The sequence below is a fragment of the Oryza glaberrima genome, chromosome 7 (assembly GCF_000147395.1).
Source record: "Oryza glaberrima chromosome 7, OglaRS2, whole genome shotgun sequence".
NCBI classification, from domain to species: Eukaryota; Viridiplantae; Streptophyta; class Magnoliopsida; order Poales; family Poaceae; genus Oryza; species Oryza glaberrima.
In genome coordinates, this window is record NC_068332.1 from 8,853,179 (window position 1) to 8,925,267 (window position 72,089).

Genomic DNA, 72,089 nt, shown 5'->3' on the forward strand with positions numbered 1-72,089 from the left:
CAACAATGAAATCGGCTATAGCTTGCCCTTTGACCGCCTTCAGTGACTTATACCGAAGACCAAACTCAGTTAAGGAAAATATCCACTTTCCAACCCTTCCTTTCAAAATCGGAGCCGATAACATGTACTTGACGACATCGGCTTTGCATATGACGATGCATTCGTTGGACAATAGATAATACCTTAACCTTGTACATGAAAAATATAAGCACAAGTAAAACTTCTCCACAGAGGAATATCTAGTTTCTGCATCCAAGAGCCGACGACTGAGGTAAAATACAACTCTTTCTTTTCCTTCAAGCTCCTGAATCAAGACTGAGCCGATTGACTTCTCATCGGCCGATAGATATAATCTAAAAGGTATTCCTTTCTGTGGAGGAATCAAAACTGGAGGAGAGCTAAGATATTCCTTAATAATATCCAAAGCCTTCTGTTGCTCTGCCCCCCAAGTAAACTGTTGATCAGTTTTCAACCTTAGCAATGGTGTAAAAGGCTCTAATCTGCTAGATAAATTAGAAATAAATCTTCTAACAAAATTTATCTTGCCGATCATCTCTTGCAACTCGGTCTTGTTCTCCGGAGGCTGAATCTTCTTGATTGCATTAACACTCCTTTGAGTTACCTCGATTCCCCTCTCATGAACAAGAAATCCCAAGAACTAGCCGGCCGATACGCCAAAAGCACACTTTGTTGGGTTCATCTTCAAGCCATATTTCCTGGTTCTCTCAAAAACCTTCCTCAAATCGGCTATGTGGTCTTCTATCTTTTTAGATTTAACAACCACATCATCAATGTAGACTTCAACCAACCAGGCGATCAGATCATGGTATATATAATTCATGGCTCTTTGATATGTAGCCCCAGCACTCTTTAAGCCGAAGGTCATTACAACCCATTCAAACAAGCCGATTGCACCAGCACACCTAAAAGCTGTCTTATGGATATCTTCTTCGGCCATAAAGATCTGATTATATCCTGCATTACCATCCATAAAACTCAAAATCATGTGTCTCGAGGCAACATCAACCAGCTGATCGGCTTATTCAAGTTTCGGAAATCAATGCACACCCTGACCTTACCGTTCTTCTTGATAACAGGAACTATACTAGAAACCCACTCGGCATATCGGCAAGGACGAACGAAACCAGCATCATATAACCGTTTAATCTTAGCCTCGACAGGTTCAAACATATCGGCTTTGCATCTTCTCGGAGGTTGCTGGTGTAGCCTAACCCCTGGTTTGATAGGTAGCCGATGTTCAACAATCGATCGGTTGAGTCCAGGCATCTCATAATACTCCCAAGCGAAGCAATCTCTGAATTCTTTTAACAGCTCTATCAACTTGGTTCTAAACTCCGAAGATAAATTCTTACTAATAAATGTCGGCCTTGGTCGATCACCTGGACCTATATCAATTTCTTCCAAATCATCGGCCGACATAAAACCTTGTCCTTATTTGTCATCGAGATCATCTACTGTGTCCTTGGTGTAGACGTTTGAACCCTCCACGACGCCCTCAAAATAATAGCTTGGGTTCTCCATCTTCAATTGGCTGTATATCAAAATCGGACACTTTTAGAAAATCTCCATCCCAAACTTTTCCAGACAAACAATCAAGACCATCCATCTCCCCAAGAGCTAAATCGGCACTAGCAACATTCACTGACTTGTCGGCTGGCACAATTTCAATCTTGTCGCCTTGCCACTGAATCAAGCACTAATGCATGGTTGAAGGAATACAACAATTGGCATGAATCCAATCCCTTTCGAGCAACAAGCTGTAAGAACCCTTCCCATCGATGACAAAGAACGTTGTAGGGATAGATTTGTTGCCGACTGCCAGTTCCACATTCAAAACTCCGTTGGTTTCTAATGGATTGCCGCCAAAGTCCTTGAGCACCATGTTTGTCTTGATGAGATCTTTAGCGTTTCTGCCCAATTTCCTAAATGTAGCATAAGGCATCAAATTCAATGCAGTCCCACCATCGACCATCATCTTGGACATCCGCTTCCCATTGACATAGCCATTTATATACAATGGTTTAATATGCCGATTTTCTGTTCCTTCCGGCTTTCGAAGACTGCTTGTTCTGGTGACAAAACCAACTTAGCCGATTCCTCTTCAACTTAATCGACATCGGCTTGCTTGATCCCAAACTCAGCAGGCAACGTAAAAACCATGTTAACCGATGCAGTTACAACACTTTTCCCTTTGGCCAATCTCTTTGCTTCATCGGTTGCAGCCTCATCGGCTACAGGAGCTTGTTTCTTAACGCGCCACTCCTGTTTTGGCTTTGTTTTCTTTAGCTGATGATTGATCTCCTGTTCAACCTCCTGAAAACGTTCCCTGTTCCTCAATCTTTGAACCCTTCTCTTCTGATTCTTTGTAAATATACCACAAGGACACCATTGAGTCTTCCTGTCTTCATTGTCTTCTTGGTTACAATCCTGGTTCACCGGGCCCAAACTTTGATGAACAGGAACTCTTGCTTGCCTTATCCGATTGCCTCTATTATACGATCGGCTTGAACTTTCTGTAACATTGCCGCACCCAGGACAGTCTTCGATAGACGGCAGCCTCATACCTTCATTCCAACAAAATCTAAAGAACTCACAACCCCAATGAGGATCAAAGCCATCATCATCTTCTTCATAACGCTTCTCCTGCTGCCTGTCATACCTCTTCTGATACTTATTGATAATTTTAGCCGAATTGACCTGAAAACCTTTTGCATGTCCTCCATCGGCTGTTCGGCCAACTGTATGCACCATATTGACAGGAAAAGGATTACCATCAACCTTCATCGGCCTCTTAGAATCATCAAACTTGATTTTGCCTCCCTCAATAGCTGCTTGGATCTGCTGCCTGAAGACTTTACAATCATTAGTAGTATAAGACCCAGAATTGTGCCACTTGCAATACCTTTTCTTGCCCAATTCTTTAGCCGATGGGATCATGTGACCAGCAGGAAGTTGAATCTGTTTCTCCCGAAGTAGCAAATCAAAAATCTTATCAGCCTTAGTAATATTAAAGTCATACCTCTCTTCTTTTCCAGAACTCTTTACCCATTAGCATGGTATGACATTTTTGCTTCTCACCCATTCAGCTGCTGCTATTTCAGAGTCATCTTCATCATCGTCATTCGATCCATATATGTAAGGGCAGACATGATTAACCTTTCTAGAGTTTTTCCTGGCTTCTGCAAACCTCTGTTCGTGCAGGGTTATCTTCTGTGTAAGATGCGACAAGCTATCAAAGTCTTCAGATGAGAATTTCTCCCTGATCGGAGCAATCATACCCTGAAAAGCCAAATCGGCTAGCTGGGCATCAGTCAAAATCAAGCTGTAACACTTATTCCTCATCTCCCTGAATCTCTGGATATACTCATGCACCGGCTCATCATGTCTTTGCTTGATTGCTGTTAAATCGGACAGCTTCATCTCATGAACACCACTGTAGAAATAGCTATGAAACTGCTTCTTCAAATCGGCCCAACTGTTGATTGATCCATATGGCAAAGAAGAAAACCAAGTAAAAGCCGATCCAGACAAGGACAACCGAAACAACCTAACTCTCAAGGCATCTTCAGCCGATGCTTCACCACATTGAGCTAAGAATCGGCTAATGTGCTCATAAGTTGACACACTATCATGCCCTGAGAATTTTGAAAAATCTGGAACTTTGAATCGGTTAGGTAGAGGGACTCTCTCAAACCATTCAGGGTAAGGTTGCCGATACAAATTTCCAGCATCTTTTGGCCTAAGCCCAAACTGCTCCTTCATCACATTCGCAATCATATCAGCCCATGGTCGTTACTGAGGTGCTCCTTGAGGTTGCTATGGAATGGGCTCGAATTGATTGTATTGAGGAACAAACTAGGGTTGAGTCAATCCTCCCTGCTGATATTGAACTTGCGGTGATGGAGGCAGATACTGATAATTTAAATTGCCCCCTGGTAATTTTGGAAATTTGGCTGAATATTGCACACCAAATGCTCGGGAACAACTTGGGGTATCACCGTTTGGTCTGGTTGTACATGATGAACCAAATGCTCTGGGACAACTTGATTCGCAGCATGCTACCCATGCTGACCGCCAGGTGTTGCAAACCCAGCCGATGCATTCACCAATCCCTGTTGTTGAATCGGCTGAACGACCTGTTGCCTTGATGGCGTCTGCTGAATTGGTTGCAAAACCTGCTGTCTTGGTGGCGTCTGCTGAATCGGTTGCACAACCTGTTGGACTAGTGATGTTTGTTGAACCGGCTGCACAACCTGTTGGACTGATGGTGTTTGTTGAATCGGCTGCTGCTGGGTTGGATCAACAGTATGTTGAGGAGGCAAGAACATAGATGCAACCTGATCTTGCGTTAGCCGATTCACATTCTGTCCACTATGTTGTGGTTGTTCTCTCACAACCAACCGGGGATTAACCAATTGGCCTGGAGCTGATGGTGGTGCAGCAGGTGCAGGAGCCGATACTGGTGCCGTCGGCTGAGCCGATGGTGCATGAAGAGGGATGTTTGGCCGACTGGCTGATTATCGGTGATTAATGGCTGATAATTTGGGAACACCCCTCCTGGTAGATAAACCGGACCCGTAGCTTGATATTCAGCCATTGAACCATCAACCATTGTTTTCACCATGTTTGACAAAGTATTGACTAATATTCCAGATTGATTGATCAAAGCATGGTGCATGGCATAGTTGACCTGATCTTGGAAGTTGTTAAACTGTAACTGTGCCGTATTGCCATCCTGATTAACACCATCACCTGAACTCCTTGAGAGCCGACACCCTGTACTCCTTGAGAACCATCACCTTGATTTCCTTGAAAGCCATCTGCAGCACCTTTATCACTCGGTTGAGCCAAGCCATCTGGAGCTTGTTTCACTTCTCCATCCTTAGAAGAACCAGTCCTAGGGACATCAGCCACTACTTTCACCTTGTACTTTTGCACCACTGTCCCCTTGCGGGTCTGCATGAATGAGCTCAAGAACTGGTTCCGTGCTTGCTGCATCATTGCTTCAAAATCCTTCTTCTGATCCGGTGTCAACTTGTCTGGAGTAATGGTCACGATGTTGCCTTCATTAACCTCAGATAAGCCCAGCTGCTGGATCTTCTTTTTGACAGAACCTGGACTAGCAGAGGACGGCGATGCTGGCGGCTTCTCGTCCATGAGGAAAACTGTTGACTTCTTAATGGGTCCCACCGGGCGTGCCAAAAGCATGTTGATGAAAAACACGAGGCCTGGGGGATCTGCTTAACTCCAGTGCAGGTCCAAAACTCACCTTCGGGTATGCTAGCATGCCAGTTGATTTGATCCTGCAATCAACAAGAAATAAAGACAAAGAAACCGTGGTTAAATCCATAAATGATAACCGATCGACTAGGTGCCAATGACATATCATTTATCATCGAGCCGATGTTATATGTAAATCGATCGGCAGTTATAAATAGATAATAAAAAACTAAATCTACTCGATCGGCTGTAGATATTAACAATATATAATCCTTGTGTCAATATGTACTTAAATCAAGTGATTGGGATAGATCGGTCACTGTGCCGAGACAGTATAAATCACTTAGATCGAAATATATATTAACAGCAATACTATATATGTTCATAGAATATCTGATCAGATAGATCTAGCATGTATCAGCTAATACTCCGATACCACTCTATGTTAAGATATTAAAACAAGTAGAATATATCAAACAAAAGCCTAATATACTTAAATGCAATAAGATCTTGATATAAAGGGTGGATTTAACATGTCAATAAAGCATATAAAACAAATGTAGTTAAATCAGATAATATCGGCTGAAACCCCGATACTACCCTAATCGGCAACCAAGAAGCAGGCTAGAGATTAAGATTCTAATCACGACTCATAAGATCAAACAACTGATGCAGCTATAAGTATGAAAAGAAAGACAATATCTAGACAATCAAGCCATTGGAAGTTTCATAGAGTGGTGGTTATCGTATATAATCTAAGTCAACGTCGATATTTAACCTAATCGGCTGCCCTCTATTGATAGATGTTAGCCGATTGTAGGTTAGATAGAGATATTGCCAGAGATTATATAAGATATATGATAACTCGATGAATTACATAGACAAGATTAGAGTATCATAAAGATGGAAGCACTAATCCCTAGAACGCAAGCCATCATAACAAGTTTTACCTCTTGTTGAAGATCGAAATCGATGCAGCTCAACCCGAAAGCAAGAAATCGTCGAAATGAACTAAAGCAAAAAGGGTGGCGATGCGCCGAAATTGTATTGAACCTGTGTGTTAATTAATTACATGGGGTTCGGGGTCTATTTATACCCGAGAATTACAAACTATGTCCATATCGGACACGACTCTTATCTCTAACAAACTCTAAGATACCATAAGTCTTTGCGGCAGACTTTTGCCAAACATATCTCTAAGGAAATTCCATAAAATATCCTAATTAATAGATACAATTGCCTTCTCAGGACTCTATCCATGCGTAGCAATCATCTTGAAACACATCAACTCGACCCGACATCATACACCAAGTCGTATTGTCGAAATCGGCTGTATCACCTAACCCAGTCTGACTCGGACTTAGCCGATCCCAGTCGTAGCCGATCCGAACTCCATCCGATTCTTATTCTATTTCCGCGACAATTCTCATCTTTGATTCCGCTTCGATCTAATCTCCGTTGCCGATGCTGATATTACCAAATTTGGTCGTTAACACTATCTTACTTATAAACTGTGTGGCGAGGATTTATTATAGTCAATTATATAAAAAAAACATTTTCTGTATGACCACAAATAGTCCCACTACAGACGATTTCACAAGGTATATCCTGAGTTAATTAATGTGGACATGTGGGACAAGTTGTACATCATCTTAAGCTACCTACAGGCGGTATGTGCTGAGACGGCGGTATCATAGACCGTTACTTAGTAAAACCATATCTGTATCAGAAACAATTTTTGTAGTGCAAACAATTTTCACTAGGCATATCCTGAGTTTGTACTATGAATAGAAATAGTTTCGCAAGACATATCCTGATTTATCTAATATATATGCATCAATAGGATGGCATATGCTTTGAAGCATGTTACATATCATGTGCATATAGTTTCCCCAAATGTAATATATATAATGTGTAGTCATCCAATGAAGGGAGCAGAGGATATAACCATGCGATGATATGCATACACAGAAAGTATTAGATAAGACTAGACACTCATATATTAATATTTTGCTTTTCAGGGTGATCAATCTCCATCATTCGTACACAGACAAGATGTAATGTAAGGCCCAAGTTGATGGATCCACTTGAAACAAAGCTTTGTGACTAGCATCAATGGAAGCAAGCTAGCTTTGTGACTAGCATCAATGGTAGACTCTTTGGAGGAGTACATGGATTCCATTTGCTCAAAGTACCAAGCATGGTGGTCAAGTTGGGGCTTCCAGATTTAGCTCTGCAACGCTGCATGTAGAAAAAGGCTCTAGTTCTTGCTCATTAGAGCATCACTGCAAGTGGCACCAGAGAAACACTACTAGCCATATATATATAATCTGCATTGTCCTGCATGCATGCATATGGCTTCATATGTGTGGTTCATCCTAAGATTTTCAGCTGCAGCTTACTGCATGGTTTAGTTGTTTCTGGAAAAGAGAGTTCAAATCATCTATCTATGGAATTGCATTTCAGTCATGCATGATCCACGTTTGGAATCCAATTTACCACTGCTGTTGGTTTAGAAATCGGTCGAAGAATTTTTTTTTTCGCCTTTCTTATTTATACGTAATAATACATCACTTTTGACAATATAATAGGCCGATGTGCCATTGGTGTTTCTTTCATATAAGACTAAGGCTGAGTTTTAAAGTAAAGTTTGTCTTTGATTTTTAGTGGCAGTAAAAGAAGATAAGTTATTATAGCACATAATTAATAGAGTATTAATTATTATAAATTTAAAAATTAGTCTATTTGATTTTTTTAAAGAAACTTCTATATTAATTAAAAAAGTATTTATAAAAAACATACCATTAATAGTTCGGAAAGGTTCTCATGATAAACGAGGGAGTAGCAAAATCCAAACTCACTTTCAAACTCAGCCTAAAGGTTTATGGATTGTTCCCTCACTGGAATAACAGTCAACATTAATACAATATAAGACATGGTTTTGCTCCATCTATACGCGCTGTAATTTGGTGCTGATTGACCTAATTTTCTTCGAAGTGGATATGCAGCACCAGACAAATAAGTGCTGGAAGAACTGAAGAATTATGCGTTTATTAAGTCATATGCGTTTATTAAGACTTTGTAGTGTTACAGGTGCTTGATTTATGGAACCAAACTAAGCATTGGCTAGCCAAAATTTGGTTTGTTGTCCTTGGAAAGATGGTTCAAGATACTTGCGAAATTCCTAGCTTTTGAGGACCACTTCGGAATGGAGGAAAAACGTAGCAATTTGAATCCTACAGGAATGGTCACAGTAGATACCTTTGGTTCGTAGGAATGACCAAATGGGAAAAAAAATAGAGTAAATTCCTTGTATACTCTTAAAAAATCACTCAATCAATTTTATATCTCTGAAATTATCCGATCACTTCTATACCCTCTGAAATTTCAACTTGATCCCTTATACACCCCTGCCGTTACATTTTCCTTCATTAATGGTAGAGTACTCGGCTTTTAAGTGCGACTATGATCTTTTACACATTTGGATGAAGCAAAAAATTCGTCCAGATTCTTGGTAGAGTCTATAATCGAAACTGGATCCAAAAAAAGCATGAATTGATTTTTTGAAAAAGATTGGAAAAAAGTAAGTAGAATTAGATTTAAGATAAAAGAAAGTTAGTTTTAGTAACAAACGTGGATGAATACTTGCTCTTTTCTCGATTTTAGATCGTATTTTTTGGCGGCATGGCCAAGCGGTCACTGTTAAATTTGGTGGCAAATATCTTTAATGTCCTTGGTGATTTATGTTTGAATATAAGCTTCAAAAACGATTGAAAATTTTGTTTGAGTGCACAGTACGTACATTTTATATAACTAATGAGACTAAATAGTTCAGAAAATTTTGACATAAATTTTGAAAATGAAACAAATGTAATAAATTAAAAATTTTATTTGAAATTTAATAGGAAAATATTTTTTTTATCGGGAGCATTTATAAAAAAAATATCGTGGGTTGTCCTATCTTTGCATGATTTCTCCTCATTTTTATGACTTTTTTAAAAAATAAAATAAATACATATTTTTATTTCATTATCTAAAAATAAATTTTGTCATAAATAATGTATCAAAGAGCAAACTCATAATAATAATAGTCTCATGCGACAAACTTTTACATTTTCAATGGTGTAATCCATAAATTTCTATGTTCATTCAAAGGGTAAAATGGTCATATTTATAGAAATTAGATGGTGAACTAACGCTCAACTGATGGGAGGGGTACGGAAGGGCTAAAAATCAAATTTTGGGGTATATAAGGAAGCAAGCAAAATTCAAAGGAATAGAAAGGATTAGCTAAAATTTTATGGTATACAAGGGATTTTCTAAAAAACAAAATATGAAATTCCTTTCCATGTGATTTTAGAAGAAAAACACAGGAAAGCTATTATCCGCTCAAAGCTCATTTTTTGGCTGGCTCACACAGGCAAATCACCTCATGAACGGTGGAAGCAACGAAATAAACCTAGTTCTTCGATCATTGTAAATTTTGATTGCTGGGTGTTTGATGGTTATTATGCAATAATAAAAAAAATCATGTGATTTTCCTACCACCTATCCGAATTCCAATTTCTATGAAGTTACTGTGTTTTCAATCATCTATTTTACACATGTATTCCTATCCTATCCTTTGTTTTATCATATTCTTGCTTTGTCACATGAGTAGTTTGGGTGCATGATCCACCTTTGGAACCTAACTTGCTCTGGATTGGTTTAGAAAATCATTGAATAATTCAGGATTTTTTTTTATTAAAACAGCACTTTTGACGATGCATTAACATATGTTTAATCTGTCATACAAGGTTCAATGTTAATCAAATTGGAAATAGTTTTGTTCCACCTATATATATTCGCTGTAAAACTTCTCGTTGACTGACCTAGGTTTTTTTGGTGCAAAGAGGAATATATAGACTGTGCAGAGTAAGCATTCTTTCTTTGGTGCAGCATAATATATAGGGGGTGCTCAATTTTCGACCAAATTAACTAGCATACTGAAAATCGGCAAACCAAAGTTTGGTTACCCATAATCTCTGTGTAAACATTCGCATAGTAAATATCCTCCTTATATAATTATATAATATATATAGTACGGTATAAGCCTCTCCCGCTATTTTCGGTAAAAAAAAATATTTGGCCAAGGTTTAAAAGTAAGCGCTCACAAAATTTGATGAAAAGAATGCAAGAAACTAACTGAACATGAGAAGCTAAATCCATGCTCTGCATTTTCTCACCTTTGATAAGGTTATCAAACGAAGGCAGAAATAACATAGCTCGACTCATCATGTCGATAAACAAGTACTACCTCCATCTTTTAATATACGACGTCTTTGAATTTTTGACAAATATTTGACCATTCATTTTATTTAAAAATATTGTGTAAATATAAAAATATTTTAAGTCATGCTTAAAAACATTTGATGATAAATCAAGTCACAATAAAATAAATAATAATTAATTAAATCTTTTTAAGAAGACTAATGGTCAAACATATCTTAAAAAATTCAACAGCGTCGTATATTAAATAATGGCTGGGTACGGCGGTAGTGGTGCCGGCGTTGGCGCGACGGCCGTAGGCTCGGAAGGTGGCGCAGGCGTCGGCGCGGTGACCAGGAAGCCGAGAAGGGCGGTGGTGACGCCGGCGCAAATGTGCCTGGAGCAGGTAATGATGGTAGTGCAAAGGGAGCTGGCGGTGGTGGGTCGTCTTCCTTGTTGCTGATGGGCACCCTTGCTCTTCTTGGAGCTCCTCTCCCTTCTTCGTGGGGGAGTTTCTAGGTTGGATCGAGGCGGCAGTTGGTTAACGAGGGAAGCTTTGGCAACGCCGTCAAGTCCGGATTCTCCTTTTGGCAAAAATGACGAGGAGGCTAGCAGGTGGTGGGATGGAGGAGGCATGGGCCAGCTTCTAGGGGTGGCAGCAGGGAACAACAAGTGTGGAAGTCAGCCGGTGGTGGGGGACCGGTGACGTGGGGTGGAGGCCTCATGTTGCCACTGCCTGTGTGGTGGTTTCTGAGTTCATGGGTGACGAATTTAATGCAGGGTTGCAAGGTTCTAGGCGAAAGCCTTGTGTGATGGTTCATCGGGCTGGCAGCGGCTACACCTTCTGGCATCGTAACCCCCCTTGGGGCATTGTCGAGGATACCTCTCTCCCTTGGCGAGTTGCTCTGGGTGAAAACCATATCTCCCATAGATGGATGATGGCGGTGTCCTTGATGTTGTGACCTCCGTGGCGGCATCGTCTTCAGTGTCTCGTCTTGTGGTGTTGTCGTATGCCCAGTGGCGATCGGCCACACATAGCGGGGGTCGTTTTGGTGCTAGGTTCCTCTCTCAGTGGGTTGTGCTTGTGTGGTTAGCATGTGGTTTTTGGTCGTGCACTTTCAACCTCGATAATTTTCTATCGCTTTTTCTTGTAACTTTATTCTTTTTAATATATTCGGATGGCCTCCTCTGGCCTTTCCGGCGAAAAAAAAATAACGGAGGGAGTATAATGTAGCGTCGAGGAATAATTAACCACTTCTGCGATGTTCCAAATCAAACAAAATGGGAAGGTATATCTCTCTAAGTGTGTGGAGGCCATGAAAATTGAACAGTATAGGCCTATATGCTTACTTAACGTTAGTTTTAAAATTTTTTACTAAGGTTGCTACAAATAGAATAATTGGCATTTCTCAAAAAGTAATTAGTCCTACTCAAACTGCTTTTATTCCTGGGAGAAATATTATGGAAGGGGTTGTTATTCTTGATTGAAACTATTCATGAAATGCATCGTAAAAATAAAAGTGGGGTAATATTTAAGATTGATTTTGAGAAAGCCTATGATAAGGTTAAATGGTCTTTTGTTCAACAAACGTTGAGAATGAAGGGCTTTTCTCCTAAATGGTGTGTAACATCCTGAAAATTTACAATTTTCTAATCCTGCATCATGCCGCTTCTTATGTTTTTAATAACTTCTTAAACCTAGGAAAATATTATTAGTGGGACCTCCTAAAACTAACTTGCATAAAATCCCTCTCTGGTATTTAACTTCTTTTGTGTTTTTCATTTAAAGATATATTTGGTTAAATTAAGGTGTTTCTTGATTTGGTTTTAAATTAAAACCTTCTTTCGATAAAATTCCTCTTATTCAAATTTTAGTTGAAAACCCTTTTCATTTATATGAATTATGGTCCAAGAAAACCCTGTAAACCAACTCTTTGTAATTCCAATTTTAATTGGAATGAATTGTCGACACATCCTTTGGTTCCAAACCTATCCTTAGTTCCCTTTCCAAATCTCAAGTATCCAAATTCCTCCTTTCAATCTAGCCGCCAATTTAATTCCTGTGGCTTGATTTCCTCCCCGGCACAAGAAAAATATTATTACAAATATTGCAAATATTGCTCTTGTGCTAAGAAGATATATTTCATCCTTCCATCCCAAATCCAAAACCTCATTTAGCCCATAATTAATTCTAGATTTCCTACCACATATTTTGGGCTAAAATTTTATTTATTCCATTTCCTCCATTTTCCTCCCACATTCCCAATTATATATCTCTCTCCCCCATTTGAGTGCATCTATATAAATTCCACTATATTCCACTTCCAAAAATATTGCACTCAGATTAGAAAATATCTCTTTTGGAAATTATATCCAAATATAATTTCCTTTTATCCTCTCTCATTCAATTTCCCTTCAAATTCAAACTATCCAAATCTTATTCCAAAATTTAGAAATTAATTGTTTTTAGTTTGGGCCGAAATTTCCTTCTTTCTCCCTTCGGCCCATCTCCCTCCTCAGCCCAGGCCGGCCCAGCCTAATAGAACAGCCGAGCTGCTCCTCCTCCCTATCCTGTGAGCGCCGCCGCCGTGCTCTCCAGGCGCGCACGCGCAGCTGCCCACAGCCGACGCCGCCCGCCGCTAGCTTGCCGTCGACGGCAAGGCATCGCCGCCGCCGCTAACTTGCCTTCGACACTAAGGCACCGCCGCCGACGTCATATGCCACCTCACGCAGTTGACGTCATCCCGTGAAGCAAACCGACTTCACCAACCAATCACTGGACAGAACCGGCGCCGTGTTCTTCTTCTCCACGCCGCCGTCGTCGAGTCTTTCTCGTCTTCCTCCAACGAACCGACCTTGCAAACCGACCATCGCCGCCTATAAATAGCTGGCAACCCCCTCCCCTTTTTTCCACACATATGAGCCGAGCTCCTCGAGCTCTCTCTCTCCTGTTATGGCAACCACCGCCGGCCATCGATCGATCTCCCTCACCGGAGTGTTTCTGGCCAAGCCCTTGAGCCATCGGGTTTGCCTCGACGAGGCGAACTCATTTTCCTAGTTTCCCCTTCCTTTCCCCTTCCGAAACCAACCATCACAGTCACCTCCTCTTGTTGCCGGAGCTATACTCTTGCCTGCGCCGTTCCGGCCATCTCCTTCACTCCCTTTGCCAACCATCAACTTCCCCGGATGCGCATCGTTCGGGAACACCATCCGCTACCGGCGCCGTCATTTCTTAGCCACCACAGCATCGGCGCCCTTCCTCTCCTCCTCTCGGTTCCCTGGCTAACAGAGAGGAAGAAAACGAAGGAAGGAGAGAAGAAGGGGAGGAAGAAGAAGAAAAAGAAAAAGAAAAAGAAAAGCCTGACAGGTGGGTCCCCTGCACAGTACTACTTTATATTTTCTAGACTTAACTTGAATCCTATTCTTTAGAAGCCCATATCTCCTAAACCGTAGATCCGATTCCAGTGAAACTTGGACCTAAATTCATCTAAATTCAAAATCTACATTTTGATACCAAATTTGCTATTTTAATATTTTATTTGGATTTCCTTAAGTTATTTAAATGTCATTTGCTTTTCAAATATCTCTTTTTATTCCAAAATACCCTTTAGCCACTAAAAAGCCACCGGTTGGAACTTTACACCTTCCATGGGGACGTTCGTGCGGTCTACCGACCCCAACGTCAGACCGTTGGTTGTAAAGCCCGGCAAGACCAAAGCTAAGGTCGAAGTGATGCTCCTGGCACCCCACGCCTCGATGTGTATAGTGGTCGGAGCTTCACTATTCCCTCGACCTCCACAGCACGTCGCACAGTTAGCTCTAGAGCTCTGTGTGATCCTAGCCGCTCCACCGCCACTTACGGTTGTTGGAGTAACACTTCCACCCTACTAAACCTGCACCCATCTCCTATTCTTCTAGCCGACATATTATCTATCGACACCGGCTAGAAATGATACCAAATCTAGTCGTTATACTGTCTAACTCTAGCGGCGACTAGCAAACACCTAAAACCCCTAGCCGATATTTATCCTACCTCGAAATCGGCCTAAACAACCAAACCCTAGCTAACACCTTGCTAGTTAAAACCCAACCGTCATCCAAATACCCCACCTACCAATATCGCCTATCCACTATACTCAGCCACCTACTCTCTAGAACCTATACAAAGCCTAGCCGATATGCTTCCCTACTCCGCAATCGGCTTAAATATAACCAAACCCTAGGTATTATACTACCCGAACCTACCACCAGCCAATACTAGCCATATTCCAACTGAACCAGTTCAATTATCCAATATACATCCTATCCTTTCAGCAACCAAGCATTCACATAAAATATAAGTAACCTTAGTTGCCTGATCCCCTCTCCACCTTAGCCTCCAACCCCTTTAGAACCCTATACCCCTTTAACGGAGATATTTATACCCCAAGCCTAGCCCTTCTTGCTCTTTATCACTTTCTTGCTATTTCATGATTTTTATTGAATTTGGTTCTTCGTCTTTCTTAGTAGAGTCTATTTTATTTTGGATGGCAACCTGTGGTATTTCGAGGATCGGATAATCAGGTTGCCTATCTCGGATTTGTTTGCGTTGGAGCAAGGCAAGTTATTATTCCTCCCCTTTGAGCATAATGATCCTATATTCTTATATCTCTGTTCTATGCATTAGTCATACATGATTTCAAATGCATAACTTGAACATATAGCAAATCAGATATATGCTAAATTTTACTTAGCCATGCCTAGTTAGATTGCATAAAATATAATGAATTTAGATTGGAATAGTACGGTAGAAATGGTTGATTTCCGGGTGGCTAGTACTGTTCCAACCGACATAAGACTGCCAAGTACATGTGAAGAACATACGAGTACGACCGCAATTCTCGTATGGGCATAGACCTAGCTGATTAAGTTATCTAGCAAAGGTGGTACCTCTGTATAGTGGTTCTTCTTAAGTCCTCGCACAGGAGGCAAATTTATGCCGCGAAGGGCAATATTGTGATATTTACCGAGGCGCAGGTAAATATTTATTTGAGATAAATCATGATCATGAATTGTTTGTGAACCCTGATTGCGATGACATGGTGTCATACAATCAGTTCTCTCTAAAGATCTCGGGAACGCCAGAACTCCTCTCGCTGCTGATAACGTTACGTTCAGAGCGCATGGGGACTAGAGTTCATGGAACAGGTACCACTGATGTTAGTAACCGAAAAGCTTTGCCATGACAAGGCTAATGTGTTTGGCACGTCATGGATTGCGGGTAAAGCGTACATCTACTGCAGTATGAATATTCCTAAAACTATTCGAATAGCCGTGCTCGTGGTTATCGGGCATTGGGACTCACTATGGCATCTTGGATAGAAACCTAATTCGAAAATTTATTAAATACTGCTGCATTTAAAACATTATAGGTTTTCTACTTCTACATTCTCTGCTTTCTGCAAGTAAACCTAGCTTTACACAGATATTATCAATTCATACATTCATTGTTGATTAAATATAATAGCTTGTTGAGTACGTTGTACTCACCCTTGCTTCAACCCCCCTTTTTCAGAGTCCATTTGGAGTTTGTGCCGAAGCTAGGAGTTCAATCATATAAGTTAGTTTTATTTCAACCTAATTCTCAAGTCTAGATTAGATAGATGGTTTAAGTCTATAGCAAAACAGCAGAGTTAGGCCATTCCAAAGCTTCTGCTGCACTAGTTAGCCACAATCTTGTAAATACCCTATTACTTTATGTAATAATATCTCCTTCAAAGCTATGTCTAAACGTATGCAAAGACGATCCAGATTATTGAACTTGTATCAATCTATTGATCCAGGGCTTGATATAGTTTTAATATGTCGGTTACCGAATTATTAGTTTCGGGACCCGACATGGTGTCAATGGATAGTTTCTTTTGTTCAGGATGGTCATGTTGGTATTAAAGTAAATGATCAAATTGGGAATAATTTTCAAACTTACAAAGGCCTCAAGTAAGGGGATCCTTTGTCTCCTATTCTCTTTAACATAGTGGCTGATATGCTAGCTCTACTAATTAAGAGGGGATCTTTTGTCTCCTATTCTCTTTAACATAGTGGCTGATATGCTAGCTCTACTAATTAAGAGGGCTAAAGATGTTGGTACCATTAATGGGGTAATTCCACATTTGGTGGATCATGGTTTATCTATTTTGCAATATGCTGATGATACTATCATCTTTTCGGAGCACAATTTACAACAAGCCAAGAATCTGAAATTGATTTTATTTGTGTTTGAAAAGTTGTCTGGCTTGAAAATAAATTTTAATAAAAGTGAATTATTTTGTTTTGGCCAGGCAAAGGACTTTTATGAACAATATTCTACTATCTTTAGTTGTAAGTTAGGTACTTTTCCAGTCAGATATCTTGGTATTCCAATGCATTTTAGAAAGCTTAGTAACAAAGATTGGAAAGTTATTGAACAAAGAATTGAGAAGAAACTTAGTAGTTGGAAGGGAAAACATATGTCTGTTGGGGGTAGACAGGTTTTAATTAATTCTGTTCTTTCTAGTTTAGCTATGTTTATGATATCTTTTTTTGAGATTCCAAAAGGGGTTCTTCAAAAAATTGATTATTATAGATCAACATTCTTTTGGCAAGGGGATGATCATAAGAAAAAGTACAGACTTACAAGATGAGATATTATTTGCCAACCCAAAGATCAGGGTGGTTTGGGTGTCCATAATTTAGAAATACAAAATAAATGCCTTTTGAGTAAATGGTTGTTTAAATTAATAAATGAGTAAGGGGTTTGGCAAGACTTATTGAAAACAAAATATCTTTATAATCAGTCTATTACCCAAGTTGATAGGAAACAAGGTGATTCTCATTTTTTGTTAGGTCTTATGAAAGTTAAAGAATACTTTCTTAAACATGGGTTCCTGGATTCTGAATAATGGGGAACAAGTCAGATTCTGGGAAGTATCCATCTCTCTATGCTATTGTTCGAAGGAAAAGTTCTTCAGTTGCTAATGTTACGAGACCTGTTCCGCTAAATGTTTCTTTTAGAAGGGCTTTAGTTGGTCAGAATCTAGCAAAGTGGCATGAATTGTGGGCTTCTATTGTACATATTCAGTTGAATCAACAGAGTGATTGTTTTAGATGGAACTATCATCAGAATGGCCAATTTTCTGTCCGGTCAATGTATCTGGCTTTAATAAACAATGGTTATATTGAGAGAAATAAGATTATTTGGAAGTTTAAGATGCCTCTGAAGATTAAGATCTTTGTGTGGTACTTGCTTAAAGGGGTAGTATTAACTAAAGATAATTTGGCAAGGAGGAACTGGAATGGAAGTTTGAGATGTTGTTTCTGTATGAAGAATGAAACTATTCAACATCTTTTTATGGAATGCCATTTTGCAAAGTTTATTTGGAGAGCTGTATAGTTCTCTTTTGGTCTTTACCCTCCTAATTGCATATGTCATATTTTTGATGATTGGCTTCTGGGGGTGGACAAGAAAAATAGGAAACTTATTCTCATAGGAGCTTCTGCTATATGTTGGGCTCTATGGTTGAATAGGAATGATATGATTTTTGACAAATCACCATCTGTTTCATATATGCATGTAATTTTCAGGGCAACGCACTGGCTCAGGTCTTGGGCACTGCTACAAAAGTGTGATGAAGAGGGCGAGCGTTTAAAAGTTGCATGTCGTAATCTTGAGACAACGGTTATGCAACTGTTTACCAATTTTGGATGGAGATTCACAAACAGAATTCAATAATTGTGTACTCCTTATCTTGGGTTGGTAGGTGTCTTTTTTGTGTGAGAAACTTTTTATTTTGTGTGCTACTCTGTAATAATTGGCTGTAACTCGTTGAGTAAAGGCCGGGATATTCTATTTCATTACGTAAAAAAATATCTCTCTAAGTAAAACACGAATTAAACAAGTTTTACGGCCTTTATTTTGCGCTAGCAATATTGCTATCGATCTGCAACACAGTACGGCATGCTCTCAGCGGTTCAGGAATAATTCTGGTATGCATGCAACACGATAGACCATGCCTTCAGTTATTCGGAATTTTGGTGGTTTTTTTTATATGAAAGCGGCAAGAGTATTGTCGAATATATTAGAATGCAGAAAAATATAATACAAGCATTACACATTGTCTATTACAATTTTGGCAAGGACATGCAATTTAGGAATTTTGGTGTTGATCTGTAGCACGCTGTTTCTGAATGATCACGCTTACTCCCAGTTTGGTCTGAATGCGGATCTCTCAGCGCGGTAAATTTCCTTGAATTTCATCAGGCTGGATAGTTCAACCAGGAAGTTCTGGAATGGCTCCCCATTGTCAGGACTCGTAATCATACCATGGAAAGCCAATGTGATCCGTCGGAGTGATGTGGCTGACCTAAGTAGGCTTCTCAAAAACACAAATTCAATCTTTGTTCGATTCCTCTCATGCTTTTGATTGTTATGTCCACAAGAAAATTCAGCTGGATATCTTCAGTTCTCCACAGATGCAATCAAATGGGCAATCAATAATCTTAGCCTGAAATGAGGATAATATGTAAAGACTAGGTTGAAATGGCGGTCAGGCCGAAATGAGAGATTAAGAGAAGTAGAAATGTGAGTTAGAGATAAATTGCTAGAGTATAATTTGACCATTAAACTTATGAACAAAAAATGCAGAATGGTTTCGTCATCCTTGGGGAAACCTCATATTAGGAAAAACAAATTTACCTCCGGGTCACCACTTATTGCCAACTCCAGCCTACTTATTCTTGTACACACATCTTGAGCAGATAAAATACACATGATCCAAAGGCATGCCCTTGCAACATAATTTCTAGGGTCAGGGTCTCAATATCGGGAAGAAAGCCAATCATCTCCATCAGGTTTTTATTAATAATTCAGCAACACATGCAGCCTTTGGATTTGATGAATTTCGGGAGGATTTTTTTTACAAAGATTGAATTAATTCATGAGAAAATAGTGTAAAATTTCATAGGATTTTCATCGACATTAGTTCGATTCTCACAGAACAAACACTGAAAATTCCTCCATTCATTCCAAAGAAGGTTTTATTCTGGGATGAGGGAGAACAAGCGTCCATGGCATCAGCCACACAAAGAAGTTTAATGGCAAAAATGGGGGCAAAAAATAATTGGATGTTTAGCAGAAGCGAACAATTCCCATTCAACACACCATCTGAAAAACGGAGTTGTTGTCAACTGTAGCATAGGAAGAGTCCTAGACAGATGCTGAGAAAACCAAAAACTTGGGTTTTGTTTCCCCCTCCATTGGCCTATCCAACGATCAAAATTGAGCTATGGAAAAAAATGCTCACCTATACTGTCCGCGCGAGGGAGGCGTGGGAGGGGCAGCGAGCAGCGAGCTATCGGCCGCGTTCATGGATAAGGTTGAGGCCTTGTCTCTCTCTGATGGGCTGCGCAATATGGCTCAACGAAGAAGCTGGGCCCAGGTACTGCTTGGTGCTTGCGTACGTTCCAACATTGCTGATTTGCTGTGAATTGGATGATCAAACGGCTACAATTATATAATTAGGATTTAATCCAATGGCTAACAATTTCTTAATGACGTGGCTTAACTAATCAAACTTGGTTAAGTTTAACAAAGTTTATAAAAAAATTAGTAACATCTAAAATATCAAATTAGTTTCGTTAAATCTAACATTGAATATATTTTGATAATATGTTTGTTTTATGTTAAAAATACTATTATATATCTTTATAAGCTTAATCAAACTTAAATAAATTTGATTAGAAAAAAATATCAAGCGACTTATAATATAAAACAAAGGGAGTATTGGTGTAGCATTTGTATGATAGATAACAAATTGCCATACATACAACGACAAGGAAAACCTAACCAGTGCAAAAAAAAAAACTCATTTTAATTGTAACAAACCTAAGGGCCACTTGGCAACTTGATCATCTTCCAAGCTTCCCGAACTACAAAATAATATGTTTTCTTTATAAATTTGTATATAAAAGTTTCATAATAAATCAAATAAACTTATTTTCCATGTTTGTAGCAGCTAATATGCTAATAATAAATTATCTCCTTTTACATAACAGCTATCGCTGGCCTTTTTAAGGGTGCGCTCGTTCCCGCGGGTGACCACTCCTGCCACCTCGTTTTTCACGCGCACGTTTTGTTAAACGGTGTATTTTTTTAAAAAAAATTATATATAAAAGTTGCTTTAAAAATTCATATTGATCCATTTTTTTAAAAAAAGATTAGCTAATACTTAATTAATCACGCGCTAATGACCTGCTCTGTTTTCCGTGCCGGAGGGATTATTCCTCGTCCCTCACTCTCGATCAGGGCCCAAGTCTAGTAACGTTTCATAGTTTTGGGTTAATTAAATTATACAGTTTGCTAGTGTTGAAAAATAACATTACTACTTCTTTATTTACAACCATGCCATTGCAACACTTTTGAAATTAGATCCATGCCATGTTGTGCACTTGATATACATTCTTAATCGTTTTATGTGTACTATATTTCCGTATTGACCTAAGTACCCCTCCTAGAACTCAAGCACCGGTTAAATTTCGGTAAAACAAATTTATACATACACATGAAAAAAAAGTATAACAATTTTAGAAAAGTAAAATATGAAGAACAAAAATAAAGAAATGGTGGTGGGGTGGTTGCCGTTGCCATCCACGACGACCGCCCGAGCTGGCCAGCTCGTCTACTTCGTCATCAGCACGGGCAACGTCGCAGCTAAGCTTGTCATCGCCACCAAAACCGCACGTCGTAACTCAGCTCATTGCCCACCTCTAGATACGCCAGACCCAACGTCGCCGTTGTTGGACCACCCAACATCGCCGCTGCTAGATCTACGGAACACCTAGACCTTGCCACCGTCACCACTAGATCTCCTCGTGTTGAGCTCGCAACAGATGGCACCGCCATGGGCAGCGTCGCAGCTGCCGCCGGACCATCCGTCCTTGTACTGCGCGCGTAGCATACCACCCCATCATCGCCACTGCTGATTTCTCCACCGCTATCGGGTTGCACGTCACTGCTGGTAAGCCTGCCAGTGCACTGGGTGGGAATGGGTTTATTGGATTGGATTTCCTCTTGGATTGTGTTTGGATGGTTTGTAATGGGCTGAGGATATAAATGGGCTGGGACGGTTTGGGTGGAAGAAAATGTGGGTTGGTGTGGTTTGGATTTGGTCACCGTTTTTCTAGACTGGAAATGGGTTCAATCCATGGATTTCTATTGGATGGCAGAATGGGCACAACCCAAAATGGTTGCCGTGCATCGTCAATCCCCAATTCCTCTTCTCCTCGACAGCCAAGTCAACACCACATCCACAAATCGCTCGATGCACCACCGCTGTGCTTGCCGATGCTTTCCTTGCTGCCGTGGCTCGCTGGCGAGACGTTCCCGTCCATCGCCCGTGCCGTGCTTGCCGATGCTTTCCTCGCTACCGTGGCTCACCGGCGAGACGCGCAATCTAGGGCAAGCACATGTGATGGCGAGGTGAGGGTGATGATGTGTGCACGGGGGGGGGGGGGGGGGGCGTGGAAGGAGGCGGAGCTCCTGGACGAGCGGCGCGACCAGCGGTCACTGCCGCACCGACAGCCCAGTCGCCGCAGCTGCCTTCTGCTCCGCCTCTTCCTCGCCGGCAGGCTGCCGTTGCCGTCGGTGACGATGGCGCCATGGAGTTCTGCTTGGAGGTAATTGTGGCGCCATGGATTAGCCTACGCTGCGCGAGGAAGACGATTGGTTCGTCGAGGTCAGCATCCTTGTTGGTGGTCAATGGATTGAAATGGGTTTGAGTGGTTCAGAAAGGTGGATTGAATCCATATGAGGGGAATGGATTGGTTTGGTTTAGACTGAGGTAGAAAATGGGTTGGATTGGTTTGGGTTCTAAAAGTTGATTTGTGGACTGGATTGGTTTAGGCTACTTTTAACTGGTTGTCATGGTTTGGACTGGGAATGGTGCGGGTTTTGATCCATTGGCAGGCTTAACTGCTAGACTAACCGTCTCCGACGTTGCGGCGCATCGTGCCGTTGCTGCTCAGCACTCCAGCGTAGGGTAAAAGAGAATCGACATAGGTATTTTAGTCTATAAAAAATATAGTACACCTAAAACAATTCAAAATGTATGTTAATTGTAGAGCATGGCATGGATCTAAATTTGAGAGTATTATATTGGTATGGTTACGAATTAAGGAATAACAACGATATTTTTCAAAACTAGCAAAAATGGCATGATCCAATTAAATCTTGTTTATTTAGGTATTCCTCACTCCTAATTACTAAATATTCCACCTCAGCAATCTTCTCAACGTGACAGTGCAACTGAGATTTTTCTAGAATTTACTCCGCCAAAAACCAAAAACCAAATCCCTTTTTCCATATTTAAAAAGAAAAGAAAAGAAAAGAAAAGAAAACGAGAGCCAACACGGTGCCTCTCTCAGCCACACAGCCCCACCCGCGCCATGTCACTCGCCACCGCCGCCGCCGGAGCGCAACCGTTCGTCCGCTCCTCCTCCTCCGCCGCCGCGGCGTCCTCGTCGCGGCCCCTGCACGCCGTCGCCGCCGCCCGCCACCGCCGCCCGCACGGATCTCTCGCCGCCGCCGCCGCCGCGGCAAGGCGGCGTCGTCGTCGTCCGCTCCTCCAGGTGCGCGCGGCAAGGACGGAGTCCACGGGCGTCTCCGTCGGGTTCCGCGCGCCCCAGTTCGAGGTGCTTCCCTCCGCCGGAGTTTTGAGTTTGTCTCGGGGAAGGTTTCATCGGACGGGATTTGGGCGTGGGCGTTGATTGATTTCGAGGTTTTTTCTTGGCGTGCAGCTCCCGGAGCCACTGACGGGGAAGCTCTGGACATTGGATGACTTCGAAGGCAACCCCGCGCTGCTGGTCAGTGATTGGTTCTAGGTTGCTTCGTGCTTGAATTCAATTCTGCATTTATTTATTTTTTAGGAAAGAAAAAAACCAGGTTCAGTTAATTTCACTCTAAACTGGAGAACTGAATAGAAATGAGTTTATCCATGCTATATGCTTAACTACATTTCGTCGATTTTGCCATTCCCATTTCCCCATGAAACTCAATGAAATATTGAAATGCTAATATGCTTTCTCATTTTCCCATTAGCTATACGCTTACACTTACAACTGTTTGGGTTGTTAATCTTGTTTACAATAAACGTTTGGACTTTGGATTGTCCCACACCTGGTCAATAGTAGTGGCTTTGTGCTTGGATTAGTTATGTGCCGTCTATCTAGTCATTTATGTGGAAAAACTGTTAGGTCTTGTAGGTATTACAGCCTCTTTATGAATGAAACAGATCAAAAATTCAAGATGTGGCTTATGACTTTGATTGAAGAACATTACCAGTTTATTATCTCCATTTTGTCAAATTAGTCCTTGAGTTCCCTCTGAATTTCTTTGCCAAATTGCAAGTCTTAATAACTGCTGAATGATATTTATGTCAGCATGTATCTTTATCTCTTCAAGAAGTAGCTATCAGCTCTTGACATATTGATTTGTTTTGTTGGGAAACTCGTAGTCTGTATTTAAGAAGAGAAAGGAGGGGATGTAGGCAATTGAGCAATCGATCAGCCACTGCATAGATTATCTACATCTTATATGATTATTTTCCTCCTTTCAGGTTATGTTTGTATGTAATCACTGTCCATTCGTAAAGCATCTCAAAAAAGATATTGCGAAACTCACCTCATTCTACATGGAGGTATGGACTCTAGAATGGGTAGTGAGCTTTTCCCTTTAACTTGTGTGTTTGTATTGACATCTCGATACGATGCAGAAAGGGCTTGCTGCTGTTGCCATATCCTCGAACTCAATTGTGACACACCCACAGGTTGAGTTACAACCAATGAACTGTATACCTTTTATTTTGGTCTTCTGCATGCTTATGAATCTTAAGTAACCAGAAGTTCTCTTGTTGAGAGCTTAATGGATTTTGTTATAAAATATTTTATTTGAATGTAGTAGCAGTTGTGGAAGTCCTGAAATTATATTGAAACAAAATAAAATACAAAAAAATTATAAAGATACAGATGATCATGAAATTTAAACCACATACTCTATAGTAATATAGAAGCTACTAAAAATTGTTTAAAACATTTAAATAGCAGATTTAATTCAAATTGTTACCCTATCTAATTTTTTTAGGAAATCAACCGTCGTCTGAGTAACTATTGCTTTTAGCCACACGCCCAACCAAGTCTGGCAAAGAAAACATTTCCCATCTCTGCCTGTTTGGTGGAATTTTCGTTTTAAGTTGTACCTTAACACAGATATGTATGCTGGAGAAGCATCAAATTTTAGGATTTGTCCTGCAGGGTATAAAATACAATGGCTATAGATAATTAGATAGCCATTTAGCTGCTGGTTATATTATATGTAAGCTGACAAGCTTATAGGCTATCCGATAAGATGTCATGAATTTCTCTTGGTGTATGAGAAAAATACTTCTTGAGTTACTGTAGTATAGGATTAGGCAACAATTCCTTCCTATCAGTAATCCATGGATATGGAAACTAGTTGTTTTATGTTCTTCTGTTCCATGTGATCTATGTGATACTTGTCAGATTTTTCCATTTTAACACAAGTTCATCTGATTTTGTAGGATGGTCCTGATTACATAGCTGAGGAAGCAAAATTGTATAAATACTCTTTCCCGTATCTATATGATGAGGTTTGACCACATTATTCCCTTCAATTGTATGGCTATTTGTCCAGACACAGCGGCCATGCTTTGTCTATTTAACTCATTTGTCCTACTGCAACCTGCAGTCTCAAGAAGTTGCTAAAGCTTTTCGAGCCGTCTGCACGCCAGAGTTTTACTTGTTCAAAAAGGTAACATCATCTATGCTTATGCCTAGAATCATGAATTCATGATGCTGCTATGTCCAATGTCTAGGATGCTAACACGTTGTTCCTGAAAGAAATTTAATGCAACGCCATGCAAAATACTTGAACTGCTGCAATAACTTGCAAGTTGCATGCTAACCACGGCTAGACAATCCATGTTAGCTAATTAGAGTGTCTCAGCACTGACTGGGACACCAACTGAGCAAGGGTACAACGAGGTATCATTTGATTGTTGTTCTGTTTTTATGATACAAATTGTTTACTGCATTTGTAGCTCCTGACAGTGAGCAGATCACCATTGAAATACATCATGCAGCAACTCAGGGACTTCAATGGGAAAATAAAATCAGGAAGCATTTTTCTGGAAAAGAAATCTAGCAGCCTAGCCTACCCCCTGCAGCCTTGTGACTTGGGTTTCCTATTCAGGACTGAAACACTCTAATTAGCTAATGTGAACTATTGTGCTGGTCCATATGCTGCCCAAGTTATGTCGGTTCTCATCTTGCAAGTTATACTGAATTACACTAACCTCACAAATTTGCACACTACGAGCGTAATCTACTATTATTCTATCTAATCATTTTGGTTTCCCGGTGCCAGGATGGACGAAGGCCATTTGAGCTTTTCTACCATGGGCAGTTTGACGATTCAAGACCAAGTAACAACGTGCCAGTTACCGGAAGGTATGTTTTCTAACATCTTGAACAAAATTTCCAGTTCACCCTCCCCTGTGCTTATTTGGTATCTTATTTGTAGGGATTTAAGTCGTGTGATTGATTGTGCACTTAGTGGACAAGAGCTACCTTTTGTGCCAAAACCCAGGTTTCCTTTAGTTCCTAGAGAATCTGTGTTGCTTTAATCACCATGTATATCACTTCACTTTATCATTTACTTGCATTTGCTTCTTGTTCCTATAGTGTCGGGTGCAGCATCAAATGGCATCCATGAAGAGCGTATTGCATTGTCATGTGCTGGAATATAGATGTTTTTCCCCCTTAAATTGAAGGTTGAACATGGGGATTGAGGTGAGCCATGCTCTCTACTACTAGAAGTATGGAAGCACACACATAGTAGATTTATGATAGCTAATTTCACATAGTAGATTTATGATAGCTAATTTATAATGTATATTTTTAAGGGAAACAGATGCAGTTGAGGCCTTGTGGAGCTGATTCTTAACGTTGTGGGGGCTGTTCAACTTGAGAGTTGCAAAACTAGACATGAATGGCGTGGATAGTGTTATGTTGTGTGCTGGTGTCTCATCTTGGCCGGAAAAAGAAAAACTGATGGATGTAACTGGTATTTGTGCAACAATGGGATAATGCCAACAAGTACAATAACCCATTATTATGGCTAACACAACACCCACGGGTGAAAATTAAAGATGAGGGCTATCGAGTTCTCCTCCCCACTGCTTCCATTTGTATCCATGTCTCGGCTCGCCTATGGACGCTGTTTAGCTCTGGATAGCATTGGCGGATCTAGAGGGTGATCCCAACTCCAGAGGCATTCGCACGGTACCCTGGGCGACTGGGCGTCCAGCAACCGTGCTGAACAAAGAAGAGAGGGAGAGCACTGCACAGCAGAGATAGCTCCCAGCCCAGTAACCGCCTGAAAGACGTCTTGTTGATAACCGAAGGAGAGCACGGAATAAGGATGTGTTTAGTTCCACACTAAAATTAGAAGTTTGACTAAAATTGAAAGTTTGAAGAAAAAAGTTGAAAGTTTATTTGTGTAGTAAAGTTTTGATGTGATGGAAAAGTTGAAAGTTTAAAGAAAAAGTTGGGAACTAAACAAGGGCTAAAGCAGAGTCTATGCACTTTCTACTGCATGCACTGCAGTAGAACACCTTGGGCGTCCGCTGGTTAGACGCGTGTCTACAATGCATACAAAACCACTCTTTACGTTCTGCTGGTTTAAATGTCCCAAGTGCTACCATATGAATCTATAGATTATGTCACAAGTCTACAACGGCTCTATGCAATTTTGAGGCATTCTGCCTTTGCTTCTTTGTAGGGGGTTTGCTTGGCTGCATGCAACTAGGCATTCGAGTTTTTCCATGTTTTCCTGCCTAATGGATCTTCCCCATTTCCACAAAACAAAAATAGAGTAAAAAATTGTTTCTCTGGAGTCTGGATAATGGAGAATACACAGTGAAATGAAAAAAAAAGATCTTCCATCTTTCTTATTTCCATAAAACAAAAATATTTGTTTCTTCAGTGTGAAAGAAAAATTCTACGTGCGTTGTTGTCATTTCTCTGTTTGGTTGGCCTCACTAGATAGATGTTGGGAGTGTTGATCAGTTGCCCGCTTTATGATCAAGAGGAGACCTTACCTAATACCAATGCACTTATGCAGAATATTAGGGATGGGACAAATTATGGTGTTTGGTGGAGCAAAGGTCCTCTTAATTTTTATCCATAAGTTTGTTTCGCAGGTTATTGTTTTCCTTACTTCTAGTCTTTGTTTGTTATGTTTAACCATGCATGGTCCTGAAGGGCTTGGACGAGTCTTCTCTAGTGCGTAACTCTCCTACACGTTGGAGAAAAAGAAAACGATATAAACAAGTACACAGTGATCAAACGAAATTATATCACTACACAGTGATAAAAAAATATAAACAAGTACACAGTGATCAAATTAACAATTCTATATTTCGATCAAACGATATTCAATCACGACGACCGCATTTGAACCAATTTCTGGTCTCATGGCCGGAAGACTTTTTTATCTACACCCTGTTCTATTATGGTTTAACAGTGTAGTGTGGTTGGCGCTGCTGCTGTTTTGTTGCAGCGAGCATAATATATGGCTAGCTTACATCTCTACTATGCATATCACATCTATTATGCAATACTCTGATTATACAATCAGGGCCAGTTTGGTTTGGTACCACTATCAAATTTAGATGGTCAAAACTTTTCTATCTAAAGAGATATGTTGTTAAAATTTGGCACCAATCCAAACAACTAGAAACACTATTGAAAATTGCCAATGAATTGGCAGGGCTATTTGGAACCAAACCAAACTAGCCCTCAATCTTTTTAACTGTACAAATATTTTTTTGGTAGGCCAAGGAATGCCATGAATATATTATGCTTAGAATTCTTATCTGTAATAAGCGATTTTTCTCCTGTCCTTGTACCTACTTACTGTTTGAGAAGTAAAAGAATTAAACCGGTTGAAGCTTTTTCTATGTCCTTAGGGTACCTGCAGACTTGATTCGACTATTGTGGTTGAACAAAAGTTTGGTTCAGTAGCTACAATGTTTCACTTCGATTGTATGGCCCACATAAAAAAAATTCTCTCAATCACATGCATCCATTTTTTAGTCGCTAAGTTCGACTCATATTTTTTGTCGATTTTTTGCTCTGAGACATATCAGTTGATTGTCGCAATATGTTGTCTTCGGTCTTTTAGAGTACAGTTCTTTACTCACACTGGAGATGGTCTTAAGAGATATGCATACATCATAGTATTAGTAAGGTGAATTCGGATTAGGTGCAGTTGCAGTAGATACCATAATGTACTTAAAAATTTGGTGTAAAATTTGGTACCTCTTGGTACTCCTCGTAATACCGAAATACCCAGAGGTACCAAATTTACAATAGAAAAAATGGTACCTCCTCAAGGACCATAAAATTGCTCATAAAAGAATGTTGTCAGGTAATTTTTAACAACTGTCAGTCGTTTGTGAATGTGTTCTGAAAATGTTTGGGGGATAACTAGAATGAAAATCAATTTTGAGTGACTCGACAGAACTTTGCAGTAGATAGATGCCACCCAATTATGGTCATAATGTGTTCACTAAAAATGTGCAACTCTCTTGCCTATGTGCTAAAAAATTATGGTCACATGACATCGCGCCAAAAAGTTTGGTTATATTGCTCAATACCAAACAGCCTTGAAGAGATAATTTTTCTCGTACATTTTGAGAGAAAGTAATGTAATGCTTCCGAGGCATTCCAATAAATTCTTGAATCATGTGCCACCAAGAATTTTGTTTTTAAGCTAACCGACTGTCTGAATGAAGGGAAGGTGCCTTTTACAACAAACTAAATGCAAGAACAGATGTATTTGCATCCAGCCAGAGATGATTATAATTGAAATCCTATTATACATACTGCATATGCAGCAGTCGAACTGCAGTACTCTATAACAGCAATGTGTGGAACTGGTATCAAGCAGTCTCTCTTTCATGTACAAACAAAAAGCTTCACGCCCCAAAATGATTCTTTTCAAAGTATTAGTGGTAGTTGCCACATCTAGCTTGTTCATGCTCCAGCCAATTCAAGTTGTCAATGCATTTGGAAGAGAAGAGTGTGTGCCGAGCACCTTGCCACCGACATCCGGGAAGCACTCGTACCCATGCACCGGACCAACCCTACCATCCCGTTCAACATTGATGGGGTACCTCATGAGGTGCCCCCGCATGTTCACCATCTCCGGTGATACGTAGCGCGCCCAGTTCTCTTCTGCCATTTCATTCACCTGCCGGACGCACTCCACGGAATGAGGCCAACGGAAGCACTCCTCCACTGTACCCAGGTGCTCCGCCCACAGCGACATCCTGTACCCGTACACCTGAAAAATGAACAGTTTTGAAGTGCGAGGTTACAAGCTGGAGCAGCAGGTAATTAAATATTGAAGTCTTTTAAAAATGATCTTTAATGGTGGTAGAATTAATCAAAACCATGCATCATTTCCAATCCAATGGATCATATCTATTTATATATTCCTTCCGTCCCATAATATAAGGGATCATTCCATTTTGGGTAAGATTAAGGATAGAATAAAAGGACTAAAATACCCCTATTAAATGTGATTTTGGTTGTGGGTAGGTATTCTATAAAATGTGATTTTGGTTGTGGGTAGGTAGTTGGAGGTTAAAATAGGTAGAAATTTGAATTGGAGTTGATGGATGTGAGCATACCAAAATCCCTTATATTGTGGGACGAGTAGAAGGGGTAAAATCCCTTATACTATGGTACGGAGCGAGTACTACCACTACCACCTCAACTATTAGTAGTAGATTTTTTTTCTAATGATAGTAAAACTAATAAATCAATGATTCAAAACTTGATATCACTACTACTAGTTGTTTTTTTATGCAAAAGTTACAGAGACTCTACCTTTTAACCATTGTATTAATTGTGGGTGAAGAACATATAAAGCCAAAAGGGGCCGAGAATAGAATGATAGGAAGGAGGTGAAACAAAACGGAAGAGGAAGACAAAAGAAATAATACTGGTGGTAATACTAATACTGGTGATCATACTACTAATAGTGATAATACAGGCAGTAGAATACTACCAATAGAGATCACTATAAAGGTGCTTGTAGGTATTATGTAAAGGTTTAATTGGTGAGGAAAATGAACAGTAGCATGCCTGTCCTCGTGGAGCTTTCTTGCGTCCTGCCCAGCTGTAGTGAGGCTGGTAGGCGCCCATAGCGATCTCAGTGTCCCTTGAGCCATCCATGGACCTCTGATTTATGTTGGCTGATCCTATGAGCACATACTCATCATCGACAATCATCCCCTTGGAGTGCACGTAGATCATGAATCGCTTGAACTTTTGGACCAGGCGCTAGAGAGTAAAAGAAAGGAATTACTTTCTCCGTTTCATAATGCAAAACTTTCTAGCATTGCCCACATTCATATAGATGTTAATGAATCTAGGCATATATATGTGTCTAGATTCATTAACATCTATATGAATATGGACAATGCTAGAAAGTCTTACGATATGAAACAGAGGGAGTAATTGTTTATTTTCCAGCAAAGCACATCGAATGTGCTTAGCTTGATATGCTTATCGGAGAAAGAAGAAAATATTACTACCTGTGGGGAATTCTCATTGGATTGGCTTGTTGTAGATACGTCATTTGAGACTTCACGCTTACCAAGACAGTAGAAGTTAAGGTAATCCTGTGGATGCGTATCATGTAACCCCTCCTTCTGTAGTGCTTCTGCGACAATCTTGTACATCATGGACATTGTTTGTCCCTAGATGAGATTAAACAGAAGCAGCAAGACATAAGGTAGAATGCATAATCAATCATGATTCATTCAATATCTTAAAATCAAAATGTGTGATGCATTTCCCAAAATATCTCAAGATGAAGCCATGATATATAATGATGTGGAACAAACCTGCCAAAAGAGGATCTCCTGCATAGCAGCAGTTGTTGGATTACCCTCGGGCCACATTGGTATAACAATGTAAGCTGCAAATCTTTCCCTAGCTTTAATCTTTCTTGCAATCTTTATGGCCAATTCGATCGGTATCAAATTCTCTGCACCTGTAAATACAAGATTATTCAAAAGCGGGATTCATGGTTGTATCCACGATTTAAGGAATAAATCACATGCTAGATACTAATGAGGTAGCTTTCTTTAATCTTTATCACCTGTTTCCAGCTATAGTCATGTTTGTTTTTCATTTCTCATTGCCCAGTAATTGCTACAGTAGATATGAAAAATAAACCAAGTTTCCAGTATGGAAATCAGGAGCATGCTTTACTACAAAATCCAAATGCATGTTCTAGTGTACAAGGTATTGTGAGGCAAATATAAAGTTTGTTTTATATGGGAGGCAGTGCACATAGCAATAAGAAAAGAAAACAATAGCATGGCTGATAGTCAACTTGTTACCTGCACTTCTATTTGAAGACCAGTAGTATGAAGATCCAATAAAATATTGATTTTCAATGTAGATATAGTGTTGTGCAGATCTGATAGCTTTCACATATGCATTATGTATGCTCTTGTCTATCTGCAGATTTTTCGCGCAGACAAGATTCTGCACAAATACAATCACCTCATTGCTAGGAGCCAAGGACACACCTTTTGATAGAAAACTTACATTTTTAATGTTGAAAGAAATCCCAGGAAGTTCACATGTAAAATTGTAATGCATTGTTATTTTGAACCTGGGAAACAGGCAGTACCTGTGACTCAGCCTCCTGAACAAGTTTAGGGAACCCTTTTACTGATCCTGAATCAATGGACCGGAATATCTAGCGACGAGTAAAGTAAAGAACAATTTATTAGACTAAAATTGCCGTAGTAATTGCAAGGAGATGGTAGATATTTGATGATTGGATAAATTGTAGTACCTGTACATGCCAGTTTTCTGGATCATCTTGTTCACAAACACGTGCATTTAACTCATCTGCAGAGGGGGAGACAATCCACGACATCCGGTTTATTTTTACCAAGGTATCATGGTGCCAACTTACAGCTCTTCTAACGCTGACTTTCCATTTTGCAGATTTTCTCCATCTCTGTTCAAAGTTTGTAAGTATATCATAGGCAGCTGGACCCTCAATCTTGCAATGTAAATCATGCCATGGTTGTCTAGGCCCAGACTTATTAACCTGCGAATGAAAGAATGATGTTCTAAATTTTAGCAGGTTCATGTCTCATTTATAGTTTTAGAAAGGAAAAAAGCCTTCAGCCCCTAAACTAAAAAATAGTCCACAAGGAGAAACCACAATAGTGCAGAACTGCAGATAGTATGACTGTATGATCATGATGTGTCCTTGAGCACTCAGAAGAGGTGTTGGTTTTTATGGAAAATACTATAGTTGATGGGAATTGTGAGGTTAGCTCTGGCCAGGGTGATATTTGGCCCAACGTTAGAAGTTTGGGATGAGACGATTCTTGAGTTCAAGGTTTAAATGGACTTTGCCCACAGTTAAAGGGCCGATGGTGGACATTCCCCTTTAGAAATAATGTAGGAGAATCTCTAGAAGGAAAACTAGAGTGTTAGAGAATTTACTTGGAATGTGGGATTATGGAAATCATCCTTGAAGACGGTGTCAAGATCCTTGAAGAGCCTGTGTTCAGGTGTATCATATCTGCCATCACATAAGTCTAGGCCACCGATAAAAGCAGTTATTTTTCTATTGTTCCCTATGACTTGGGTGTCAACAATGACACATTTCTGATGGTGCGTAAACAAAGTTCCTACAACCTGGAAAAGAAAATTTGGTGAGATGCAGTACATTAAGCAACTAAGCATTGTTAGAAATTTAGTTGCATCCATGAAAGCTTTATTAACCAGTAACTTCATTGTAATTATTGTTCACTGCATCAAATTCAACGGATAGAATGTATTAGAAGTACAAATGCAGCATGCTCTTATATAAGTCAATAGTTCACCTGGACTTTTCCAGACAATCAGAAATATGAGGAGAATTGCTAATTTATTCGACAGAAGTTTAATGAAGAGCATGGCAGTTGGCATAAGGGGTAGTAATAGGCTTTAATGTTTATAACACACCTAAAATTAGGTTTTTCTCCTAATATAAATATTTCTGAATTAGAAATAACACTGTAGCAATTTTTTTCAAGTAATTTACAAATGAAAAATTACTAATTATCTCCTTTCAATATCAAATAAGAAAAGAAGAACATCATTATACATGAAAGGAATATTTTGCATCATTTTCGGTCAAAAAAAGGAATATTACATCATGTGCATGAATTAAATTCATTAGAATCTTGTCAAGTATGACAGCAAACATTCTCTATGTATAGGCATGTACACATTTTTAAGTTTCCAAAAGATGATACTTAAGAAGCTAGGAGATATAGACAAGGAGCAAAAATCAAGAGAACAAGAACGATTACTCAATCTATACTTTCTATATAGTTGGTACCCACTAACTCCTAAAGCTCAAGATGTAAGTGTGCCACATCATCACCCACTAGCAATTATTATCTAAAGTATTTTAGATCTCTCACAAACATGATATATCATTTGTAATTTAGTTTGTATTTTTAGAACTTAGCACGTAAGCAATGTCAAATCACCATCTTCACATGATTTAAACATATACGTCTATCATTTTTGTAATGTATAACATACATTCATCCACATATCCCGCAGCAAAGCATGGGGTATCAACTAGTATGTACTCTCTCCGTCCGTGGATATAAGGGATTTTGACTTTTTGCTTGTACCATTTGACCATTCGTCTTATTCAAAATTTTTTGGAATTATTATTATTTTTATTTGTGACTTACTTTATTATCCAAAGTACTTTAAGCACAACTTTTTGTTTTTTATATTTGCACAAATTTTTTGAATAAGATGAGTGGTCAAACCGTTACACGTGAATAGTGAAAATCCCTTATATTCTCGGACAGAGGGAGTATAAATAAGTATAACTGTTCTGCCACCAAAATGGAAGGGAGCAAATAACATCCCACCTGTTGCTTAAAAATGCTAAGTTTGTTGCTAGCGTAGCGAGGAGCCAACACACAATGGACACCAGAATGCCTGAAAAACTTCCGAGCTTCCTCGTCATGTGTATGCATGAGTCCATCCTGCATTCAACCTACATCATTTCCATCAGACTACTCTTTCCTAAAGAAAACAGCATTCAAACAAATGCATTTGCAGTAAGGATTTTGTTCATCAAGATTTATCTCATAAACAATTTTATATAAGTTGAGCTACAATAACAACCGAAACATAAAGGAGTACTTTGGATATTTAGCTTCTCAGCAGTCCTACCAAAGCTCCCATGACACCAGTACCAAGAGGGAAGATATTACCTACCATTTATTTTTCCCACCCTTTTCAGTTTATATTTTCAGCACTCACCACCTTTTTATTATTAATGTAGTAGCATGTAGAGATATTAGATAAGCACTTTTAGCTTTATAATCATTGTCCCTTTGTCAAAAGCATGTATTCTACTAGCATAATAACCAAAAATGGAAGGTCACAACACTTCAAAACGCAGAGTAAATTTCATATATAGCCATTTTCATAGCATGAGGAAATCAAGATGATAAAGGGGTAAAATAGATAATTCGGAATGCAGCCTACCGTTTTCAAGAGAAATTTGTCATGTGATGTTTTGTCATCCCAAAGTAACACAATAACACGGACCCCCTCCTGAACCTTGGATTTCAAAAGCCCCCCAAGGGTTGGTGGGCTTCCATTGGGCACAGGTTTTGTTGATTCCCTTACCAGCTTGACAGGGTGATACAACGACCAACCAATTATATAAATAAGGTGATGAGCCTCAGCAATTGCATGGCAAATGTCTTCCCAACATTTATTTTGTTCGTATACTCTTCCACCATCAATTTCAATTTTAGGACAAAAGTCATCAGGAATATGGGCATCTTGATATAGAGTGACCATACCACCCTTTCGAAGAGGAAAATAAGCATTTGGCACACCAATACTCTGACAACCGTCAGAACCAACTCCATCTTTGTACAATGGATTCTGCTCAATTGGCTTGTACTGGATAGACAAATGAAGTTCAGGAGATGCCTTCATAGGATTACTATACTGACCAGATATTGGAAACCAACCACTGACGGTATCACCTGGTGTGATGTTTTCAACTGGTACTGAAGCCACGCCTATAAGTTCTGCTCCAAAAACATCATTGTCTTTTACATGAAACTCAACTCTGCTAACAGAATGGGCAACCTGAACATAAAAATGTTCATCCCATTTAGGATTCTCTGAGTTTGCAATGACTCGAGTTTGTGCCACTGTTGCTCCTGAGAGGCAAACCGAAACATATGGATCACTAGTAATGATCTTCCTCACGTCTGTATGTGGATCAGACTTCCCACACTCAGTACTACAAGCGCCGTAGCCAGTGAAGCATTTTCGCATCCTTTCAGTCATAAGATCCATATTGGGAAGACATTTTGCTTCCACTATCTGTATGTCCAAATCTCCATGCAAGAGCATACTAGTACCTGATTCAGCTGAGTGTTTCCCCATTGTACTGATTTATGATGATAAAATCCACCAAATAATAAAGTAAACCAGAAGCTAAACCACCATTATCCTGGAGAACACATCCTTTGCCAGGCAAATCACAATGTAGGGTGCTGCAGAATGATACCTGGAGAATATGACAAGAACTGTAAAATATGAGTCCGTAATAGCATGAGAAATAATCATATACGAGATCTATAATTTGTACCACAAAGACCTTGAACCCATAATAGGGACATTGTACCTGATTCTAATTGTATGTTTTTTAATCAAATTCTTGACTGGAGATCAAAGCAGACCTCCTCGCTGAGTCGGGAACATATGCATTTGCTGCTGGATCAAAAAGTGAAGACGATTCCCCAGGCTTCACCTGACAGCAGAGCTCTCTTCCCCATCCACTTTATTCTGTATGTCTAAGCCTCTCAACTTCACATTGGCTTCCAACTCCAACTTGCAGATAAAAACCTTATACAAGTCCTGTTCTGTATGACATCCATACATTAGTAGGAAGAATCTGGTTATAAAATGTCAGGAAGCAAAAGCACACATACAATATATTTAGCCTCCTCCGGTGAGGAGCATAGGCTGGGGAGAAGGCTGTTGTACCGCCAGATCTGCAGACCAGAAAAAAAAGAGATGAAGATGGAGAGAGTAGAGGCGAGGGATGATGAAAGAGAGAGATGGAAAGCGCAAGGGGCATTTTGTTCATTTGCCATTTTCTCAACCTTTTATCTTTACTATTAATAAACAACAGAGTGTTGGTTGTGGTCCATTCACCTCTCCACCACTAATAACCGTAGCAAGCCAACCTCCCGGTTTTCTTGGTTGTCCGCTGACGTTGTGTAAAAATAGCTGATTTACTAACAATTGATTAAGGCTAGTCTCCCTTTACATTTGAATCAGATCAATACCCCTTTAATTTTTCATCAAACCCATGCATGATAATGCTGCAGCTCTAGGCAACATCATAGACTCCAATCCGAGTATTATTACTTCTCAATTTGCAGAAGAATTTTAAAAAAAAACACTTCAATAGCTAAATCCAAAGAAAGATGGAAATTAAGTGGTCCAAAATGCAATTCTTCTGATCTAACTGACATCAAAATATTCCAGTGGGTTTATGACGCCAACATCCCCACAATTTGGAAGGGGGAAAATAGGGAAAATGAGGAAATTTGGATGCTGAATGTTTGATCAAACAACATGGAAGGTGGATGCGATCTGCCAAAACAGGATGGTATAAAAGCAATTGGACCCCTGACGACTTCTTTTGTACCTATGGAGGCCAGAAGGCTACTAGCTATTGAAGCAGATCTATTGTGTTATGTAACTCTTTCTCCAATAAACTCAATTTTCCTTCAAATAGTTTATCTGCCAGGTTTAATGCTTTGGCTTCCTATGTGCAGAGAATACAGCATGCATGAAGTCGTACAACACTTGACAGCAATTGGCACCCTTTGAGACAATGCAAAATAGACTTGACAAATTATAAAATACAACACTGCTAGAAAAATATATTATAGCGTGGTGAGATGTAGACTGTTTACCATTTTCTTGAGCAATGAAAGCTTGCTACTCCACATTCCATAGTCAATTTATCAAAAGCACATAAAAGATGCATCAAATTCTTTTCTTGAACAAAAACAATAGCCTAAGCTACATCAAGAACCCTCACAAAAAATGGTTGAGCATGAATTAACCGGTCCCTAGAGGTAAACAAATCCTCTAACGTCTTCTGGTAGCAATAAACAAGATAACATATACGATTATCTTTTAAAAAAATTAACACGCTCTAATCGTCACAATGCATCAGTAATAACAGAAGAATCTCCAATCTCATATCTCCAAGGCTAACCACTACAATCCATGGATACAAACCAATGACGCAAGTTGGCCTGCCCGTAAACTAATCTACATCATCTCTAACCCAACACAGGAGTAAGAACTAACATCAAATCAAATCCAATGCGAAAGCAATGCAGCACATCGGGGACGGGTTAAAATTAAGAAATGGGGGGGGGGGGGGGGGGGGGTAAAAATTTGGGGGCTAGGGTTCTTACAGAAGCGGAGTAATAACTAATAACCCGCGCGATGTGCTTCCTCTCATACCCCATCGACCCATCCATGGCGCGCGGAGGGAGGAGAGCTCGCGGCCTCGGCGAAGCACGACGGTGCACCAGCGTGGCGTGCGGCGGCGAGGAGGCAGCGCTCCGGGTAAGCTCGGCGATTCGTAGGTGGGCCCGGTTTGGGCCTAGTCCACTGGGGCCCAGATGGTAGTTGTCGACAATGGTGGTCTTGGCTCGCAAAGCTGGACCGGGACGGTTGCATGTACGGATCGGCCCAGCCCATCCCCGCGCGCCTTTTTTTTCATACTTTTTTTTTTCCGATTTTGGCGCCTTCGGACTCTTTTTTTTTTTCCGTTTCTTTCTGATTTTTTTTTTCAATCTTTCGCACACCTCTTTACAAATGTAGATTTGTAAGTTTGTAATCTTGACTTGAAAGTTTTCAAATTTGAGTTGAAAGTTTTTAAATCTGGGTTGAAAGTTTTCAAATCTGGGTTAAAAGTTTTAAATTTGAGTTGAAAATTTTTCAAATTTGACATGAAAAGTTGAAAGTTTTTCAAATTTGAGATGAGAAGTTGAAAGTTTTCAAATCTAGGTTGAAAGTTTCCAAATTTGGGAGGAAAGTTTTCAAATTTTGACTTCACGTATAGATTTATTTTTCAACCTGTTACTTAAAAAATTCTTCAGAAAAAAACATAAATCTTACCTTAATTATCGTCATTATCTGACACTAACCGGATTAGTTAGTTTAGATGAATGCGTCTCTGGAAAGAAAATTCTGGAAAAAAAAAGAAAAGCTCACGGGACACAGATCCACACGGTGACGAGGGCCTGCCACGTGGCACATGTGTGACTTAGAGAAGTCGCGCGTACGCGCTAATTATCAAAACCGATGTCATAGAGGCACTGCCCCATTTTTCCGTTTAGGTGTAAGTCCACTTTAACTCCCTCACATACTGCTCCAATCTTACCCCTTAACTGCAACACCAGATATATTGCAATTTGACTTCCTCAACGGTTTTGAGAGCGGTTTTTGCTGACGTGGCTCATTGGCTTGGTCAACCCTTGCTGACGTGGCAACCCAGTCACAACGTAGAAGTGGGCCACATGTAAGTGACTGGAGAGAAAAAATACTATGGCCCACTTGTCATACTTCCTCTCTGTCTCTCTTCCTACCCTCTCCCCCATCAACAGTGGTGAGGAAGGAGCGGTGGCAGTGGCCTGAGGCGGTGGGCGGCGGTGGTAACCATCGATGCCGAACAGAGGATTGTACTGTCTTAGCAGTCAAATTGCACCGGTTTTAATAGCTAGGGCCAAGATACTGGTATTCCGGTTGAAAGATACGAATTAGATTGGAGAGAGAGTCAAAGTGGACTTATTTTGCTTATGCATATGTTAATCCGAACCGCATATTAACAACAAAAAGAAATTTATGGGTAAGACTTGTATATACATGTTTCTAGTGTCCGATGTGTAAAATAAACTTCGATAAAGAAACTACAAAATCAAAAAAATTAAGTTATAAATTTAAAATTCGGCTAGCATAAGCGATACTATGGGGCTATGCATTTATTGCAGTTGACTCAAATTCTGTATTCTGCTGTTGACTTGGCATGTTGCAAACGGCGATGCAACATTTCTCTGTTTTTCTTTTTCGACAACACTTATCCATTTTTTCCCTCTCCGATTTATCAAAGGACGGAACTCTTCGTTATAGCAAAGCAACAGAACACATGAAAATAATAGATAGAGAGAAGAATATGCGGTATATATAGTTATGAATATTCTGACGAAGCTGTATTTCGTTCACTTGTATAAATAGGTCATATTTTTGCTGTTTGACACTTTGTGATGTTCTCAATAAAATGGTACTTCCTCACATAAAATAATGAATGCCGCTAACTTAAACTAATTGTCACTAGTACAGATCCGGCCCTCTGTGACGGGCGAACATATGCCTAGACTTTTTGGGCCGTCAGAACGAAGTCATCTCAATCAGGCTTAAAAATACTCCGTTGTAAATGTACTCGTACAGACATAATCGGGGCCCAAGTACATATAGCCCGTCACCAATGACACTCATCTGTGACGGGCTCAAAGTTAGGCCCGATTGAGATGACCTCCACTATCTCAATCGGGCCCAGATACTGAGCCCGCCACAGATGAGTGTCATCGGTGACGGGCTCCAAAAAAGGCCCGATTGAGATGGCCTTAATGCCCGTCACCGATGACTCTTATCGGTGTCGGGCTTTTATTTATGCCCGTTAGAGATGACTGTCCGCCCGTTAGAGATGTCGTATCTTTGGCCCGATTGAGATATATTTTGCACACTATAAATAGTCCACCCGACTGTTGTCTGAAGCTATCCCACTGTTCACTATTTTGGTGGGAGATTGAAGGAGGCGAATTTTTGACATTTTTTTTCCAAAGAAGAACAGGAAAAATCATAAAAGTAAGTAAAAAGGTATTGATAATTTCTTATTAATTGAGTAGTATGTTAACTAATATTTTGTTCATTTTTCAGCGATGGATCGAAGTTGGATGTACACAACTAGCTTGATGCGTCAGTACAAGGATTATAGAGATGGCATATTAAGTTTTATGAAAGCCGCGGAGGAGGATAGGATAAGAAGAAATGACAAGTGCATGTGTTGTCCATGTAGCGATTGCAGGAATGAGATTTTGTGGGAAGATGAAAAGGAAGTACACGCTCACTTGATATGCCGGGGATTCATCGAGAGTTACACATGTTGGGTGAAGCATGGAGAGCAAGATCCAGATACTGATGGTGTAGCTGCAGACGGAAGTGGTGCAGACAATCATGAAGAAGGAGATGAAGAAGAGCATAACATGTTTGTCCCATCTCCATTGGACGGTGAAATGGTTGATGTGGACCCTGATCTGCTGCAAGACATGTTACGTGACGTTGATGACCCAGCTATGAACGAGAGAGAATCCATGAAGTTCAGCAGGTTGGTCAGTGACTCGAAGACTCCTCTATACGCCGGATGCAAGCCAAAGCACACCAAATTGTCAGCAACACTAGACCTAATGAAGTTGAAGGCTAGTAGTGGATGGACAGACAAGAGTTTTACAGAACTTTTGGGAATACTGAAGGACATGCTTTCTCAGGAGAACACATTGCCCGAGACGACATATGAAGCAAAACAGGTTATGCGTCCCCTAGGGTTAGAGCTCCGGAGAATTCACGCATATCCAAACGACTACATATTGTACCACAAGCAATACGCAGACTTAGATGCTTGTCCTGTCTACAAGGCTTCTCGATACAAGCGAAAAAAGAGCGCGGGGAAGGAAAAGAAGTCAAAGCGGGGTGGTCCGGTGAAGGTTGTGTGGTATCTACCAATCATTGATCGTTTCAAGAGAATATTTGCCAACCCCAACGAAGCAAAGTTAGTACGTTGGCATGCCATAGAGAGAAGGAATGACGGTTTGCTAAGACACCCTGCGGATTCGATTCAATGGAGGAATATCGATCGAAAGCACAAAGACTTTGCTGCCGACCCCAGAAACATGAGGATATGTTTGTGTACGGATGGCATGAATCCTTTCGGAGACATGAGCAGTTCTCACAGCACTTGGCCAGTTCTTATTGCGAACTATAACCTCCCGTTATGGTTGTGCTTCAAAAGGAAATATATTATGTTGTGCTTGTTAATCCATGGTCCGAGACAACCCGGCAATGATATCGATGACCATGAAATTCTGTGGAAAGAGGGTGTGGAAACTTGGGATGAATATGGTCAGGATAACTTCACGCTACGAGTTCTATTGTTCTGCACCATTGATGTCCTACACTGGGTAATATTTCTGGACAAACCGTGAAAGGAAAGAAGGCATGCTCTGACTGTATGGAACATACACGTAGTAGGTGGCTGAAGAAATCAAGAAATATGGTTTACATGGGTCATAGGAGATGGCTCCCCCTAAGGCATGCCTTTAGAAGAAAGAAGAAAATTTTCAATGGTAAGAAAGAACTTGGGTATGCCCCTGAGGATTTGTCCGGAGATCAGGTATACAACATGGTGAAGGACATTACTAATGAGTTTAGGAAGAAAAGAAAACATAGCAAGGAGGACAAGAAGAGGATGTGGAAAAAAATCCATATTTTGGCGGCTACCTTACTGGAAAGATCTTGAGGTCCGTCATTGCATTGATCTGATGTACGTAGAGAAGAATGTGTGCGATAGCTTGCTGGGGCTATTGCTGAATATGCCTGGCAAGACAAAGGACGGGTTGAATGCGTGTCTTGATCTACAGGAGATGAACATTCGTAGTGAACTTCAGCTTGTTACGGATGAGAAGACAGGAAGAGTGTACCTCCCACCAGCTTGCCACACATTGTCGAATGATGAGAAGATCGCAATGCTATCATGTCTGGTAGATATTAAAGTTCCTTCGGGCTATTGCGTGAGAATAAGTACGTACGTTAAATTGGAGGATCTAAAACTGGTTGGAATGAAGTCTCACGATTACCACATGCTAATCATAAAGATATTGCCAGTTGCTATCAGAGGCATTCTACCACCACAAGTCCGTCACACGATCCAACGGCTTTGTGCCTTCTTCAATGTAATCGGTCAGAAGATTATAGATCCAGAAGACCTAGATGGGTTGCAAGCCGATATTGTCAGTACCCTATGTCACTTGGAGATGTATTTTCCACTGGCTTTGTTCAATATCATGGTTCATCTCACTGTTCACCCAGTGAAGCAAACAAAAATATATGGGCCAGCTTTTATGAGAAAAATGTGGTCGTTCGAGAGGTACATGGGAATTCTGAAGTCGTACGTTCGGAACAGAGCAAAACCAGAGGGGAGCATCATTGAAGGTTACACGACCGAGGAGGCCATTGAGTTCTGTATCGATTACATGGCCGAGATTGATCCTATCGGAGTTCCTGCATCTCGCCACGAAGGAAGGTTGCAGGTGTCGGCACAACTGGCAGAAAAAGAATTGTTTCCAATCAAGCTTCGTACGTGCAGGCTCATTTCGCAGTGCTGCAACATATGGCTGAAGTAACCCCATACTTTGATGAGCATTTAGCGAAGGTCCGACAGGACAATATTGGTCGATCAAATATTTGGATCAACAGAGAACATGGTTCTCGCTTCAACGAATGGTTCAAGGATCGTGTAGCAAGGTCGACCGATGGCGCAAGTGAGATATTACAAAGTTTGGCAAGGGGTCCATCTTGGGATGTTGAGACATGGCAAGGGTACGATATCAATGGATACACATTTTACACCGTCACACAAGATGAGAAAAGCATAGTGCAAAACAGTGGAGTCCATATAGATGCATATCAGGATCAGGCTGGATCAAGCACATACTACGGCCGCATAGAGCAGATATGGGAGCTGAACTACCTGAACTTCAAAGTCCCGTTGTTTCATTGCAGTTGGGTGAATATCCACACTGGTGTCAAAGTCAACAAGGAAGGATTCGCCTTAGTGGACCTGGCTAAGGTTGGATACGCAGACCAACCATTCGTACTAGCGAAGCAGGTCGAACAGATTTTCTACATAAAAGACCCCACAAACAAGAAGATGCACATCATTAGGGATGGCAAGTGAAGAATTGTGGGGGTGGACAACGTCGTCGATGAAGAAGAATACAACAAGAATCTTCATGTGAGACCTCAAATCGACCTTGACGATGATCTCGAAGACGAAGTGGCGTACGTTCGTTCAGACCATTCGGAAGGCATATCACTGTAAATGAAGTCTTTGTAGTAATGCAATTTCCAAATTGGTATCAGTAATGATGTATTTAATTTGTATTGGAGCCTTAATGAATGAATTGCATATGTTTCATGCCATTCCAGTTAATTACGATTTAAAACTCTTTGAAGAAATGGATTTGTTAATATGTGGTTTTAAAAAATTGTTAGGAATTTTAAACTAGATGTGAGAAAGCTAACTTTCAATTATATGATTTTTAAAAATTAATAGGAATTTTAAACTATGTAAATAAGACATTTGTTAAAAAATAATAGGAATTTTAAACTATATGCGAGGAAGGCATTTGTTAATTATATGAATTTTAAATTATATGTGAGGAAGGCATTTGTTAATTATATGAATTTTAAAAAATTAATAGGAATTTTAAACTATGTAAATAAGACATTTTTAATTATATGTGATTATAAATTTTTGTATGACTTAAATATCAATTTTATAATTTTAACATCATTTTAAAACTATTTTAATAAGTTATCTGTGACGGGCTTTAGTACCATGCCCGATAGAGATGTAATCATCTCAATCGGGCTTAGTACTAATGCCCATCACAGATGAGTGTCATCCGTATTGGGCTTACAAATAGCGCCTGTTACGGATGAGTGTCATCCACATCGGGTATAGTACTTTGCCCGATAGAGATGAGGATTGACTAGGGTTTACTTAGTCAATCCTCATCCACAGGTCCTTACTCTCTCCGCCGCTACTGCCTCTCACTCTCTCTCACTTTCTCACTCTCTCAGATCCACCACCGCCGCTGCCACCTCCTCCTCCTCCATCGCCGCCGCCTCTCACTCTCTTAGATCCACCACCACCGCCGCCGCCTTCTCCTCCTCGACGCCGCTGCCGCCTTCTCCTCCTCGACGCCGCCGTCGCCCTCCCAATTCACCGACCGCGGCCTCCTCCTTCCTTGTCGTCCATGAGCCCTCATGGATCCGGCCTCCCTGACCGCTAGCGCCTCCTCCACGCCCAAGACCGCCGCCGCCGGCCTCCTCTCCAAGTACACGTCCTCCATGCCCAAGACCGCCGCCACCGGCCTCCGCTCCAAGTCCGCCGCCGCCGGCTTCCTCTCTGCCAAGTCCTCAAGATCGATGCCAAGTCCTCTCCAAGTCCGCCGGCTTCCTCTCCACCAAGTCTGCACACCGCCGCCTACAAGATCCAGAGGCCACGTCGACCCCGAGCCCAGCCGCCGTCGTCAACACCGACGTCGCCTCTTCTTCTCCCTGGTACGCATGTCCTCCCTCTTCTCCTTTGAAATGCCATGTGTGTAGATATTGGGATGCAGTGGGCTGTGATGCCATGTTGGGATGCAGTGGGCTGTGATGGAAATAATTTGTGATTTTTTGGGGGGAAATGCCATGTTGGGATGCAGCGGGCTGTGATGGAATTAATTTGTGATTTTTGGGGAAAATGCCATGTTGGGATGCAGTGGGCTGTGATGGAATTAATTTGTGATTTTTGGGGGAAATGCCATGTTGGGATGCTGTGGGCTATGATGGATGTATTTGTGATGAATGGCCAATGATGATTGCTCAAGAACAGACCCTATACACTTCTGATTTTTGGGTTTTTTCAATAAGAACAGACATTTGTTCATTTTTTTAGGGGGGGGGGGGGAGTGGTAGTATGGGATGTTTTGCAAAATGAATGCATTTTTGGGCCGGCCTCACTCTTGTTCTTGTTTATGTTTAAATGTGGGTTTTTAATGCATAAGAACAGACCGTATACACTTGTGATTTTTGGGTTTTTGTCAATAAGAACAGACCATCGACACTTGTTCATTTTTTTTTGGGAGGAGTGGCAGTATTGGATGTTTTGCAAAAATTGATGCATTTTTGGGCCGGCCTCACTCTTGTTCTTGTTTAGGTTTAAATGTGGGTTTTTAATGCATAAGAACAGACCCTATACACTTGTGATTTTTGGGTTTTGTCAATAAGAACAGACCATCTACTCTTGTTCATTTTTTTGGGAGGAGTGGCAGTAAGGGATGTTTTGCAAAAATGGATGCATTTTTGGGCCAGCCTCACTCTGGTTCTTGTTTAGGTTTAAATGTGGGGTTTTAACGCATAACAACAGACCATCTACACTTGTTCTTTTTGGGTTTTTTCAACAAGAACAGACCATCTACACTTGTTGTTTTTTTTAGGAAACAACATGAACAAAACTGAGGCCAAACTTATTATATGTCATGACTTGTGTACTATCGGCTGTTTTGAGTGATTTTGAGGGAAATGGGATGGATATGCATAGAACTGTTATTAAATGATGTTAGTGAAATTATGGCATTTAGGAGAATACAAAGTGTTCCGGTTGCCAAATCTAGTTTGGTCGGGTTACTGCCTGCACGGTACCGACCAAGACAAATTGGTAAACAGAACATTTCGTTCAAATAAGACGGCTAGAAATCTATTATCGTTACCAATATTCTAGATTGCTTTCAAGGTAATTTCTTTAGGGAACCCCATTCCCATAAATTCAGTATCCAAAGCTGGTTGTTGTATCTATGGGAAAGGGTTCCCTAATGAAATGATCTTGGACACAATCTAGGTGTTTGCTGACGATAACGTTAGGGATCTTGGATGCAATCTAAGGATAGGAAGGGTTTTGGTTGCCTGTGTGTTGTATCTGCGTCCGCCTCGTCAGCAGACATGTAGCATCCATGTTCCTCAAGGCCGGAGCAGACGGGATCTTGACCTCGACATCCGTATCCCACTAGAACTTGCTACCGTTGCCACTATCTAATGGTAGTGACATTGATAGCAAGTTGGAGTGGGATACTGATGTCGAGGTCGAGTTCCCAGCTGTTTCAGCCTTGTTGAGCATGGATGCTCGTGTTCCTTTGACGAGGCGAACGCAGGTAGGAGATAGAGGTATATCAAACCATCAGAGAATGTGTGTAGATGCAATTTTCTTTTTAAAAAATACTTCCCGTGCAACAGTCACATAGGACATGTCGCAGCAAGGCGAACCAATGTCGACGACTACTACTAGGACTACTTCGAGCCGGAATCCTAGGACCCAGAATTAGATTCCTAAGGAAGCCTACACTATAACAGAGGTGGACGATATTGGATATCCGACGGCTCCAACGAAAGCTGTCAAAAAGTTCCCTACGATATGCGGAGTCCTAGGGAGGCGGAACTTCACTATTCTGAAGGACCACATCTATCTGGTCCCTCAAGAAGAAAAAGAAGAGGCCTGGAGGCAGTTCAAGGAAAGCTTCCAATACCCTTTAGAGGCCAAGGTAGGACTCAAGCGGCAGGCTATCCGCAAGATGGGGAATTGTTGGAAAAATTTCAAGACAACGTTGGTCACGGAGTACGTCCTCAACCCAGCCCAGCCAGAACCATTTGGGAAATACCCATTCATCACATGAACCGTGTGGGATGAGCTCCATGCCACCAAATCAACGAAAGAGTCTCGGGCAAAAAGCCAGGCCTACCAGGATCTGCAGGTAAGGAACCTTCACCCGCACCGGTTTGGCACCGGAGCTTACACGGGGAAATAGGAAGAATGGGACAAGGAGGATGAAGCTGCAGCGGAATCTAACACCCCGTAAGTGCGTACTGATATCCTGGTCCAGCGGGCATGGAACTGCGCAAGGGCAAGGGTGAAGAAGAATAGTGACGGAACTCTTTTGTTCCCAAATCCCGAAGATCAAGCGGTGTACTAGAAAATCGTAAGTTGAACACATAGAATAAGTTTCATTATGTCGTATCTTATTCTTCATCTAACGCATCCTAACCGTACCCCAGGTCGAACTGAATGCAGAGAGACATGCCTCCCAAGAGGTCTGCTCACAAAGACGCGAGGATGGCATCCTCACGAAAGCGTTTGGAAACGAAGAACACCGTGGACGAACAAGGGGCATTGGCTCCAATGTTCCATGGAAGTTTGGGTTTCACCAATACGCGTGGCAGTACAAGAAGCACAAGCTTTCAAAGGCGTAGAAAACTGCACGCCTTAAGGACCAACTTCGGGTGGAGCTTAAAGAAGAGCTTAGAGAAGAGCTCACTGCCGAGCTCTTAGGTATGGAGGCTCAGGTGGAGGCACGCATCAGGGATAGGTCGACCGATGCCACTCCCGGTCCCATAGTACAAGTGAGCCCCACGCAGAGGCGTAGCAGCTGCACATCAACTGAGGCTCCGGCAGAATAGCCTAAAGGCCCCGCTGCGGTGGACCACATAACGGTAAAAACAACTTAAAAAGGCATATATTGTATTAGCACCACAATACATTGCAACATATTCTAAGGACACTTATGAATCTATCGCAGGAACCCACATCGTGTACCCTAGTCATTAGGGTGACACCAGGATCTGCAATTCCTGTCGCAGAGGGTCAAGCGTTCAAGCCTACCCCGGAGACCCAAGTGCATGGAGCGCAGCTGCTAGCCGGCAATGCCAAAGTTTAGGTGGACTTAGTGAAGCCCGATTGGGTTGGCTACACTATCCCGCACCCACCTAATGACGAGATTCTGACCCTTGGGGCTGCACGTGCGACCTTTATTCAATGGCCCAAGCACAACATTGAGATCAATATAACTCCAAGGCTAGCGCCAAGTTCTCGTCCACCGCCGATGCGTCCCCATCCAACTGTTGTATCTCTCCCTCCTGCCGTTGAAGAAAGATATGAAGATCTCCAATTACAGTATGATACAAATTTTGGGGTCGACGGTATGGAGGTCGACAGCAGGCCGCACCTCCCCCCTCCTGCCAAAAGGAGCAAGAGGGCGAAATCTTCTCCACCCAAGCTTGACACACGCAGAAAAGCTGCTGGAATGGGGAGAGGAAAAGGAAAGGTGCCATTAGCCCCAAAGAAGCTTGATCTTGACAAGGCGCCAATAGCTCAAAAGCCTCCGGCCGAATTCACATTGGGCATGCCATTGGTCGGAGACGATGCCTTATTCAAGAAGGGCCCTGCATGCAAGGAGTTGCACGGGTACTACATGGAGAAGTCCAATGCAAGGAGGAAGAATAGAGAGACCTCCATGTTGGGCCAGCATAATAGTCAGCCGTTCCTCGGGCCTTCTGCCTTCATCGCCGTAGACTTCAAAGATCTATGGGACCTCTACAGGGTGCGAGCGATCGACACCAACCTCCTTAAGTGCTATTCCTTGTAAGTATTTCTGGGTACGCGATATGGTAGTAACTGTCCATAAATTACGCTTACCCTGACTTTTGTCTTGCTCGTAGGTTAACCTGGAAGCATGTCCATCATATAGCACCCCATGTTGTTTTACTCGATCCAGCTGTCGTTAATGAGACAACGCTAAAAAACGACCGAGCCAACATGGTGGACTATATCAAGGACTGCTTATTTGCCCATCAAGACAAGGACTTCATTATGTGTGCCTACAATCAACAGTAAGCGTGTACCATACTTATACTCAAATGCGTGACACGTACAACTGTAGTATGTAACTGGCAATTTATTAATTTCGCAGGCGTCATTGGATTCTTCTGGTAATAACGCCGAAGTGGAGTTTGGTACACTACCTTAACTCCAATATCAATCCAAAAATATACGATTGGTCGGCCATCGAATCTGCCTTGAACGAGGCATGGGACCAATACGTGGCAAGTGGCGGGAGGCATAAGGATGGGCATCCCAAACTCGGTCACACAAAAGACTTCCCAATACGTCAACAAGTTGGCGACCAGTGCGGGTTCCATGTCTGCCATAACATGAGGAGCTTCGCAGACAAGGTGGCATTGCTCGACCCTGAGGTGTGTCCTTCAATTGTTTATACACACATAGGACGACAATTTTACAAGTATGTAGACTAACATGGCGCCGAACATGCAGGAAAAAATTTCAATGATTCTGGAAATCAACTTCGATATCATTAGAGAGGAGATAGCACAATTCATACTAGATGATCTCTTGTCACCAAAAGGGATGTTTAGAGTGAAGTCCTAGGTAGCTCGTATCGGAATGGCAGAACATTTGCAATGCATATGCGACAAACATTTGATTTTTGTAAATATTCTTTGTAATACAATTAAATTCTTTAGAGTAAAGTCCTAGGTAGCTCGTCTCTGTATATACTTGCATTTCTAATTACATATAAAATCTTTCCAATTTATAACTTTGTTTTGCAGGTTTTGATGCATGTCGGCGGGTTTGGAGAGAAAAATGGATGTGAATGACATATATGTGATGTGAATAAATGTGTTGTGATGGAATATAAATGTGAATGAGTTGTGAATTGGCTGTGAATGCATGTGTTGTGATGGAATATAAATGCTGTGATGCTGGGAATATAAATGCTATGATGCTGTGAATTGATTGTGAATGCTGTGATGCTGGGAATGGGGTTGCTGGGAATGGGACTATTGTTAACAACCAAATTTGGTAATATTAGCATCGGATCGAGGTGGAGTCGAAGCGGAGATTGATTCGAGAACAGAGTAAGAATCGGCTGAAGTCCAGATCGGCTACGATTAGGATCTGCTGGGTCTAAGTCGGACTAGGTAAGCCGAGGCAGCCGATTCCGACAGTATAATTTGGTGTATGACATCGGGTTGAATTGAGGTGCTTCAAGATGATTGCCGCACATGGATAGAGTCCTGAGAAGACAATTGTACCTATTAATTAGGATGTTTTATGTAACTTCCTTAGAGATATGTTTGGGCAAAAGTCTGCCGCAAAGACTTATGGTATCTTAGAGTTTGTTAGAGATAGTGGTCGTGTTCGGTATGGACATATCTTGTAATTCTCGGGTATTAATAGACCCCGAGCCCTATGTAATTTTTAACACACACGTTCAATACAATTTTGGAGCATCGCCACCATTTTGCTTTAGTTTTGTTTCGACGAGTTCTTGCTTTCGGGTTGAGCTGCATCGGTTCCGATTAGGTTAAATAGCGACGTTGTCTTAGATTATATAAGATATTTACTACTTTATGAAACATCCAGCGGCTTGATTGTCTAGATATTGTTCTTCTTTTCATACTTAATGATGCATTAGTTCAGTTTGATCTATTAAGTCGTGCTTAGAATATCAATCTCTAGCCTGTACTCTGGTTGCCTATTAGGGTAGTATCGGAGTTTCAGCCGATCTTATCTGATTTAACCATATTCGATCTATGTGCCTCAGTGACATGTTAAATTCGCCCATTATGTCAAGATCTTACTGCATTTAAGTATATTAAGCTTTTGTTTGGTATATTATACTTGTCTTGATATCTTTATATAGAGTAGTATCGGAGTATTAGCCAATACATGCTAGATCTATCTGATCGGCTATGCTATAAACATATATAATCCTGTTATTAATATATATTTCGGTCTAAGTGATTTATACTGTCTCGGCATGGTGACCGATCTATCCCAATTACCTGATTTAAGTATATATTAATATAAGAACTATAAATCGTTAATATCTACAGCCGATCGAATAGATTTAGTTCCTTACTGTCTATTTATAACCGCCGATCGATTTATATATGACATCGGCTCAAAGATAAATGATATGTCATCGGCACCTAGCCGATCGGCTATCATTTATAGATTTAACCACGAATTCTTTGTCTCTATTTCTTGTTGATTACAGGATCAAATCAACTGGCAACGCTCATATATTCGAAGGCGAGCTTTGGACCTACACTGGAGTTAAGCAGATCTCCCAGGCCTCGTCTTTTCTGTCAACAACTATATATATATGCTTCTGTCAATTTTTGCAGCGGGCATGGCTAGCAAAGGCCTGAGGCTAGCCAAATTATAAAATTTTATATTTTTTTTGGTTCCAAACTCATCTCTGACAGGCATTTTAGTAATACCCGAAAGAGATATGTCATTCGTGACGGGCTGTAGGGTCAAGCCCGTTAGAGATAAGTCATCCGAACTGGGACTAGTTTGACTCCACACGTGGGGTCAAACCTATGGTGACGGGCTTTATCTAAATGCCCGATTGAGATGACTACTCATCCGTGACGGGTTTAGTTGTGTGCCCGATTGAGATTAGTCATTCGTGACGGGCTCCTAACTACGCTGGTTTGACTGGTCATACTCATCTGTGATGGGCTTTGTTTTCGGCCCGATTGAGATAACATCCATCCGTGATGGGCTTTTACCCGATTGAGATATTTTCTCACATCAGTGACCTTTGCCCAGTGACGGGGACCTTACCCGATAGTGATGAGGCTTTCAGCCCGTCACAGATAAGCGATCCCGTTCTAGTGTATGTAAGTGGGTGCTGCTTAATTTGGAAATTTATGTGCTAACACACTTCAATAAAAAAAACTATTTTTGACTTTTAATTAACAACTCACATGCAGTGCTATCTATCTTTTATTGTTACTTTTTATTTCTCTCAAGGTATCGAAGACTTTCTCTATATTAATTAGTAGAAACAGATATGGGCTAGGAAAAAATAATATACTACTGAATGAGATCAGGTATGAGAACATATATGGTAGAACCCAACCCGGGCAATGGAGATCATTCAATCGGGCATCTTCCACAAAGTCAAGTGAGAGAAAGTGGTGTAAGATGTTCTCTTTTTTTTTAGATTATATAGAAGATGCATGGACATATACTTCCATGAGTGCGTTCCTTTTATTCACACTTGGAGGAATCATGTGGCAAATCCATGACCTCACTAAAGTGCCATACTTTCACCGCTTTAGGAGGAGAAAATAAGAAGACAACAAAGATATAGTTAATAGGAGAACATAAATCAGAAGAGGTATTTTTTTTCTTATCAATCCTAATTAACTTCCAGGTTCCAGTTGAATGTTTGCCATTATACAAACATTAATATAGGCCACCTTTATAACACATAGTGACAAGGCTGAGCCAAAAAATATTGTGTTCCAGGGGTGAAAAATAATGGTATAGCAACCTATAACTTAGAAAATTCATAATTTTTTCATACTAATACGGATGAAGAAAAAAAATCAATGCTGTAGCTCTCTATGCACGAGAGATGTACAACTTTCATATAGGTGAAACCTTTTCCATTTTATTTAGATGCCCAAATATTCTTCAATAAGTTTGGAAAAGAAGGGTCAAATTAAAGCATCTATCTTATTGGTGAGATGGTAAAGAGCCTTTGCATGACAGATAGAGGTCGCCTGTTTTACTCCATTTGCCCGCATGCACACATATATATTTTGTATGAAAAACCATGTCATACTACTTGGCCTTATATTTTGGGGGTTGCAAAATTCAAACGTAATTAAGATCCTACTATCAAAATGGCCAGTTTCTATATAACTCCTTTTATACTCCCCAAATATCTTTGCCACTTAATTTGTTACCACTAGTTAAAAAACTGTCACTGGTGCCAATTATGAACCGGCAATGATAGTGTTTTCTATAGTATCGACTAGAAGAATTTCTCTATAATTTCATGGTAGAAAGTCCAACTGCAAACTGCTGGATCAACTGATTAGCCAATACTCTTTACCATTGATAAATGGGAACATATCCTATGCACACAAACTTCCCGTGCACACTCCATACATACCAACTAGCAAATATCGCAGAAAATTCTAAAACAAATATGACACATACTTCCAATAGTATTACAACTACATGTAAAATCTTATCTTTAAATTCATTATATTTTAGCCGTAGCAAAAAAGACAAAATTCTGATAGCTTTTTACCCTTAAAACTGTCAGATTTTTAACTTTTTTTTGTTACGGCTAAAATATAATGAATTTCAATACGAGACTTTGTAGATATGTGTAGTACTATTAGGAGTAAATGTCAATTTTTTTATAAAATTTTTCATGACATTGTTAGTTGGTGTGCATGAAGTGTGCACGGTAAGCTCGTGTGCATAGGATATATTGCCCCGATAGATAGCCTTAATTACAAGTTGTTATAATTCCATCAACTAACTCGATTGATCGCTACCACCGGTTAGATAACATTATGATCAGTTATAATGGAGCCAGATTGTTCTTATGGAAATTGAACTAGAGCTTAGTTGAATATATATTACAAATTATTTTAACTTGTCAAACATGAAATTCATTCAATATCATATCAGAAACTAGTTTCCGGCCAATAATTTCTTTCCAAGTAATTTCATAACGAAAGGTGAACGGAACAGAAGTTAGCTAGATTTATTTCCCAAGTTTTAGTGGCTGTGTGCTATTAAAAAGGAACCAATTTTTAGTTGGATATTGTGCATGATACATGTATGCTCTCTCATGGCACAAATATATATACATGCATGCACAATAATATTTCTCTATCATCTTATCTTATGTTCCACTATTATATTGTGTGTGATGTATGCATGAAAGAATTAATTAAGGACCCTGTTTTCTTTAGACATTTATTTTGGTGTGCCAACATGGTTATCGATCTTTAGCGAAAGTATATATAGAGGATACGTGGAACTTTGAATTAGGGATTTTTCTTGTAACCTAGTCAATTTGGACAAAATCTGAAAGACTAGCACTTGAATCCAAATAATTATCCTATGTATCCCAGCACCATTAATTGTGCTTGCTGATCAGAGCTACTGCATGCAGGATTCAATTTTGGCAAAAGAAAAATTAGCTGGTTTAAAGAATATAAAGAGTGATAAAGCATCTAAGGAACCTCTTGATTCTTGAACAAATATATGTTTGAATCATACATTTCCATGATCACAGGTTATTTTAACTATATAATCACCAAATTATAATGAAAGTATGTTCCTCATTCTTATATTCATGCAGATCAACCTTCTTATTCAGGAAGCTAATGTATATGCATGCAATCAAGTTTTCTGAATGGGCCATCGATCACTAATTAAATTACTGTGTACACCATTGGTAAGGATGCAGCAGATATATATATATATATATATATATATATATATATATATATATATATATATATATATATTACCGAATTGCATGCCTAAATATATAGGTTATATGCAAGCACATATATATATATCTATATGTATGTATGGTCTAATAATGCATATATATATATATATGTGTGTGTGATGCATGATGATCAGTCATATATAGTCAGTGGTATATACGCACTGTAATTATCTATCTGAACCATTGTCCAAGCTCAAGCCTACTAGGATCGACATAGGTGGATGGCGGTGCGACAGCTTCCTGATCAGGTTCTTTGGCGAAGCGACCTCTCACTCGGGGCCTCATCTCGGCATAGGCTTTTCTGGACGCGTACCGGATTTGCTTCTCGTAGCACCTCTTCTTCCTCTTCTCCTTGTACCTCATCAGCTTGGCCTCCCTCTCCATCATTGCGCCAACCACCGTGTTTGGGTTCAAGCTCTCCCCAACATCGGCCATGGTGGCCACCATCTCCTTGGGCATCGAGCTCGCTGCGTCAGTGAACGTGCTCCCACAATATGACATCTGCAAAACTAGTTAGTTAATAGATGTACAATTAAGAAGCTCGAATACAATTAATCATCGTATGTACAAAACATAGAAGTTACAATCCAGATGTACGCATAAGCAAATGCAGTTAGTTGTAACCTCCCTTGATTTATATGGGCATATTTTGTTTCAGAGTCTACTTTCAAATAAGAATGTATATATGGACATGATTTTGTGCCCCAATATATTTTGCCCTAGGGGCCTGGGTCCATTAATTTTATAAGGCATATTTTAATTTCAAAAAGACAAATTTGCAGATTTTTTACTAGCATTAATCAAATTAATTACAATGATGCGTATTCACATTTCATCCTACACGTTTTATTCATTTATTACATACGCTTATAGCTGGAAAGCTAGAGGAGCATACATCGATCGGCCACCATTAATTAACTGTGTCAGATAATTGAACCACATAAAATGTGACGATCGATGCATTTACAAATTAGTCTGAAATTGTGTAAGGGCACACTCTGTGAGTCCGTGACTTTGTTAACACTGAATTATAACAACTTGTAATTAAGGGTTAAAAAGGCATATACACATACTATTTCCTACTATACTTTTTTTTTTGAAAACCTATTTCCTACTATACTAAAGTTTCATTTACACATAGATTGATTTAGAATCCGAAACCCATGGATATGTCTCCCTTTTAACTTCTACGGAAATCAAGTTGTTTTTATAGTTTGAATGTGCAGTACGTGTGTTTCAATCACACATGTATATGCATCTCCTTGCAGTTCTAAAGAAATATATATATACATTTGCTTGCTCGTATTACTTCTCAATAAACGGTAAGTAAATAGACCGAGAAGCACAATATCTCCTTACAGTTCTATTTTTATTTTGGTTTTAGCAAGATCTGCATATGTATAACTGATGGTATATATGCTGAATATAGCAAACTACAACATCAAAATTCATCTTTTTTTTTCCATTTTCCTCTACTGATATGTAGAAGAAAGCGCCAGAAAGCAAGCAATGATGTTTCCTGACATATAAGTAGATTACACCATCAATATTTAACATACGCTTATATATGGGGAAATAAGTATTTCTAGATTATAAAATTAGCCTCTGACTTGTTTTTACAATCTAAAATATAGCTACCGAACTCGAAAAGCACACGCGACTATCTAAAAGTATATATACTGACTTAACCGTACATATACGTATGTGGAATCGTAGAGTATAGACAGAGGCTGGATCCGTATGCATATGCAATGAAATATATCATCGAATTAATTAAGTCGCCATCGAAAGATGCAAATCACATCCCACACACGGCCCCCACATATATAGCTAGAAACAATACTATAAACCAGCTGCTGCAAGCCAGTAATTAATTAATTAAGCTCCAAATTAATTTAAACTTGGTATATATTGATCGATTATTTGACCTTTGATAGTTTGAAGTTGTACGGCATATAGGCAGCAGAAATGAAGAGTTGTTTTTGACTAAATAACAAAAACAAAGAAGCCAAGAAAAGACGAGGAGGATCGATGAATCAATCAAGAATTCATCAATTAATAATATATAAGATGGAAATTAATAATCGACACGGCTCGATCGAGCCGATCATGCCGGCCGGATCAGGATTATTGGATTGATACTCACGATGGTGGCGCTGGCCGCGGCCTCGGCGTGCCGGCCGCCGCCGCCGCCGAGGCCGAGCCCGGCGTCCAGGTCGGGCCGTCCGCCGAGGGAGACGTCGAACGTGAGCCCGCCGGCGCCGGTGTTCCTCCTGAACAGCGACGGCGGCGCCACGACGCCGTCGTACGGCGGCTGCCGATGATGCATCCCGGCGGCGGGAGCAACGGGCGACGGCGGCGGGTAGTCATCGAACAGCCAGGCCACGCTCTCGCCGTCGTCGCCGCCGCCGTCGTTGCCGAAGAACTGGAACTCGTGCACCGGTGGCGCCGGGGCGCCGATCCCCTGGCACGCACTCCGCGGGAAGACGAAGGGGAATCCATCATCATCGTGGCGATGGCGGCAGCAACAGCCGCCACCGTCGGCGCCGCACAGGCCACATCCTTCTCCGGCTGCTGGTCCCATCGACATGAACGGATAAATCAAACTCGATCGAGCTACAAACAACAACTAGCTAGAGCTAGCTAGTAAGTTAGCTATAGCAGGTGAGGTCACTTGAGCTCGATCAGCTCAGCTAGCTAGGGTTGTGAAATGCTTGTGATCACTGATCGATCAGCGAGATCGATGACTTGTAATAATATAGGTACAAGAAGAAGAAGAAGAAGAAGAAGACAGGGCAAGTTGGGGATGAGGGAAAGGTAGGGGGGCCATTGCGAGATCATATTATGATCGATCGAGGAGAGCGGGGCGATCTGTGGATGGATTTGGTCCTTACGTGGAGGAATCCGGCCACCTTTTTTCACCTGATAATTTGGCGACTCCTCATTGGCCATCCCCATTGCAACCAGATCCCCCCAAGGATCTTCTGCGCTGGCTGGACTTCACTACCCATGCCCCCTCTAGCTCCTATTATATTATATCCCCCCAAGACTAGGAAAATGTCCATGCATTAGATGGATATATCAGGGCAATCTCAATGTATATGGGTCTAGTGTGATCTTAGAAGCGGCCCATGAATAGTTTGATTGTTGTTAAAGCAATTCCCATAATGCTATTGCTGAAACGGATTTGCTAGTTTTCTGTCGACAGAAAACGGGGGTAAATTCTTTCGAATTTTTTACCGTCGAATTCACCTCAAGATTCGTGCTGGCGCGTTCATAGAAAAAAATCCCGTGTGAGAAACATAATTTGTGCGCTGCATGGGGTTCGAACCCAAGACCTCGATCCCACCAGCTTGCAAGTTTTTTAAAAAATTAGCAAGTTACATGTTAGTTATACTCCAGTTATACCCTAGTTACAGTAACTACATTATTATCTCTATCAAATTAGATATAAAGTTGCATATATTATTTTAATACATCTATACAAGTTATATAATTGTTATAATGTAGATCTAGTAAAATTATATACTATAGTTAGATTTGAAAGTTTTTCACTCAAAAAACCTGTAACAGTTTTTTAGCTAATCCCTTGCTGAAATTTAACAATAATATGGGGCCCATATGAGATAGAAAAACCTGCTTTTCAGCTCTTGTTCATGACATAAATGAGAGAGAGAATATTTTCTTTTTGCTTGAGGTAGACCTTAAGTATAAGATGCACTCTAAGCTAAAGCTATTTCTCACAATGTATGTGTTCCACTTTATAAATGTAATCATTGCCATAAGGTTACCTTTCGATATACTGTGGTTGCTCTCATACATATGACTGATAATAGATTGAGGGTGTGGCGCGGTCTTCGGCGGACGAAGGCTAGCCGGCGGGGAGGGGGGGTGCAGTGGTCCCACACATCGGCAGAGGTTGAGCTGTGGTGGAGCATCGGTGCATCAGCCATGGATTTGCAGGTGATGAGCGGTGGGTGAAAAAACCCAGCCTGGTCTTGACTGGACCGACAACGATGGTTCATTCCCCCTCCTGAGGGCGTTGCCGTGCCATCTCATCCCTCAAAGGTGTTTGCCAGGCGAAAGCCCAATCTTGGCTCTTTTGAGTCCCTGACGGACGGTGGCGACGGTTTTCCGTCGCTTCTCTCGTTGGAGACGTCGTTTAGGCATCCCCTTGCCGAAACCACTCGAACGATTGGTGCAAGCACAATCTAGATGGAGTTGGGCTTTGTGTTGGTTGTAAGGGCGTTTTTTAGGCGTTCTCTTCTGTGTTCCTTTGTTGGCCTAGCGGCGGTTGGTCACGCTTAGTGGCGGCCTGTCCGGTGCTAGCCTTCTCCCGGACCCGTGTGTTGGCGCTGTCGGTGTGTGGGTGGTGGTATATTTTTTCCTTTTTTCTGGTTAATCTTGTAATTTTTTTCTGCTCTATGAATAAAACTTTGCACCGTCTTGTGCGAGTCATTCAAAAAAAACAAATTTTGCTCCACCGGCAAGCACAAATCTCCCCCAAAATTTTTCTAATTTTTTTTAAATATTTGTAAATTTGGTCAAAAATATGTTAAAACTTAAAATATTTCCGGTTAGAAAACATCGAAATTCATGAAATTTTTAAAATTTTGGCAACAACAGAAATTTTAGTGTCTATTGAAATTGCAAAGCCGGATGGTTTCATGAGTTTACTAAAGGGAAAATATTGTTTTCTACTCCCTCCGTTTCAGTTATAAGACGTTTTGACTTTAGTCAAAGTCAAACACTACTACAACAAAGATTTTTGCGTGCGGTCAAAAATAATTTTTCCGCGCGGATGGTCGGCCCGCTCGCACCCAGGGGTCTGGGAAAATCGTGATTTTCACGTGCGGGTGCCTCACCCGCACGCGAAAATCGGATTTTCGCGTGCGGGCGCTTAAGCTGCCCGCACGAGATAATAAAATATCGAAACAAAAAAAAATAAAAACAAAACCCTAATCCTAATCATCCGCTGCCCTAGCCGAGGTCCGCCACCGTCGCCCCTGCGGTCGCCGGCTACGGATCTACCGCCCGCTCCCGTCGCTGGTGTTGGATCCATAGTCGCCAGCTGAAGACGCTCCTCCCCTCCACTGGATCTGCAAGGGGAGGGGAGGGGAGGGGCATCAACTCACATCGATCGCTGATGCCACTGTCGCACCTCCTGCCGATAGTCACACCTCCACGCCAGCCGCTGACGCCGCCACACCTCCAGATCCGGCGCGGGCTGCCTCTGTCCCACCACCTCACGCCGCCGAGGGGCGCAGGCCGACTCTGTCCAACTGCCTCCCGCCACCGAGGGGCGCGGGCTGCCTCCCTCCTGCCACCGCACGTCGCCTCTCGCAGCTCTGCCGGATCCACCAGGCCCCCATGCCTCCCCTCCACCGGATATGCAAGGGCAGGGAGGGGAGGGGCCGCACGCCGCCGTGGTCACCCGTCGCCACCGCTATATCACCCACCGCTGCCTGCTGTCTCTGCCGAGTGGGAGGAGAGAAAGAGTGGAGTGGGAGAGAGGGAGAGAGTGAGGTGGGAGAGAGGGAGGTAGTGGGGCAGTGGGCGGAGGGGCGAGGGGCGTGAAAGGATATTGAACGCTCGATGTAGGGTGGACTATTTTCGTGGTGGAGGGGCGAGGGGCACGAAAGACTATTTTTGTGCGAAAATGGGCTTATTTTCGCGTGCGGGCCTGTTAAGTGACCCGCACACGAAAATTGATTTTCCTATACGGGCGATGGTCTGGTGCATGTACCCCCCCCCCCGCCCCATTTCCTTTGCAGTTCCATTTACAGTCCGCCTAGAAATAAAAGGGTCCGGCGTCCAAGAAAATCTTTCCTGTAGTAGTGAAACTACTTTAAATTTGACCAAGTTTATAAAAAAAGTAGTAACATTTTCAACCCAAGACAAACTTATTATAAAAATATATTTAATTATTGATTTGATAAAACTAATTTAGTATTATAAATATTACTATATTTGTCTATAAACTTAGTCAAACTTGAAACAATATGACTTTGATCAAAGTCAAAACGTTTTATAACTGAAACGAAGGAAATAGATAGATAAGATACTTGAATTGATCATGTGCGCACGTTATATGCAAAATCAAGGCTTAATAATTAAGATCATTGATCCGATTTCATGAGTGCATACATACTAATTATTAAGAGTTTACTATGTACAAAGTCGATTCCACTTATCTGAAAATAAATCTACCTAGCTATAAAGGTTACGTAAACATATCGCAGTCATATTAGTATACCGTGGTTTGAGAACCCACAAAAGATATCCACATGTCATATCACACATATAAATCTGTATTACTCCCTTCGTCAATAATATAAAGGATTTTAAAAGTATATGGCACATCATAGTTTGACGAATCTAGATAAGAAGCCTGTCTAGACCTCCCTAAAAAATCCCTTATATTATGGGACAGAGGGAGTACACAGTTGGTAATTGTACACGCATATTATTGGTCACATCGCCATTATGATCGATAGTATACTTACTCCCTCCGTTCCAAAAAGAAATAATCTAGGATATGACGTGGCCTATCATAGAACAACGAATCTAGATATCTAGATTCCTGTCTTAGGTGGTGTTTGGATCTAAGGACTAAATTTTAGTCTTTGTCACTTCGGATGTTTGGACACTAGTTAGAACTATTAAACGTAGAATAATAATAAAACTAATTGATTAAATAAGAGCTAATTCGCGAGACAAATTTTTTAAGCCTAATTAATCTATGATTAGAACATGTTTACTATAGCATCACATATGTTAATCATGGATTAATTAGGCTTAATAGATTTATCTCGCAAATTAGTCCAAGGTTATCGAATGGGTTTTGGCATTAGTCTACGTTTAATACTTCTAATTAGTGTCAAACATTCAATGTGATAGGGATTAAAATTTAGTCCCTAAACCAAACAGGGCATTCCTGTCTTAGGATAGATCATATCCTATCCCAAATAGACTTTTTGGGGACGCATAGAGTGTTGAAATTATAAGCACATAATGATTTAATTTCCATAAATAAATCATGACATTGCAGATGTAAATAGATTGAACGTATCATTAGATCTACACATGTAAACTAAGCAGTAAAACATGAACAAATCATGACATTGCAGATGTAAATTAGATTGAACGTATCATTAGATCTACACATGTAAACTAAGCAGTAAAACATGAACAGATCAAATATGCGCAACATGTCGAACACGTACCGAGGTGGCGGAAAGACCGGTTGCTCGGCAGGAACTACTCGCGGTTGCGGGCGTCGACGAAGGCGCGCAACACGAGAGCGAAGAGGAAGGCGAGCCGTCGCGGACGAACAGGGAGCAGTCGCGCAAAGCACTTCCCAAAAACCTTATTGCCACCTTCTCCCGGTGCAGGATGTCGAAGGCAGAGGTTCTAGAGACCTGCTCTCCCGATTGCAGGTGCACGCCTGCGAGCGGGATGGAGTAGTCTACGAGCGACGGCGCAGCACAAAGGAGGAGGTAAACCCTAGATTGATTTCGTGTGTGTTGCGTGAAGGCGGCGGCTTGGTTTATATAGAGATAGATCGCTTGATCAGGGCGCCCGCACGATCTCCACTCCGTTTAACCGAACCAGATAAGTCGCGCGTAACTTATCCGGACTCCACGCCGTTTTCACGCACCGGATTTTTCGGAATGTTTCCAAAACAAAACAAATCCGAATTTTCCTGTAGCAAAACAAAACTGCAAAAGGAGGTTGCATCTGCGCAAGGGTGAGGAGCTAATTTTGCGGACCATTCGATGCGTACGTCGTGCACGCGCGTTGCCGGCCCTGCCCTGCCAGGCCAGGTGAGGCGAGTGAGCGCGCGCGTGTGTTCCCCCTCTTCTCTCCACCACACATGCTTCAAGTGGCTAGTAGGGCATCTCCCTTTTAAGGAGGTCCCCCTCTCCTAGAATAAGCAAGGTGGTACTAAACTTCACATGCATGCCATCCCATGTGGTGGGCTTTTGTGATTTTCCAAAGAATTAATCTTCGAATGGGCCTTAGCCCATCTATTAATTCCAACAATCCCCCACCAAATCTCAAAATCCCACTGAGATTTGCCTTTTCCAATGTACTGTTTATATACCAGCGGTTCGATGGAGACCGATTAAGGTTGAACATCCACCTAGAACTCCAAGCTACACTTACTCACAACTTGAACAATGGACTACACCTTGAATTGCAAGTCTTGTGCAAGCAAGTTTCACTCAGAGTCTTATCTGGTACTAGACCGTCTGTAGACTACCCCTCGGGTGGAGCATATAAGTCATACTCTTAGGTCTTTAGTAAGCTTCCTAGAAGATTCACCCAAAATCTCCATAGACTGCGACCAACAGTCAAGCTCACAAAGGTGAGTTCTTTTAAGAATGCTCTGCAGGACAGCATCTTCACTAATTAAAGCCAACAGAACTCATTATGACATAGCCAACCTGCCTTGCAGCTCACGAGAGTCCATGCATCTTCACTTAGAGAGGGTATATATCGGTACTCTCTTCTAGTTTACTAATAGTTTGTTCTTCCCAGGTTCTAATTCACGGGATCTCCGATCACATAGACTGGGTTACCACCATAGTATAACTCACATGGGTCTCAAACCCATCTCCTTCGATGCATTGTCTATCACATTTCATGAGAGTCCCTTCGTGAAGGGATCTGCCAGGTTTCTAGCTGTTTGGATGTAATCCAATGTTATAACTCCGGAGTTTCTCAATTTCCTAATAGACTTCAATCGTCTTTTCACATGTCTAGACGATTTCATATTATCCTTAGAACTATTCACTTTGACAATTACCGTTTGATTGTCATTGTTCATAAGGATAGCCAGCACTGGTTTTTCAACAATAGGGAGATCCATTAATAGATCATGCAGCCATTCTGCCTCAACAGTAGCAGTATCCAGTGCCGTCAACTCTGCTTCCATGGTTGACCTTGTCAAAATGGTCTGTTTGCAAGACCTCCACGAAACAGCACCACCACCTAGTGTGAAGACATATCCACTAGTGGCTTTGATCTCATCCACATCAGAGATCCAATTAGAATCACTATATCCTTCCAGTACCGCAGGATACCCAAAATAGTAAAGCCCCAATTCCATAGTACCTTTCAGATAGCGCATTACTCGCTCAAGCGCACGCCAGTGATCATCTCCCGGATTAGAGGTAAACCAGCTCAACTTGCTCACAGCAAAGGAGATATCAGGCCTAGTTGCACTAGCCAGGTACATCAGCGAGCCAATGATTTGGGAGTATTCCAGTTGATTTCTAGCAATTCTCTTGTTCTTGCGAAGCAACAAGCTAGGATCATAAGGTGTTGGAGAAGGCTTACTATCAATGTAGCCAAAGCGATTCAAGATCTTCTCCACATAATGGGACTGCAAGAGTGTAATCCCATTCTCACCTCTAATTAGCTTAATGTTTAGGATAATATCAAAATTTTGAGACAAGAATGATTTAACCTCATTTATCACCTCAAGGTTTGTCCCAAATATCAGTATGTTATCAACATACAAGCACAGAATAACTCCCTCACCCCCACCATGGCGATAGTACACACATTTATCTGCCTCATTGACTGCAAAGCCTGTAGATGTCAATGTTTTGTCAAATTTCTCATGCCATTGCTTAGGAGCTTGTTTCAGACCATACAAAGACTTCAACAATTTGCACACCTTGCCTTCTTGACCTTCAACTACAAACTCATCAGGCTGATCCATATAGATCTCCTCATCCAGCTCTCTATTAAGAAAAGCTGTCTTAACATTCATTTGATGAACGAGAAGACCATGTGAGGCTGCTAGGGAAAGTAGCACACGACTTGTGGTCAATCTGGCAACAGGTGAGTAAGTGTCGAAGAAATTTTCGCCTTCTTTCTGAGTATAGCCCTTAGCAACAATCCGAGCCTTGTACTTTTCAATGGTACCATCAGGCCTTAGCTTCTTTTTGAACACTCATTTGCACCCCACAGGTTTACACCCATAGGGTCGTTCTGTCACCTCCCAAGTTCCGTTAGCGATAATAGAATCCATTTCACTACGGACAGCCTCCTTCCACTAGTCTGCATCAGGAGATGCATATGCTTCTGAAATTGACTTAGGAGTGTCGTCCATGAGGTACACAGTGAAATCATCACCAAAAGACTTAGTGGTCCTTTGTCTTTTACTCCTTCGAGGAGCTTCATTGTCATCCTCCTCAGTGACATGTTCGTGTGTATGTTCAGTTTGTTCTGGTGGTGTGATTGAATTGGGAATTATTTCAGAGGTTTGGCTAGAACTACTATGTGTATCCTTCATTGGGAAAAAGCTCTCAAAGAAGGTAGCATCACGAGACTCCATGAATGTACCAACATGCATGTCAGGTACCTCAGATTTAACTATTAAAAATCTATAGGCAATGCTGTGATGAGCATATCCCAGAAAGACATAGTCCACAGTCTTAGGTCCAAATTTGCGCTTCTTCGTTATTGGTACATTGACTTTTACCAAGCACCCCCATGTGCGCAAGTAAGAAAGTGATGGTTTTCTCTCAATCCATATCTCATATGGTGTTTTGTCCTTATTTCTGTTAGGAACTCTGTTTAGCATATGATTCAAGGTCAACAATGCCTCCCCCCACCATGCCTTAGGTAGTCCCGCTGTGTCCAACATGGCATTCACCAAGTCAGTCAGTGTGCGGTTCTTCCTTTCAGCAATCCCATTAGACTCGGGAGAATAGGGAGGCGTCCTCTCATGTATGATGCCATGTTCCTCACAGAATAAGTCAAACTCGTTTGAGAAAAACTCTCCACCACGATCAGACCTAAGCCTTTTTATCTTTCTGTCGAGTTGATTTTCAACTTCTGCCTTATAAATTTTAAAATAGTCTAGAGCCTCGTCTTTCGTTTTCAACAAGTACACATAGCAAAATCTAGTAGCATCATCAATCAACATCATGAAATATCGTTGTCCACCCTTCGTCAACACCCCATTCATTTCACAAAGATATGAATGCAGGAGTTCTAGTGGTGCCAAGTTTCTCTCCTCGGCAGCCTTGTGAGGGTTGCGAGGTTGCTTCGGTTGCACACAACTATGGCACTTAGAACCTTTGACAATGGAAAACTTAGGAATTAAACACATGCTGGAAAGCCGAGACATCAAGCCAAAATTAATATGACATAAATGTGAGTGCCAAACATTAGCCTCATCATCCACACTGCCACAAATATGGTTCACAGACTTATTGCAGAAATCAGAAAGGGAAAAGCGGAACAGGCCTCCGCACTCATAACCTTTACCAATAAAATATCCATGTTTAGACACAACTACTTTATTAGACTCAAAAACCAACTTAAATCCGTCTCTAGTCAGACGGGAGCCACTAACAAGATTCCTGTCGATAGAAGGGACATGCTGCACGTTCTTCAGCTACACGATCTTTCCCGAAGTAAACTTCAGATCTACCGTTCCAACACCATGAACAGAAGCATGTGACCCATTCCCCATTGGGACGGTGGAACCCCGTGCGATTTGATAAGAAGAAAACAATGAGATGTCAGCACAAACATGTACATTGGCCCCAGTATCAACCCACCAATTAGTAGACTGATTAACTAAAAAAACAGTAGGTAAATTACCATACCCGCTTCTATCTCCAGTGTTGCCAATGGTCACATTAGCAGACTTAGAGGTCTGCCCTGCAGGTGCCTTCATCCCCTTGCGTTGTGGACACTTCCTGGCCAGATGGCCAGGTTGACCACACACAAAGCAAGTCCTCTCATCCTGATTAGGATTGTTGTTGTTCTTCTTCTTCTTGAAGTTGGTGGTCTGCTGAGCTTTGTATTTCCCCTTGCCCTTGTTCTGGGCCTTGTGCACAACATTGGCAGTGGACTAGCCACCATCGCCCTTAGACGCGGCATCTTTTTCTCGAGCTTTCTCCTCAACATCAAGAGACGCTATCAACCCCTCAACAGAGTATTCCTGTCTCTTGTGGTTGAGTGCAGTACCGAAACCTCTCCAAGATAGAGGTAGTTTCCAATAATGCACCCGGCCACAAATTTGTCAGGTAAGACACACTTAAGGAGTTCAAGTTCCTTAGCCATGGTTTGTATCTCATGAGCCTGTTCGACTACAGAACGGTTGTCAGCCATCTTGTAGTCATGAAACTGCTCCATGATATACAGATCATTGCTAGCATCCGTAGCACCAAATTTAGTATTTAGTGCATCCCACAACTCCTTAGCGTCGGTCATATGCATATACACCTCGACCAGACGATCGCCAAGCATGCTAAGAATGCATCCCACAAAGAGAGTAGTGGCCTCATCGAATTCTTTCTGCTGATCAGTATTAAGAACACCCATAGGCTTGCCAGTACTCACCCAGAAGCATTTCATAGCTGTCAGCCACAGAGTGACCCTGATCTGCTATCTCTTGAAGTGCACACTAGTGAATTTATCCGGCCTCAGTGCATCGGCAAAACCAGCCATAGTAAAATCACAGTGCCTATAATAAGGTTTTTGGATTGTTGAAATTATAAGCACATAATGATTTGATTTATTCCATAAATAAATCATGACATTGCAGATGTAAACTAGATTGAACGCATCATTAGATCTACACATGTAAACTAAGCAGTAAAACATGAACAGATCAAATATGCGCAACATGTCGAACACGTACCGAGGTGGCGGAAAGACTGGTTGCTCGGCAGGAACTACTCGCGGTTGCGGGCGTCGACGAAGGCGCGCAGCACGCGAGCGAAGAGGAAGGCGAGCCGTTGCGGACGAATAGGGAGCAGTCGCGCGAAGCGCTTCCCAAAAACCTTATTGCCGCCTTCTCCCGGTGCAGGACGTCGAAGGCAGAGGTTCCGGAGACCTGCTCTCCCGATTGCAGGTGCACGCCTGTAAGCGGGATGGAGTAGTCTACGAGCGACGGCACGATCTCTACTCCGCGTAACCGAACCGGATAAGTCGCGCGTAACTTATCCGAATTTTCCTGCAGCAAAACAAAACTGCAAAAGGAGGCTAGATGAGTGCCGCCTGCCAAGCGAGGCAAGGCAATCGCACAAGTGTTCCCCCTCTTCTCTCCACCACACATGTTTCAACTGGCCAGGAGGGCATCCTCCCTTTTAAGGAGGTCCCCCTTTCCTAGAATAAGCAAGGTGGTACTAAACTCCACATGCATGCCATCCCATGTGGTGGGCTTTTGTGATTTTCTAAAGAATTAATCTTCAAATGGGCCTTAGCCCATCTATTAATTCCTAACATATAGTACACTCTTGTCCGACCACAGTGGAGACAGCGCAGATGTGGTTTTCATATCACATCGATCGTCAGCGGGCCAGGGTACCAGATTCCCCTGTATTAAGCTGAGTAAGCTAAGCGTGCAAATAGGCTAGCAGGTCCGCTTGGATTAAATTGTTTTATGCACAAACAGCCATAGCCAATGCGCTTTACTTAATTATAATTTTATGTACATATATAGATCACATGCATAATTTCCATCCCTACATGCAGTACCCAAGGATGCATGTGACCTTATTTATTTTGACACTAGGATTCGAAACATGATGGATATGATCAAGACTCTAGCGCCACATCAATATTGTTACTTATTTCCCAATTTATTCAACACCTATTGTGGTGTGGAATTATTCTCCCTCAATCCCCTTCAAACCGAACAAAGGCGTTAATTAACAATTACGTGCCACATGGATAATTAAGAACCTTATTTATATATCTATGCTTATGGCTGTGTGTCTTATGACAGAAGCCGGAGATGTAACCCATTTCCATTATCTAAAAAATATATCTATGCTTATGCTTATTTTCCATAACAAATTAGACAATTTGGGTGCAACAGATAAGTAAGGAAGATCAATCCTTTTGTTTTTTTTTACTGGACCTTTTGTTTATTTGTTATTTTCTTATTGTTGTTTTACTTGGGTGTCGTACGTTCATTTTGGGTGGGAGGTGATAACTCCCTTTCTATGCTTTTTATTTTAGTACTGTCGCTGGACCAGAAATTTTCTTGCATGCCTAGCTAATGTGTTTCCTAGCTATGATATTACAATACATTGATGCCGCTTTATAATATACTACCACAGTAGATAATTGAAATGCATATATACATGTGTTATACAAAAATGACATTTAGAACTTTTAGCTAACTATTAACTTAATTAGCAATTTTATTAATTACATGTTTAGTAAAAAAACGAGTTGTGCCGTACTGATTCTAATTTCAACACCGAAAACCATGTCAATCTAACTAATAAACGCTTAATTAATTATATCACTACATATTTGTCCCGGAAGAGAGTATAAATTTCGGATGACATATAGTTCAAATGGACGTTCCTCAGCATCCTCCATATACTACTTCTCTCTCCGTCCCATAATAAAAGGGATTTTGAGTTTTTGTTTACATTGTTTGACCACTCGTCTTATTCAAAAAATTTGTGCAAATATAAAAAATGAAAAGTTGTTCTTAAAGTACTTTGAATAATAAAGTAAGTGACAAAAAAATAAATAATAATTCCAAATTTTTTTGAATAAGACGAGTAATCAAACAGTGCAAGTAAAAACTCAAAATCCCTTATATTATGGGACGAAAAGAGTATTTAAAAAGGCGACATCGTTGAACCCGTACACACCATAGAGGTGAAACCGCTCAGAGATCATTTGGACCAAATGAACAAGTTAGGGGCTTACTATACCTATCTGATTTAATAGTTCAGGTAAAGCTAATGGGGTGTTTCGCCTTTTTTCCAAAAAGAAAACCATTCCAAACAAGGTATCATCAGATGAATATATTCTCAGCAGGGGACAAAAACATGAAAGCTACAAGAGAAGAATATAACAAAGCAGGTGGGCCATATTTGAAAGTACATAAAACTTCTGTACGTGCAGCTAGGCACCGATGAATTGATTGGATGCAAGCACAAAAGTAAATTAATTAGCACAGTTAATTATTCACTGCATAACCGAAATACTCGATGTTGATCGTGATATGCATGAATTGACGTGATAATCAATTTATGTACACGTGGTGAATGTGAAATCAGTGATGATCAAATATAATTGTGTCAAAGGTGAGTGTTTTGGAAAATATGGTACATAGTGTTTTCAGACGGTGAACAGTGCAGGTTGGCAATGGGTTAGACTAGGGGTATCCGGGCGGTCTGACTAGGTAACCCGACAGTCATACCGGTAGACTCCGGGCTTGGAGTTGGTTTCGGGTTATTTTCGTAGAATTTTTAAATTGCTTCATATTTTTAACTTCTAGATAGTTTCTATTCATATGTGATACTATTGTGTGATGATGTAAGTCAAGTTGGTTCGAACTTGTACTTGGATATGGAGTTTCTTTGTTGTTCTTGTGCATGTGTTGCATGAGGCCATGAGAGTATAGCCGGTGATAGATCGGGACTAGACTTAGGAGAAGTTAAGGTCTAGACGTTCAAGAATAGCGTGTGGGATGCTCAGGCTAGAGAATAATGCATGTGGAGGAGAAACTTTTCATATGGCATACACGTGGTTTCCATATGTGAGTATGAAAAGAGGAGTCAAATTTGGATTTGAGTCCAAGTTTTGAAGTATTGGAGTGTGGAGTTGTATGGGTTGTTTTCTTGGTTTGGTAGGTTTCCTATGTGATTAGGAGTCCTAGTTCTAATTGGATTCGTGGCTAGAGATAGCCATGTTGTGGGTATAAATAGACAAGGTGTTGAGTTTAGAAGATATTGACTTTAAAGTTAGGGTTTGCTTCAAGGTTTTAATCCTACTTCATGATTTGAGAGATGAGTGCTTTATATGCACTTTGTAAACACATATTGATACAATAAAATTGATATATTTTCAAGACTTTCATCGTTATGTGTTTTTCTGGATCCCGACGATTTGACCGGAGTTCATTGGGCGGACCGGCAGCAGGGAAGCGGTCCAACCTGTGACAAGACGGCAGTCAGACTGTCGGCGTGCAGGCGGTTAGAGCGGCGAGAGTACTACGGTCAAACCAGCAGCAATCCAGCGGTGTGACCAGTGCAATTTTGTTAAGTTTGAGGGTAACTTTTTTATCTTTGCACTAAAAGTTTATGTTTTTGGTGTTGAAACCATTCACCCTCTTTGGTACACTTAGTTCTTGTATTCGGTGAAGAGCACACTGGGATATCACAAAGCATATTATTTGATGTTGACATTTGTTCTCCATCCATTCTTTTTTAGATGCTTAGATAGAATATCGTCAGTCTTATAGCGTAGTGGTATATGAAATTACTCTCCTCACGTGGATATATGTGGGATGTGTGTCCCCGGGGTATTAATTTTGATACCTAAGTTTTCACTTGAAAATAATTAGTTCTAAAAATCTTAAATACAATTAAGGATCTAGTTTTGAGCAAAGGTGATCTATATCTGAAGCCGTGGCCATATCTTATTCCATTATTGGTGGTGGCAAATTGTTTATACGCTTAAGAATGTACGAGGTTTCTGACGTTTTGGCAGGTCTCTTAATTAAGTGGAATTGGTGAACACATGTTCAATCATCCTATATCTTTTGCATACCAGCTGGTAAACGTTTGCATAAGCACTACAATAAAAACCATATTCCCATGCAACCAAAACCTTTTTTTTGTACAGTTAGACCACCAATATGCTAGGAAAGGTATGCGGAAATAGCAAATTTTTCATGAGGGTGGTGCACCCGCATATAGTAATGTTTTTTTTTTTTCATACGGGTGCTTATGTTGCCACACACAAAAAAAAATCTGAAAAAAAATAAAAAAAACAAAACCCTAGCTCCCCAATTGTGGCGGCTGCGGATCTGGCCGTCGCGGTGCCGGCACCGGCGCCGGCGAATCCTGCTGTCATGGGGCTAGCAGCCAAAACCAAAACCTCATGCGGTTGCACCACCCGTCACTGGCCTTGTCGGCGGTGGCGGCGCCAGGCAGGGATGGGGATGGAGCCACTCCCGACCGCCTCCTCATCGTCGATGGTGGCACCGCTCCTGGCCGCCTCCTTGTCGTCGTCGGCCCCCAAGCGCTAGGCGGGGACAGGGATGGCGCTGCTACTGGCTGCCACCTCATCATTGGCAGTAGCGGTGCCTGAGGTCACCGAGCTACCCACCGCTTGCTCCTGGTCGGAGGAAAGGAGAGGAGAGAGAGAGGAGAGAAGAGGAAGAGAGAGATTGAGAGGAGGTGAAAACAATATCAGGAGATGAGAGGAAGAGAGAGGGGGCAGAGGAGGTGAAAAAAATTTGAAGTCCTAATAGGATAAAGAGAGAGTAAAGGAAAAAAAAAAGAGAGGCAATTTCCCATGTGGACCATTTAAAAG

The 72,089-nt window shown here is 41.1% G+C and overlaps 3 protein-coding genes and 1 long non-coding RNA gene across 8 annotated transcripts; 1 reads left to right on the top strand and 3 right to left on the bottom strand.

Moving 5' to 3' along the window:
- Positions 1–18,534: 18,534 nt before the first annotated feature.
- Positions 18,535–19,888, bottom strand: LOC127780484 (uncharacterized). Its single transcript, XR_008018791.1, has 3 exons — positions 19,806–19,888; positions 19,199–19,289; positions 18,535–19,007 (listed from the first exon to the last, which is right to left on the bottom strand). It is a non-coding gene; the product is annotated as an uncharacterized LOC127780484 (long non-coding RNA).
- Positions 19,889–22,885: 2,997 nt separating this feature from the next.
- Positions 22,886–26,747, top strand: LOC127778586 (uncharacterized). 2 transcript variants are annotated; one of them, XM_052305205.1, is made up of 10 exons: positions 22,886–23,190; positions 23,296–23,361; positions 24,114–24,194; positions 24,270–24,323; positions 25,095–25,163; positions 25,262–25,324; positions 25,940–26,022; positions 26,096–26,161; positions 26,257–26,364; positions 26,478–26,747. In XM_052305205.1, the coding sequence occupies exons 1-9, from the start codon at positions 22,945–22,947 to the stop codon at positions 26,285–26,287; spliced, it is 759 nt and encodes a 252-aa protein (XP_052161165.1). In that variant the 5' UTR covers positions 22,886–22,944; the 3' UTR covers positions 26,288–26,364; positions 26,478–26,747. The 2 variants fall into 2 exon arrangements, with proteins under 2 accessions (XP_052161165.1, XP_052161166.1); XM_052305206.1 differs by having other exon boundaries at positions 26,486–26,747.
- Positions 26,748–29,069: 2,322 nt separating this feature from the next.
- Positions 29,070–38,280, bottom strand: LOC127780600 (phospholipase D delta-like). Of its 4 annotated transcripts, XM_052307522.1 has the most exons (13): positions 38,163–38,280; positions 36,654–36,716; positions 36,347–36,584; positions 35,185–36,229; positions 34,560–34,676; positions 33,124–33,318; positions 32,459–32,719; positions 32,291–32,359; positions 31,995–32,142; positions 31,494–31,642; positions 31,182–31,346; positions 30,730–30,927; positions 29,070–29,923 (listed from the first exon to the last, which is right to left on the bottom strand). In XM_052307522.1, the coding sequence occupies exons 4-13, from the start codon at positions 36,103–36,105 to the stop codon at positions 29,630–29,632; spliced, it is 2,517 nt and encodes an 838-aa protein (XP_052163482.1). In that variant the 5' UTR covers positions 36,106–36,229; positions 36,347–36,584; positions 36,654–36,716; positions 38,163–38,280; the 3' UTR covers positions 29,070–29,629. The 4 variants fall into 4 exon arrangements, with proteins under 4 accessions (XP_052163482.1, XP_052163485.1, XP_052163483.1 ...); XM_052307525.1 differs by lacking the exon at positions 38,163–38,280 and having other exon boundaries at positions 36,347–36,579; positions 36,654–37,106; XM_052307523.1 differs by lacking the exon at positions 38,163–38,280 and having other exon boundaries at positions 35,185–36,248; positions 36,654–37,106.
- A 16,577-nt stretch (positions 38,281–54,857) lies between these two features.
- Positions 54,858–57,504, bottom strand: LOC127780646 (transcription factor GHD7). The gene is made up of 2 exons (XM_052307581.1): positions 56,914–57,504; positions 54,858–55,268 (listed from the first exon to the last, which is right to left on the bottom strand). Exons 1-2 carry the CDS (start codon positions 57,355–57,357, stop codon positions 54,939–54,941), a joined length of 774 nt encoding a protein of 257 aa, XP_052163541.1. The 5' UTR covers positions 57,358–57,504; the 3' UTR covers positions 54,858–54,938.
- Positions 57,505–72,089: the final 14,585 nt, after the last annotated feature.

Bases quoted from the DNA above. Each gene is read 5' to 3' on its own strand.
- LOC127780600 (XM_052307522.1), bottom strand. From the start codon at position 36,105: ATGGGGAAACACTCAGCTGAATCAGGTACTAGTATGCTCTTGCATGGA. The intron at 33,319-34,559 runs GTGGGATGTTAT...TTTCTTTTCCAG, and splicing joins TTAGCATTTTTAAGCAACAG to GTTGTAGGAACTTTGTTTAC. The intron at 32,360-32,458 runs GTACTACAATTT...ACTCGTCGCTAG, and splicing joins CAGAAAACTGGCATGTACAG to ATATTCCGGTCCATTGATTC.
- LOC127780646 (XM_052307581.1), bottom strand. From the start codon at position 57,357: ATGTCGATGGGACCAGCAGCCGGAGAAGGATGTGGCCTGTGCGGCGCC. The intron at 55,269-56,913 runs GTGAGTATCAAT...CTAGTTTTGCAG, and splicing joins CCGCGGCCAGCGCCACCATC to ATGTCATATTGTGGGAGCAC.
- LOC127778586 (XM_052305205.1), top strand. From the start codon at position 22,945: ATGTCACTCGCCACCGCCGCCGCCGGAGCGCAACCGTTCGTCCGCTCC. The intron at 26,023-26,095 runs GTATGTTTTCTA...TCTTATTTGTAG, and splicing joins AACGTGCCAGTTACCGGAAG to GGATTTAAGTCGTGTGATTG. The intron at 26,162-26,256 runs GTTTCCTTTAGT...TTGTTCCTATAG, and splicing joins CCTTTTGTGCCAAAACCCAG to TGTCGGGTGCAGCATCAAAT.